Source organism: Triticum urartu, chromosome 6 (genome assembly GCF_003073215.2).
Source record: "Triticum urartu cultivar G1812 chromosome 6, Tu2.1, whole genome shotgun sequence".
Classification (NCBI taxonomy): domain Eukaryota; kingdom Viridiplantae; phylum Streptophyta; class Magnoliopsida; order Poales; family Poaceae; genus Triticum; species Triticum urartu.
Window position 1 is genome coordinate 469,159,580 of NC_053027.1, and position 72,089 is coordinate 469,231,668.

A 72,089-nucleotide genomic window follows, 5' to 3' on the forward strand; every position below is an offset into this window, starting at 1 on the left:
ACAATTTGGTCTTGCACATGTAGGTCCTGCTGTCAGAGGCTTTGACCCACTATTCGACCCATTTTGCATATGGGGAAATGAGATGTCCATGAATATCAGTCAAGTCAAGAAACTCGGAAATATTGTTAGGATGAAGAAACTTGCGACGAATAACAGCAAGATCTTTGTTTGCACAATGAAGAAGACATCAGTCAACTATAGGATGGTACCAACTCTTTTACCTTGTTTTTACCCCTTGCGCCATTTCAAAATTTACAATAGCGATTTATGCATAGCTTTGTTTTCAGTACTTTTCAAAGCAGTTCACCGATGATTACCTCCCAAACCACCTGCATGGTCAAGAGGCAAGGAAGGTATTCATTCAACACCCACGGTACAATATTGAAGTCTTGCTGAAGAGGATGAAGGTTGGGCGGGCAATTATCCATAGCCACTGGCCTAAAGTTGCAAGGACATTCAACATCATTGAAGGCTCAATATTTGCCTTCTGCTTCTGTAGTTTCCCATATGAGATTCATCTGTCTATTTACCGTGTATGATGCTACTTTCCAAAGGTTTTTGATGTTTCATGTGAAACTTGGTGCTGTTGTGTAATGACGTAACTGAGTGCCGAAGCTATCTGATGTAATTCGATTATGAAATCCTGGTTGCTTTTATATGGATATGAAATATCTGGCATGTTTTATAAGAAATATCAGTTTGATTAGTACATGGATTATCAATAATAGGCTAATTACCCTACTTATTGGGGTTTTCTATTGTAAACGGTTACTCAGACAGCACCGTGGGTGGTGAACTCAAACAACCCGCATGGTTTCTAGAAAGTAGGCGTGTTCGATCAACTAACAATCACACATGGCTTCCGGCAGTGAACTGTTTGCGTTAGGCCACCTTGCACAAACGTTTCCACACAAAGAACTGTGTGGGATGTACATACCTACGGAAATGATTTTCTGGGATTCACCGTGTGGGATGTACATACCTACGGAAATGATTTCTGGGATTCACCGTGTGGGATGTACATACCTACGGAAATGATTTCTGGGATTCACCGTGTGGGATGTACATACCTACAGAAATGATTTCTAGGATTCACCGTGTGGGATGTACATACCTACGAAAATGATTTCTGGGATTCACCGTGTGGGATGTACATACCTACGGAAATGATTGGGTTTTGATGCCTCACCCGATCGCACATGGCCCCAGCCTAGGTCCCAGGAGGGCCTATCCCTGATGATTTGTGGGTCGTGTGGGAAGGACACCCTATCGCACATACACACTTGGCGACGGTTCCAAATGCCATCGCGGAAAGGGGTAAAAAAACGTTTGTTTAGGACCGACGTGCACCAGTGTAAGGATAAAATGATGGGGTATATCTCCACATAGATAGATCTTGTCTACATCATGTCATCGTTCTTATTGCATTACTCCGTTTCTCCATGAACTTAATACACTTGATGCATGCTGGATAGCGGTCGATGTGTGGAGTAATAGTAGTAGATGGAGGCAGGAGTCGGTCTACTAATCTTGGACGTGATGCCTATGTAATGATCATTGCCTGGATATCATCATGATTATTTGAAGTCCTATCAATTGTCCAACAGTAATTTGTTTACCCACCGTTTGCTATTTTTCTCGAGAGAAGCCACTAGTGAAACCTACGGCCCTCGGGGTCTCTTTCTCATATTATTTGCCTTCGCGCTATACTTTTCCTTTGTTTTTATTTTCATATCTATTAAACCAAAAATACAAAAATACCTTGTTATGTTTAATTCCTATTTATTTTATTTGGCATTCGATATATCAATCTACTGCAATTTTATTCATGTCCGTTTGCCCATCTTGGGGCGCCGCTACCCGAAAGGGATTGACAACCCCTTTTACACGTCGGGTTGCGAGTATTTGTTATTTCTGTGCAGGGGTTGTTTACGTTGTGTTGCTTGGTTCTCCTACTGGTTCGAGAACCTTGGTCTCATAACTGATGGAAATACCTACCGCCGTTGTGTTGCATCATCCCTTCCTCTTTGGGGAAATACCAACGTAGCTTCAAGCCGCATCAGTCCGCTCTGTAATCGACGTGATGAACGTGAAGAAGAATCTTTACATGAACCTCCTAGGCTTCTTGGGCGTGTATGGGAAGACAGAAGATACATCAGAGGCACGGGAGCACCAGCAGCGTGTGCACGAAAAAGACGGCATGCATCCAAAGCAGTATGAAGGTCCTGTCAGCTACGCTCTTACCAAAGAAGAGAAGGAAATCTTCTTTGAATGTCTCCTCGGTATGAAGGTCTCGTCTAGCTTCTCGTCGAATATAAAGGGAATAATAAATATGGCAGAGAAAAAGTTCCAGAACCTAAAGTCTCATGACTGCCACGTGATTATGACGCAACTGCTTCCGGTTGCATTGAGGGGGCTTCTACCGAAAAACGTTTGATTAGCCATTGTGAAGGTATGTGCATTTCTCAATGCAATCTCTCAAAAGGTAATCGATCCAGAAATCCTACCAAGGTTAAGGAGTGATTTGGTGCAATGTTTTGTCAGTTTCAAGCTGGTGTTCCCACCATCCTTCTTCAATATCATGACGCACGTCCTAGTTCATCTAGTCGACGAGATTTCCATTCTGGGCCCTGTATTTCTACACAATATGTTCCCCTTTCAGAGGTTCATGGGAGTCTTAAAGAAATATGTTCATAACCGTGCTAGGCCAGAATGAAGCATCTCCACGGGCCATCAAACAGAGGAGGTCATTGGGTTTTGTGTTGACTTCATTCCTGACCTTAAGAAGATTGGTCTCCCTCAATCGCGATATGAGGGAAGACTGACAGGAAAAGGCACGCTAGGAGCGGACTCAATAATATGTAGGGACGGGCATTGTTGGTCTCAAGCACACTACACAGTTCTACAGAATTCTACCTTGGTGACCCCGTATGTCAATGAACACAAGAATATTGTGCTCTCCAAACACTCGGAGCAGTGTGACGACTGGATTACATGTGAACACATCAGGACTTTCAGCAGTTGGTTGCAAACACATCTCATGGGTGACAACACTATTGCAGATGAGTTGTACTCATTGGCCAGGGGACGACTGTATTGACTTACAAAGGGTACGAGATAAATGGGAATACATTTTACATGCTCGCCCCAAGATCAAAAGAGCATCAACCAAAACAGTGGTGTCCGCTTTGATGCAGTAACCAACAGGGAAAGGACGCATATTATGGTTACATAATAGACATATGGGATTTTGACTATGGACATGATTTTAAAGTCCCTTTGTTTCGGTGCAAATGGGTCAATCTATCAAGAGACAGGGTACAGGTAGACCCGCAGTACGGAATGACAACAGTGGATCTGAACAATCTTGGGTACACCGACGAACCATTCATCCTAGCCAATGATGTGGCGCATGTTTTCTATGTGAAGGACATGTCTACCAAACCCAGAAAAAGAAAAGATAAGAAAAGAGACATCGTGGGCGTGGAGGGCAAGACAGATATGTCTGAAGATTATGAAAAGTTTCATGAAATTCCTCCCTTCAAAGTCAAGGCTGACCCAAGCACCCTGTTAAATGATGAAGATTATCCATGGTTACGACGCAATAAGCAAGGACACACGCAAATAAAAAGTGAAGACTTTCTCTCCACAACTATTCTGATGATGGCTTTGATCTAGAATATCACTATAGTTACATGTCAAGAAATGAAATGCCTTTTGTAATAGATGATTTTTGTAACATATGATGGTGAAATGAAATGCCCTCTCAAGTCTCAACTTTTTAGCACATGCTATGTGGGTAAAATGATGATACCATGCCAACTTTCAACCTTTTCAGAGTTCATTTGTAGTGCTTTTCAATTTCAGGGTCATTTAGCTAAAAAAATCAGTAAATGCATGAAAAATACAAAATGAAGTCAGAAAGGGTTTAAAATTGATGATGTGGCTTTGAATGGTGCATGTTGAATGCACAAAAAGTCTGGAGTTGAAATAAGTTCAAAAAATGAAATCCCTTTGTAACACATGAGTTTTCATCCGAAACCCTGATACTTCGAAAGAGATTGTCCATTTTGTACACAAAGTGCATCCAATTTTTGCCGTAACCCTCTCAACTTTTTAGCACATGCTATGTGGGTGAAATGATGATACCATGCCAACTTTCAACCTTTTCAGAGTTCATTTGTTGTGCTTTTCAATTTCAGGGTCATTTAGCTAAAAAAATCAATAAATGCATGAAAAATACCAAATGAAGTCATAAAGGGTTTAAAATTGATGATGTGGCTTTGAATGATGCATGTTGAACGCACAAAAAGTCTGGAGTTGGAATAAGTTCAAAAAAATGAAATCCCTTTGTAACAGAGAGTTTTCATCCGAACCCTGATACTTCGAAAGAGATTGTCCATTTTGTACACGAAGTGCATCCAGTTTTTGCCGTAACCCTCCCAACTTTCTAGCACATGCTATGTGGGTGAAATGATGATACCATGCCAAGTTTCAACCTGTTCAGAGTTCATTTGTTGTGCTTTTTAATTTCAGGGTCATTTAGCTCAAAGAATGAACTAATAGCAAAAAGAATGAACTAAAAATATTTTACAAAACTCTAATAGCAAAAAGAATGAACTAAAAAGAATCACTTAATTTTTTTGTTATGATCAACTAAAACAAAACTATAATATTCTTCAACAGCAAAAAGAATCAACTAAAAAGCTTTTATAAACCTCTAGTATTTTTGAAGCTAAAATTATATAAAATTTATGCAACTAAAATTATCAAAGTATTTTTTGTTCAAAACATTAATAGCAAAAAGAATTTTTTGTTAGAAACTTTAATAGCAAACTAAAATAACAAAATTTGTTTTTGATTAAAACACCCATTTAAAATAATCTAAAAATTACCAAATTGAATATAATGATAAAACACACTAATATTAAATAGCAGGAAAAAGAATCACTCAAAAATATATTTTTAAAGTAAAGTTATTCACAAACTAGTGATTCACACAAATTTCAAAGAATTCAAAATTAAACTATTCAAACTTGAAAACTAATGGCACTAACAAAAAGTTTATAATTTTTGTGACCTAAAGAAAAAAGAATAACTCAAAAACTTGAAGTGTTTAGCTGTAAGTAGAAACAAAAGAAAATAAATAAAGCAACAAACTAAACAAAAATACTGGAAAAAAATAAAGAAATGCCGCCTACTGGGCCACCACGACCTGCATACGACTAGAAACCCAACCCGCTAGTTGGGCCAGGATGCAGGCCCGCAGCACGCCCAGTATGATCACATGCATAGAGAGTGTGTTTAGGCTCGTAGGCCTGCATAAGAGAGGAGATTGAAGTGATTGGCGTAGCCGCGCTTATAAACCACTCTCGACGCCTCTCAGCTAGCGAGGTGGGACTAAACATCCACCCGCCCGACGCCCTGCCAGCCGCAGCCCTTTCGTCCCGGTTGGTGGCACCAACCGGAACCAATGCCCACCTTTCGTCCCGGTTCGAGCCACCAACCGGGACCAATGGGTTGTGCTTCCCGCCCTTTCGCTTGGCAAAAACTGACCTTTGGTCCCGGTTGGTGTCATGAACCGGGATGAAAGCTGGACATTGGTCTTGGTCGGTGCCACCAACCGGGACCAATGCTTTGTCTATGTAAGGAGCACTTAGCAGTTTTCGTCTTAGTTTCCTCGTCCTCTCCTCCGACGATGACGTCAGGCTACCCCGATCGACACCGTCGCCATGCCCCTGCCCCGCCGTCGACGTCGCCGCCCCCGAGGCCGCGCGCTGTCGCTCCTCCCCAAGCCCTCGCCGACGCACCATCGTCCCCGTTGCCGCGCGCGTGCCTCCTCGAGCCCGCCGTCCTCGTCGCCGGCCTCCAGCCATCGCCCCCTAGTGAGCCCCCCTTCCCATGGTCCCCTGCTCCCCGTCGTCGCGTGCCCCCGATCCCCTTGCTCTGCCACTTTCCCATGGTCGCCGGCAACCCCCGCGTGCCCCTGCGCTACCGCCGCCACCCCTGCCCTGTGCTACCGCCGTGCGCCAGCCCTACCCTGCGCTGCCGCCGCGCGCCGCATAAGCAAAAGTTAGAATTTGCAAAAGTTAGCATTTTTATGTATGTATGTTCATATGCAAAAGTTACATTTAAGAAAAAATGAAAATGTATGTATGTTCATATGCAAAGAATATGCAAAAGTTAGAATTTTTTATGTTCATAGAATTTTTTTCTTATTTTTTTTGTTCATATAGCATTTTTCCATGTATGTATGTATGTATGTATGTATGTATGTATGTATGTATGTATGTATGTATGTATGTATGTATGTATGTATGGATGGATGGATGGATGGATGTGTATGTATATATGTATGTGTGTATGTGTGTGTATGGATGTGTATATGTATATAGCATTTTTTGGTCCATGTATATATGTATGTGTATGTATGGATGGATGGATGTATATATATAGAAAATGTTCATATGATGTTTTTTGTTCATATAATATTTTTTATGCATAGAAATTAGTTAAAAGTTACCAAGTTAAAATGTTCGTATATTCAAAATGAGTTAAAAGACTCACTAAGTTAAAATTTACTCCCTCTCCGATAACTTCGACATGAGGGGGGACATCGGACATGCATGAGAGAGGCGGTCCGCTCTCCCGACCAACTCTCAACGCCACCCAAACTCTAGACGAAGAAAGAGCATTGTCGATCTACCCCCTCCCGTCCCTACCCGTAATTGTTATGTTCATAGCGATTGTTTTCCATAAAGTATCCTCTCCTGAAAGTATAACCACAATAACTTCAACATGAGGGGGGACGTCGGACATGCATGAGAGAGGTAGTCCGCTCGCCCGACCAACTCTCGAGGCCACCCAAACCCTAGACGAAGAAAGAGTGTTGTCAATCTACCCCCTCCCGCCCCTACCCATAATTCTTATGTTCATTGGTGATTAGCTAGGTCTATGTTTGTGCATATGATTCCTTGTTGTGATTAGCTAGGTATATGTTTTCCACTAATCCATCTCTCATGTTTGTATATTGCCATGTTGTAATATTTGCAGAAACTATGGAAAGAGACTTAGAACAAGAATAGTTGTTGGGGGATATAATCCTCGCCGGAGGTGATCCCTTGTCATTTCTCAATGACACAGATGGTCAGGAAGGAGAGGATGATGGCTTCGTTGATCCAACAATGGAGGAGGAAGGAGATCATGATGGCTTCGGTGACCGAATGGCGGAGGAAGGAGATCATGATGACGGCTTTGGTCACCGAACGTAGGAGGGAGCCTTGACTGAGCAAAGTCCGGCGAGGTATATATATATATATATATATATATATATTAATTAAGCATGTGCTAACTTGATGCATTAGTTGTTTTGGTATGTACATATATTAACACTTCTTTCTTCTTTTAGCCCTCCGGATCAAGCCAAACTTCCGTAAGGAGACGAGGCCCGAAGAAAAGGTTGCGCTAGGATGAAAGATTCACGATCACAGAAGTCGCGAAAGATGGCCAACCGATTGCTCCCAAGTGGACCAAGGACGCATTTGTACATCAGTGCAGAGTTGTTGTTAGGGACAGCGTCCCAATCAGCGTCCAAGAATGGAATAAGCCGAAGGACCCTAAAGCTTCTTATGTCCAGGATAGACAGAAAGATGATCTTTGGACCTCGCTGATGACAAATTTCAGCCTACCGCCAGAGGAGGATCCGAATAACCCAGTTATAGAGAGAAAGGTCAAGGTGTTTGCTCTTAAGAAGATGGTAGAATTATTCAGGAACTAGAAGAAAGAGTTGAACACAAAGTTTGTCGACAAACATAAGACTCCAGAATTCATCGGTCGATATGTGAGGATAAGAGATCACTGGCCTGCATTTGTGGCCTACAAGAAATCGAAGAAGGGTAAGAAAAGGACACTGACAAACAAGAAAAATGCTACAAAGAAGAAGTATCACCATCACATAGGGTCAGGTGGCTACTACAAAGCTAGGCCGTTGTGGGACAAAGCTGAGAAAGACCTGCTTGCTAAAGGGGTCCAACCAGCGACATTGCACTGGACAGATCGTTCATGGACTTGGTTCTTCAGGTTGGGGGAACTTTGGACCCAGAAACAGGGGAGTGTGTTTCGACGGATGAGCAACTTGCAATACCCATCCGAAAGCTTCAGAAATATATCAAGGCAGCACGGGAAGGGACGTTCATTCCCGACAGAGAGAAGGATGAGTTGACAGAGGCCCTCGGGAATCCTGAGCACCCTGGACAAACACGAGGCACACCAGGCTCCGTTCCGTGGGTGCATGGGTTTCCCGACAGCGGTGGTTATAGAAGCCGAGAGAGAAAGAGGAAAGAGGAAAGAGGAAGCAACCGAAATCCAGAGGTTCAGTGCAAGATTAGCAAAACTAGAGGATCAACTTGAGAGCCAGCGAGCTACCAACCAACCATATCAATGGCACGAAGATCCTTGCTTAGACACTGCCTCAAAAGCTACCCCACTATCTCAGCGGAGAAGCAGTGCGGCTTCCATGGAGTTCGTCCAGCCTGATTTCACGGCTCCTTGCTACCCCATGGATAGTATCACAGAGGCTGAACATTGCGAGCTAATGACGAAATGCCTGAACCTGCCTTTGAAGGTGGTGGACGGCTCTGTTGTATCTCCTCAAGCTGAGGGAACTTTTCATTGCCGTCCGATTTCACATGGCTATGTTGTTGTGACGGTGGATGAAATAATGGGGGATTTGAGGAGTTCGAGCTTGACTACCCTACAGGTGAAGGGGAGAATCATCTAGAAAATGCTTTAAGGAGTTCATGTCTATGGAGAAAGGAGTACATCAAGCTTCCAAACTGGACGCCTCCTCCTCATCCTCCGCCGCGCCAGGGCACTCCGCCTCCTCCTCCGATGAGTTAGGGAACTCCGCCTCCTCCTTTGCCTCCTCCAGCACATGAGGGCACTATGCCTCCTCCTCCGTCTCCTCCGGCGCGTCAGGGCACTCCGCCTCCTCCGGCGTGTCAGCGGACTCCGGCGTCTCAGCAACAGCGGAAGAGAGATGTCATCGCTCCGATGGCTAGCAGTACAAGAGGCGGGAAGAAATACAGATTTGGTCCAAGCCTAAAGCCTCTTCCAAAGTTACCATATGAGAGGACTGACGAGGAAACCGATGAAATCATGGAAGCCAAAGTGCGGGCCCATTTTGCGCGGAAACATCCACCTCCGAAGGAAACGGCAGATCTGGTGAAAGTGAAGCACACTCTGGATGCCCTTAAGCGACCACCACCCCCTCCGCCACCATCCAACTATGACCGCATTATTGCAAAGACATTTCAGGATGCGCAGCGGTCGGGAAGTACTTCTAGTGATGCAAGGCTAGCAAAACGAAGAAGTGGGAAAACAATTCCCCAGCTTGGCGAACAGGCGAAGCAATCGTGCACCCCACTCAAGGTGTCCAGCGATATCGTCGCTAATCATCGGGGGCTAGTACCCGGTACCAATCTTGGTGATTACCTGAGCAATGATGTAGAGTTTGAAAAGTTAGAGGTAGTAGATATCTTTAGATACGAGCACGAGAAGCCTCTCGTCAAACCTGATCATCCTCCTCTAACAAAGATGATGCGAAGATTGCATGAATGGTACATGGATACCTGCAGGAAGTCTTGGAAGGATAGTTTGATGGTGAGAGTTAAAGATGAACATGACTTCATTGGAGTCGACGTGATGCATGTTGAATTTGTGGAGTTATTTCAGTTATTCAATCAAGAGGCCCTTGACAAACAACTCATGACTTGCTACTATCTGTAAGTATTACTTCTGTAATTAAGTCTCTATAGCTCAGCTCGTTCATTGCATGTATATATAATTATCCTCGCTATATTATGCAGATTGAAGATCGTCGAATGCAAAAAAGGACAAATCTATGACCTTGGGTTCATTAGCCCAAATAATGTAAATGAATGGTCGGTTCAAAATAGAGTCAAAGCTACTAAGGAAAACTTGCTAGAATCATTCCTTCGACATCAAAACAAAGGGAAAATACTCTTTCCTTACAACTTAAAGTGAGTGTTATTGTCTTGTGCATATTCGGTTTCGCTTACTCGAGGTTATAGTAATGTAATTGATGAGTTATGTGTGCGCAGTTCCACTTTATTCTGCTAGATATTAAGCTTGACGGGGGAGTAGTAATTGTCTTAGAGTCGAGACATAAAGATCCCCGGGAGTATGCGGACATGACTGCAATGCTCCAGAAGTAAGTTCAATCATTATCACACCATATCGGCAACTTTCGTTCATTTCCTGATATCAAGTAATCATTTTCTTTGCCTGGCAGGGTTTGGAAAGAGTTCACCGGAATGGTTCTGGGTCTGCAGAAGGAGCTGTGATTTACACACCCCAGAGTAAGTAGTACTAGCTAGTTCCGCGCATCTCTCATTGATTCTTGTTTCATCAATACCATTATCATGCTTGATTATCAGTTTGATTGAACTCTATTCTCGTAAAGTGCTTGTGGCAGGAAGGCGGGAATAATTTATGTGGATACTATGTTTGCGAGTTCATTCACCACTCGACCTCTGAGCGGGGCTACTGTGACAAACAATTTGAAGTACGTAAACTATAATATTCATAATTTTATTTTATTACCATCAATTGTGTTGAGTCTCATTCATATATATGTATTGACCCCCTTCTTTAAATTAGATCTGGCAGATGCGGGATGAACTCCTACCACATGATCGCATCCGAGGAATTCAAGAGGAATTGGCGGGATTCTTCCTTAACCATGTCATAAATGAGAAGGGAGAATACCATACGGAATTTCAATGGGAGTTTGGCGCTTGATGATGTCAGTGATGCTATATTGTATATATGTAGTAGCGTTGGATAGATATATGAAAACTTGTTGTTTGACCAAGCACGGAGAAAGAGAGGTCACTCTTCTCTCTATATATGTATGTTCATGAACACGATGTTGTGTAATTAATGATTCCTTCATTTGCTTACTAGCTAGCGTCGAGTTCTCTCTATATGTAGTAGCTAGCATCGACCAAGCATAGAGAAAGAGAGGTCACTTCTCTCTATATGTAGTAGCTATAGCTAACACAATATGAAACCCCTAATTAAACCATCCAAAACCCCTAATAACCCCCCCCCCCTTTCAAAAAAACAAAACCCCAGCGTCTGCGAGCTGCTGACGCGTGGTTGTGCTTTAGTCCCGGTTGGTGTTACCAACCGGGACCAAAGGTCTGTTGGAAATATGCCCTAGAGGCAATAATAAAATGGTTATTATTATATTTCTTTGTTCATGATAATTGTCTATTGTTCATGCTATAATTGTGTTATCCGGAAATCGTAATACATGTGTGAATACATAGACCACAACACGTCCCTAGTGAGCCTCTAGTTGACTAGCTCGTTGATCAAAGGATAGTCATGGTTTCCTGACTATGGACATTAGATGTCATTGATAACGCGATCACATCATTAGGAGAATGATGTGATGGACAAGACCCAATCCTAAGCTTAGCTCAAAGATCGTGTAGTTCGTTTGCTGTAGCTTTTCTGAATGTCAAGTATCATTTCCTTAGACCATGAGATTGTGCAACTCCCGGATACCGTAGGAGTGCCTTGGGTGTGCCAAACGTCACAACGTAACTGGGTGACTATAAAGGTACATTACAGGTATCTCCGAAATTGTCTGTTGGGTTGGCACGAATCGAGACTGGGATTTGTCACTCCATATGACGGAGAGGTATCTCTGGGCCCACTCGGTAATGCATCATCATAATGAGCTCAATGTGATCAAGTGGTTGATCACGGGATCATGCATTACGGTACAAGTAAAGTGACTTGCCGGTAACGAGACTGAACAAGGTATTGGGATACCGACAATCGAGTCTCGGACAAGTAACGTACCGATTGACAAAGGGAATTGTATACGGATTGATTGAATCCTCGACATCGTGGTTCATCCAATGAGATCATCGTGGAGCATGTGGGAGCCAACATGGGTATCCAGATCCCGCTGTTGGTTATTGACCGGAGAGTCGTCTCGGTCATGTCTGCATGTCTCCTGAACCCGTAGGGTCTACACACTTAAGGTTCGGTGATGCTAGGGTTGTTAGGAAGATTTGTATGTGATTACCGAATGTTGTTCGGAGTCCCGGATGAGATCCCAGACGTCACGAGGAGTTCCGGAATGGTCCGGAGGTAAAGATTTATATATGGTAAGTTGTCATATGGTCGCCGCAAAGTTTCGGGGGCATATCGGTATTGTACCGGGGCCACCGGAGGGGTTCCGGGGGTCCATCGGGAGGGTCCACCTCTTCCGGAGGGCCTTATGGGATGTATGGAGAAGGGAACCAGCCCAAGTGGGCTGGGGCGCCACACTCCCCTAGGGCCCATGCGCCCAGGGTTGGGGGAAACCCTAAGGGGGGCGCCCCCTTGCTTGGGGGGCAAGCCCCCCTCCCCTTGGCCGCCCCCCCCCCCTCTAGATCTCATCTAGAGGGGGCCGGCACCCTTCCCCTTTCCCTTATAAATAGAGGGGTGAGGGGAGGGCTGCAGACAACATCCAAGGCGCAGCCCCTCCCCTCCCCAACACCTCTCCTCCTCCATAAGAGCTTGGCGAAGCCCTGCCGGAGTACTGCAGCTTCATCACCACCACACCGTCGTGCTGCTGTTGGAGCCCTCTTCCTCAACCTCTCCCTCCTCCTTGCTGGATCAAGGCGCGGGAGACTTCCTCGCTCCATACGTGTGTTGAACGCGGAGGTGCCGTCCGTTCGGCACTAGGATCTTCGATGATTTGGATCACGTCGAGTACGACTCCATCAACCCCGTTCTCTTGAACGCTTCCGCTCGTGATCTACAAGGGTATGTAGATGCACTCCTCTCTCCCTCGTTGCTAGATGACTCCATAGATTGATCTTGGTGATGCATAGAAAATTTTAAAATTCTGCTACGTTCCCCAACAGTGGCATCATGAGCTAGGTCTATGCGTAGTTACTATGCACGAGTAGAACACAAAGTAGTTGTGGGTGTCGATATTGTCAATTTGCTTGCCGTTACTAGTCTTATCTTGATTCGGCGGCATCGTGGGATGAAGCGGCCCGGACCAACCTTACACGTACGCTTACGTGAGACCGGTTCCACCGACTGACATGCACTAGTTGCATAAGGTGGCTGCCGGGTGTCTGTCTCTCCCACTTTAGTCGGATCGGATTCGATGAACAGGGTCCTTATGAAGGGTAAATATAAATTGGCAATTCACGTTGTGGTTTTGGCGTAGGTAAGAAACGTTCTTGCTAGAAACCTATAGCAGCCACGTAAAAACTTGCAACAACAATTAGAGGACATCTAACTTGTTTTTGCAGCAAGTGTTTTGTGATGTGATATGGCCAAAGGTTGTGATGAATGATGAATGATATATGTGATGTATGAGATTGATCATGTTCTTGTAATAGGAATCATGACTTGCATGTCGATGAGTATGACAACCGGCAGGAGCCATAGGAGTTGTCTTTATTTATTTATGACCTGCGTGTCAACATAAACGTCATGTAATTACATTAATTTATTGCTAAAACGTTAGCCATAGTAGTAGAAGTAATGGATGACGAGACAACTTCAAGAAGACACGATGATGGAGATCATGATGATGGAGACCATGGTGTCATGCTGGTGACAACGATGATCATGGAGCCCCGAAGATGGAGATCAAAGGAGCAAATGATATTGGCCATATCATGTCACTATTTGATTGCATGTGATGTTTATCATGTTTTACATCTTATTTGCTTAGAACGACGGTAGCTTAAATAAGATGATCCCTCGTAATAATTTCAAGAAAGTGTTCCCCCTAACTGTGCACCGTTGCGAAGGTTCGTTGTTTCGAAGCACCACGTGATGATCGGGTGTGATAGATTCTAACGTTCGAATAGAACGGGTGTAAGACAGATTTACACACGCAATACACTTAGGTTGACTTGATGAGCCTAGCATGTACAGACATGGCCTCGGAACACAGAAGACCGAAAGGTCGAGCATGAGTCGTATAGAAGATACGATCAACATGAAGATGTTCACCGATGTTAACTAGTCCGTCTCACGTGATGATCGGACACGGCCTAGTTAACTCGGATCATGTTATACTTAGATGACTGGAGGGATGTCTATCTGAGTGGGAGTTCATTTAATAATTTGATTAGATGAACTTAATTATCATGAACTTAGTCTAAAATCTTTACAATATGTCTTGTAGATCAAATGGCCCATGTTGTCCTCAACTTTAACGCGTTCCTAGAGAAAACCAAGCTGAAAGACGATGGCAGCAACTATACGGACTGGGTCCAGAACCTGAGGATCATCCTCATAGCTGCCAAGAAATATTATGTCCTAGAAGCACCGCTAAGTGACGCACCCGTCCCATAGAACCAAGACGTTATGAATGCTTGGCAGACACGTGCTGATGATTACTCCCTCGTTCAATGTGGCATGCTTTACAGCTTAGAACCGGGGCTCCAAAAGCGTTTTGAGAGACACGGAGCATATGAGATGTTCGAAGAGCTGAAAATGGTTTTTCAAGCTCATGCCCGGGTCAAGAGATATGAAGTCTCTGACAAGTTCTTCAGCTGTAAGATGGAGGAAAATAGTTCTGTCAGTGAGCACATACTCAAAATGTCTGGGTTGCATAACCGCTTGACTCAGCTGGGAGTTAATTGTAGGGGAACGTTGCAGAAAACAAAAAATTTCCTACTCGTTTCACCAAGATCATCTAGGAGTTCAACTGGCAACGAGCTATCGGATGCATCTACATACCTTTGTAGATCGCGCACGGAAGCGTTCAAAAGAACGGTGATGATGTAGTCGTACTCGACGTGATCCAAATCACCGATGACCAGCGCCGAACGGACGGCACCTCCGCGTTCAACACACGTACGGGACGGGAGACGTCTCCTCCTTCTTGATCCAGCAAGGGGAAGGAGAGGTTGATGAAGATCCAGCAGCACGACGGCGTGGTGGTGGATGCAGGGCGTCACAGTAGCAGGGCTTCGCTTATGCTACAATAGGGAGAGACGTAACGGGGGGAGATGGAGGCGCCAGGGGCTGGGTATTCAATCCCTCCTCTCCCCCCACTATATATAGGGGTGCCAAGGGGGGGGCGCCGGCCCTAGTAGATGAGATCTACTAGGGGGGCCGGCGGCCAAGGGGAGGTTTCCCTCCCCCCCAAGGCACCTAGGGGTGCCTTCCACCACTTGGACTCTTCCTTGGTGGAAACCCTAGGCGCATGGGCCTATAGGGGGTGGCGCCCCAGCCCACTATGGGCTGGGTTCCCTCCTATTTCAGCCCATGGGGCCCTCCGGGATAGGTGGCCCCACCCGGTGGACCCCCGGGACCCTTCCGGTGGTCCCGGTACAATACCGGTGACCCCGAAACTTGTCCCGATGGCCGAAACAGCACTTCCTATATATAATTCTTTACCTCCGGACCATTCCGGAACTCCTCGTGATGTCCGGGATCTCATCTGGGACCCCGAACAATATTCAGGTTACTGCATATACATATCTTCACAACCCTAGCGTCACCGAACCTTAAGTGTGTAGACCCTACGGGTTCGGGAGACAAGAAGACATGACCGAGATGACTCTCCGGTCAATAACCAACAGCGGGATCTGGATACCCATGATGGCTCCCACATGCTCCACGATGATCTCATCGGATGAACCATGATGTCGAGGATTCAATCAACCCCGTATGCAATTCCCTTTGTCAATCGATATGTTACTTGCCCGAGATTCGATCGTCGGTATCCCAATACCTCGTTCAATCTCGTTACCGGCAAGTCACTTTACTCGTACCGTAATGCATGATCCCATGACCAGACACTTGGTCACTTTGAGCTCATTATGATGATGCATTACCGAGTGGGCCCAGTGATACCTCTCCGTCATACGGAGTGACAAATCCCAGTCTTGATCCATGTCACCCAACAGACACTTTCGGAGATACCCGTAGTCTACCTTTATAGTCACCCAGTTACGTTGTGACGTTTGGCATACCCAAAGCACCCCTACGGTATCCGGGAGTTACACGATCTCATGGTCTAAGGAAAAGATACTTGACATTGGAAAACTCTAGCAAACGAACTATACGATCTTGTGCTATGTTTAGGATTGGGTCTTGTCCATCACATCATTCTCCTAATGATGTGATCTCGTTATCAATGACATCCAATGTCCATAGTCAGGAAACCATGACTATCTGTTGATCAACGAGCTAGTCAACTAGAGGCTCACTAGGGACATGTTGGTGTCTGTTATTCACACATGTATTACGATTTCCGGATAACACAATTATAGCATGAATAAAGACAATTATCATGAACAAGGAAATATAATAATAATGCTTTTATTATTGCTCTAGGGCATATTTCCAACATGTCTCCCACTTGCACTAGAGTCAATAATCTAGTTACATTGTGATGAATCGAACACCCATGCGTTCTGGTGTTGATCATGTTTTGCTCTAGGGAGAGGTTTAGTCAACGGATCTGCTACATTCAGGTCCGTATGTACTTTACAAATATCTATGTCTCCATCTTGAACATTTTCACGAATGGAGTTGAAGCGACGCTTGATGTGCCTTGTCTTCTTGTGAAACCTGGGCTCCTTGGCAAGTGCAATAGCTCCAGTGTTGTCACAGAAGAGTTTGATCGGCCCCGACGCATTGGGTATGACTCCTAGGTCGGTGAACCTTCACCCATATTGCTTCATGTGCTGCCTCCGAGGCTGCCATGTACTCCGCTTCACATGTAGATCCCGCCACGACGCTTTGCTTGGCAACTGCACCAGCTTACTGCCCCACCATTCAAAATATACACGTATCCGGTTTGTGACCTAGAGTCATCCAGATCTGTGTCGAAGCTAGCGTCGACGTAACCCTTTACGACGAGCTCTTCGTCACCTCCATAAACGAGAAACATTTCCTTAGTCCTTTTCAGGTACTTCAGGATATTCTTGACCGCTGTCCAGTGTTCCTTGCCGGGATTACTTTGGTACCTTCCTACCAAACTTACGGCAAGGTTTACATCAGATCTGGTACACAGCATGGCATACATAATAGACCCTATGGCCGAGGCATAGGGGATGACACTCATCTCTTCTATATCTTCTGCCGTGGTCGGACATTGAGCTGAGCTCAATTTCACACCTTGTAATACAGGCAAGAACCCCTTCTTAGACTGATCCATATTGAACTTCTTCAATATCTTATCAAGGTATGTGCTTTGTGAAAGACCTATGAGGCGTCTTGATCTATCTCTGTAGATCTTGATGCCTAATATATAAGCAGCTTCTCCAAGGTCCTTCATTGAAAAACTCTTATTCAAGTAGGCCTTTATGCTGTCCAAGAGTTCTATATCATTTCCCATCAAAAGTATGTCATCTACATATAATATGAGAAATGATACAGAGCTCCCACTCACTTTCTTGTAAACACAGGCTTCTCCATAAGTCTGTGTAAACCCAAACGCTTTGATCATCTCATCAAAGCGAATGTTCCAACTCCGAGATGCTTGCACCAGCCCATAAATCGAGTGTTGGAGCTTGCACACCTTGTCAGCATTCTTAGGATCGACAAAACCTTCCGGCCGCATCATATACAATTCTTCCTTAAGGAAACCATTAAGGAATGCCGTTTTGACGTCCATTTGCCATATCTCATAATCGTAGAATGCGGCAATTGCTAACATGATTCGGACGGACTTTAGCTTCACTACCGGTGAGAAAGTCTCATCGTAGTCAACCCCTTGAACTTGTCGATAACCCTTAGCGACAAGCCGAGCTTTATAGATGGTCACATTACCATCCGCGTCTGTCTTCTTCTTAAAGATCCATTTATTTTCTATGGCTCGCTTCTCTACGGGCAAGTCAGTCAAAGTCCATACTTCGTTTTCATACATGGATCCTATCTCGGATTTCATGGCTTCTAGCCATTTGTCGGAATCCGGGCCCGCCATCGCTTCTTCATAGTTCGAAGGTTCACCGTTGTCTAACAACATGATTTCCAAGACAGGGTTGCCGTACCAATCTGGTGCGGAACGTGTCCTTGTGGACCTTTGAATTTCAGTAGGAGCTTGATCAGAAGTATCTTGATCATCATCATTAACTTCCTCTCTAGTCGGTGCAGACACCTCAGGAACATTTTCTTGAGTTGTGCCCCTTTCCGGTTCAAGAGGTAATACTTCATCAAGTTCTACTTTCCTCCCACTTACTTCTTTTGAGAGAAACTCTTTCTCTAGAAAGGACCCATTCTTGGCAACAAAGATCTTGCCTTCGGATCTGAGGTAGAAGGTATACCCAATAGTTTCTTTAGGGTATCCTATGAATACGCATTTTTCCGACTTGGGTTCGAGCTTTTCAGGTTGAAGTTTCCTGACATAAGCATCGCATCCCCAAACCTTTAGAAACGACAGCTTAGGTTTCTTCCAAAACCATAATTCAAACGGTGTCGTCTCAACGGATTTCGACGGAGCCCTATTTAAAGTGAATGCGGCAGTCTCTAAAGCATACCCCCAAAAGGATAGCGGTAAATCAGCAAGAGACATCATAGATCGCACCATATCTAATAGAGTGCGATTACGACGTTCGGACACACCATTACGCTGAGGTGTTCCAGGCGGCGTGAGTTGTGAAACTATTCCACATTTTCTTAAGTGTGTGCCAAACTCGTGACTCAAGTATTCTCCTCCACGATCTGATCGTAGGAACTTGATTTTCCTGTCACGTTGATTCTCAACCTCACTCTGAAATTCCTAGAACTTTTCAAAGGTTTCAGACTTGTGTTTCATTAAGTAGACATACCCATATCTACTTAAGTCATCAGTGAGGGTGAGAACATAACGATAGCCACCGCGAGCCTCAACACTCATTGGACCGCACACATCAGTATGTATGATTTCCAATAAGTTGGTTGCTCGCTCCATTGTTCCTGAGAACGGAGTCTTGGTCATTTTTCCCATGAGGCATGGTTCACACGTGTCAAATGATTCGTAATCAAGAGACTCTAAAAGTCCATCAGCATGGAGCTTTTTCATGCGTTTGACACCTATGTGACCAAGGCGGCAGTGCCACAAATACGTGGGACTATCATTATCAACCTTATATCTTTTGGTACTCACACTATGAATATGTGTAGCATTACGCTCGAGATTCATTAAGAATAAACCATTTACCATCGGAGCATGACCATAAAACATATCTCTCATATAAATAGAACAACCATTATTCTCGGATTTAAATGAGTAGCCATCTCGAATTAAATGAGATCCTGATACAATGTTCATGCTCAAACTTGGCACTAAATAACAATTATTGAGGTTTAAAACTAATCCCGTAGGTAAATGAAGAGGCAGCGTGCCGACGGCGATCACATCGACCTTGGAACCATTCCCGACGCGCATCGTCACCTCGTCCTTCGCCAGTCTCCGTTTATTCCGCAGCTCCTGTTTTGAGTTACAAATGTGAGCAACCGCACCGGTATCAAATACCCAGGAGCTACTACGAGTACTGGTAAGGTACACATCAATTACATGTATATCACATATACCTTTTGCTTTGCCGGCCTTCTTGTCCGCTAAGTATTTGGGGCAGTTCCGCTTCCAGTGACCACTCTCCTTGCAATAAAAGCACTCAGTCTCGGGCTTGGGTCCATTCTTTGGCTTCTTCCCGGCAGCTTGCTTGCCGGGCGCGGCAACTCCCTTGCCGTCCTTCTTGAAGTTCTTTTTACCCTTGCCCTTCTTGAACTTAGTGGTTTTATTGACCATCAACACTTGATGTTCCTTCTTGACTTCTACCTCTACTGATTTCAGCATAGCAAATACTTCAGGAATGGTCTTTTCCATCCCCTGCATATTGAAGTTCATCACAAAGCTCTTGTAGCTCGGTGGAAGCGACTGAAGGATTCTGTCAATGACCGCATCATCCGGGAGATTAACTCCCAGCTGAGTCAAGCGGTTATGTAACCCAGACATAGTGAGTATGTGCTCACTGACAGAACTATTTTCCTCCATCTTACAGCTGAAGAATTTGTCGGAGACTTCATATCTCTCGACCCGGGCATGAGCTTGGAAAACCATTTTCAGCTCTTCGAACATCTCATATGCTCCGTGTCTCTCAAAACGCTTTTGGAGCCCCGGCTCTAAGCTGTAAAGCATGCCGCACTGAACGAGGGAGTAGTCATCGGTACGTGCCTGCCAAGCGTTCATAACGTCTTGTTCTGCAGGGAGAACAGGTGCATCACCTAGCGGTGCTTGTAGGACATAATCTTTCTTGGCAGCTATGAGGATGATCCTCAGGTTCCGGACCCAGTCCGTATAGTTGCTGCCATCGTCTTTCAGCTTGGTTTTCTCTAAGAACGCGTTGAAGTTGAGGACTACGTTGGCCATTTGATCTACAAGACATATTGTAAATATTTTAGACTAAGTTCATGATAAATAAGTTCATCTAATCAAATTATAATGAACTCCCACTTAGATAGACATCCCTCTTCTAGTCATCTAAGTATAACATGATCCGAATTAGCTAGGCCGTGTCCGATCATCACGTGAGACGGACTAGTCAACGTCGGTGAACATCTTCATGTTGATCGTATCTTCTATACGACTCATGCTCGACCTTTCGGTCTTCTGTGTTCCGAGGCCATGTCTGTACACATGCTAGGCTCGTCAAGTCAACCTAAGTGTTTGCATGTGTAAATCTGTCTTACACCCGTTGTATGTGAACGTTAGAATCTATCACACCCGATCATCACGTGGTGCTTCGAAACAACGAACTGTCGCAACGGTGCACAGTTAGGGGGAACACTTTCTTGAAATTATTATGAGGGATCATCTTATTTACTACCATCGTTCTAAGCAAACAAGATGAAAAACATGATAAACATCACATGCAATCAAAATAATAATAATGACATGATATGGCCAATATCACATAGCTCCTTTGATCTCCATCTTGGGGCTCCATGATCATCTTGTCACCGGCATGACACCATGATCTCCATCATCATGATCTCCATCATCGTGTCTCCATGAAGTTGCTCGCCAACTATTACTTCTACTACTATGGCTAACGCATTTAGCAATAAAGTAAAGTAATTTACATGGCGTTTCTCAATGACACGCAGGTCATACAAAAAATAAAGACAACTCCTATGGCTCCTGCCGGTTGTCATACTCATCGACATGCAAGTCGTGATTCCTATTACAATAGCATGAACATCTCATACATCACATATAGATCATTCATCATTCATCACAACTTTGGCCATATCATATCACAAAGCACTTGCTGCAAAAACAAGTTAGACGTCCTCTAATTGTTGTTGCAAGTTTTACGTGGCTGAAGTAGGGTTCTAGCAAGAACGTTTTCTTACCTACGTGAAAGCCACAACGTGATTTGTCAACTTCTATTTACCCTTCATAAGGACCCTTTTCATCGAATCCGCTTCAACTAAAGTGGGAGAGACAGACACCCGCCAGCCACCTTTATGCAACTTGTGCATGTTAGTCGGTGGAACCGGTCTCACGTAAGCGTACGTGTAAGGTTGGTCCGGGCCGCTTCATCCCACAATACCATTGAAGCAAGATAAGACTAGTAGTGGCAAGAAAGTTGACAACATCAACGCCCACAACAAATTGTGTTCTACTTGTGCAAAAGAACTACGCATAGACCTAGCTCATGATGCCACTGTTGGAGAACGTTGCAGAAAACAAAAATTTTCCTACGGTTTCACCAAGATCCATCTAGGAGTTCATCTAGCAACGAGTGATTGGATTGCATCTACATACCTTTGTAGATCACGCGCAGAAGCGTTCAAAGAACGGGGATGAGGAAGGCGTACTCGACGTGATCCAAATCACCGGAGATCCTAGCACCGAACGGACGGCACCTCCGCGTTCAACACACGTACGGTCAGCGTAATGTCTCCTTCTTCTTGATCCAGCAAGGGGAAAGGAGAGGTTGAGGAAGATGGCTCCAGCAGCAGCACGACGGCGTGGTGGTGATGGAGCTGCAGTACTCCGGCAGGGCTTCGCCAAGCACTATGGAGGAGGAGGAGGTGTTGGAGAGGGAGAGGGAGGCACCAAAGGCTCAAGGTAAGAAGTCCTCTACTCTCCCCCACTATATATAGGGGTGCCATGGGGGGGGCGCCGGCCCTAGTAGATGAGATCTACTAGGGGGGCGGCGGCCAAGGGGAGGTTTCCTTCCCCCCCAAGGCACCTAGGGGTGCCTTCCACCACATGGACTCTTCCATGGTGGAAATCCTAGGCGCATGGGCCTATAGGGGCTGGCGCCCCAGCCCACTATGGGCTGGGTTCCCTACTATTTCAGCCCATGGGGCCCTCCGGGATAGGTGGCCCCACCCGGTGGACCCCCGGGACCCTTCCGGTGGTCCCGGTACAATACCGGTGACCCCGAAACTTGTCCCGATGGCCGAAACAGCACTTCCTATATATAATTCTTTACCTCCGGACCATTCCGGAACTCCTCGTGACGTCCGGGATCTCATCCGGGACCTCCGAACAATATTCGGGTTACTGCATATACATATCTTCACAACCCTAGCGTCACCGAACCTTAAGTGTGTAGACCCTACGGGTTCGGGAGACAAGCAGACATGACCGAGACGACTCTCCGGTCAATAACCAACAGCGGGATCTGGATACCCATGTTGGCTTCCCACATGCTCCACGATGATCTCATCGGATGAACCACGATGTCGAGGATTCAATCAACCCCGTATGCAATTCCCTTTGTCAATCGATATGTTACTTGCCCGAGATTCGATCGTCGGTATCCCAATACCTCGTTCAATCTCGTTACCGGCAAGTCACTTTACTCGTGCCATAATGCATGATCCCGTGACCAGAAACTTCGTCACTTTGAGCTCATTATGATGATGCATTACCGAGTGGGCCCAGTGATACCTCTCCGTCATACGGAGTGACAAATCCCAGTCTTGATCCATGTCACCCAACAGACACTTTCGGAGATACCCGTAGTCTACCTTTATAGTCACCCAGTTACGTTGTGACGTTTGGCATACCCAAAGCACTCCTACGGTATCCGGGAGTTACACGATCTCATGGTCTAAGGAAAAGATACTTGACATTGGAAAACTCTAGCAAACGAACTATACGATCTTGTGCTATGTTTAGGATTGGGTCTTGTCCATCACATCATTCTCCTAATGATGTGATCTCGTTATCAATGACATCCAATGTCCATAGTCAGGAAACCATGACTATCTGTTGATCAACGAGCTAGTCAACTAGAGGCTCAGTAGGGACATGTTGGTGTCTGTTATTCACACATGTATTATGATTTCCGGATAACACAATTATAGCATGAATAAAGACAATTATCATGAACAAGGAAATATAATAATAATGCTTTTATTATTGACTCTAGGGCATATTTCCAACATTAATCTCCCGGATGACGCGGTCATTGACAGAATCCTTCAGTCGCTTCCACCAAGCTACAAGAGCTTTGTGATGAACTTCAATATGCAGGGGATGGAAAAAACCATTCCTGAAGTATTTGCAATGCTGAAATCGGGAGAGGTAGAAGTCAAAAAGGAACATCAAGTGTTGATGGTGAATAAAACCACTAAGTTCAAGAAAGGCAAGGGTAAGAAGAACTTCAAGAAGGACGGAAAGGGAGTTGCCGCGCCCGGTAAGCAAGCTGCCGAGAAGAAGCCAAAGAATGGACCCAAGCCCAAGACTGAGTGTTTTTATTGCAAGGGAAGTGGTCACTGGAAGCGGAACTGCCCCAAATACTTAGCGGACAAGAAGGCCGGCATCACGAAAGGTATATGTGATATACATGTAATTGATGTGTACCTTACCAGTACTCGTAGTAGCTCCTGGGTATTTTATACCGGTGCGGTTGCTCACATTTGTAACTCAAAGCAGGAGCTGCGGAATAAACGGAGACTGGCGAAGGACGAGGTGACGATGCGCGTCGGGAATGGTTCCAAGGTCGATGTGATCGCCGTCGGCACGCTACCTCTACATTTACCTACGAGATTAGTTTTAAACCTCAATAATTGTTATTTAGTGCCATCTTTGAGCATGAACATTGTATCAGGATCTCGTTTAATACGAGATGGCTACTCATTTAAATCCGAGAATAATGGTTGTTCTATTTATATGAGAGATATGTTTTATGGTCATGCTCCGATGGTGAATGGTTTATTCTTAATGAATCTCGAGCGTAATGCTACACATATTCATAGTGTGAATACCAAAAGATGTAAGGTTGATAATGATAGTCCCACATACTTGTGGCACTGCCGCCTTGGTCACATAGGTGTCAAACGCATGAAGAAGCTCCATGCAGATGGACTTTTAGAGTCTCTTCATTACGAATCATTTGACACGTGTGAACCATGCCTCATGGGTAAGATGACCAAGACTCCGTTCTCAGGAACAATGGAGCGAGCAACCAACTTATTGGAAATCATACATACTGATGTGTGCGGTCCAATGAGTGTTGAGGCTCGCGGTGGCTATCGTTATGTTCTCACCCTCACTGATGACTTGAGTAGATATGGGTATGTCTACTTAATGAAACACAAGTCTGAGGCCTTTGAAAAGTTCAAGGAATTTCAGAGTGAGGTTGAGAATCAACGTGACAGGAAAATCAAGTTCTTGCGATCAGATCGTGGGGGAGAATACTTGAGTCACAAATTTGGCACACACTTAAGAAAATGTGGAATAGTTTCACAACTCACGCCGCCTGGAACACCTCAGCGTAATGGTGTGTCCGAACATTGTAATCGCACTCTATTAGATATGGTGCGATCTATGATGTCTCTTACCGATTTACCGCTATCATTTTGGGGCTATGCTTTAGAGACTGCCGCATTCACTTTAAATAGGGCTCCGTCGAAATCCGTTGAGACGACACCGTATGAATTATGGTTTGGGAAGAAACCTAAGCTGTCGTTTCTAAAAGTTTGGGGATGCGATGCTTATGTCAAGAAACTTCAACCTGAAAAGCTCAAACCCAAGTCGGAAAAATGCGTCTTCATAGGATACCCTAAAGAAACTGTTGGGTATACCTTCTACCTCAGATCCGAAGGCAAGATCTTTGTTGCCAAGAATGGGTCCTTTCTAGAGAAAGAGTTTCTCTCGAAAGAAATAAGTGGGAGGAAGGTAGAACTTGATGAAGTATTACCTCTTGAACCGGTAAGTGGCGCAGCTCAAGAAAATGTTCCTGAGGTGCCTGCACCGACTAGAGAGGAAGTTGATGATGATGATCATGAAACTTCAGATCAAGTTGCTACTGAACTTTGTAGGTCCACAAGGACATGTTCCGCACCAGAGTGGTACGGCAACCCTGTCTTGGAAATCATGTTGTTAGACAACGGTGAACCTTCGAACTATGAAGAAGCGATGGCGGGCCCGGAAGCCATGAAATCCGAGATAGGATCCATGTATGAAAACGAAGTATGGACTTTGACTGACTTGCCCGTTGATCGGCGAGCCATAGAAAATAAATGGATCTTTAAGAAGAAGACAGACGCGGATGGTAATGTGACCATCTATAAAGCTCGGCTTGTCGCTAAGGGTTATCGACAAGTTCAAGGGGTTGACTACGATGAGACTTTCTCACCCATAGAGAAGCTGAAGTCCGTTTGAGTCATGTTAGCAGTTGCCGCATTCTATGATTATGAGATATGGCAAATGGACGTCAAAACGGCATTCCTTAATGGTTTCCTTAAGGAAGAATTGTATATGATGCAGCCAGAAGGTTTTGTCGATCCTAAGAATGCTCACAAGGTGTGCAAGCTCCAACGCTCGATTTATGGGCTGGTGCAAGCATCTCGGAGTTGGAACATTCGTTTTGATGAAATGATCAAAGCGTTTGGGTTTATGCAGACTTATGGAGAAGTCTGCATTTACAAGAAAGTGAGTGGGAGCTTTGTAGCATTTCTCATATTGTATGTGGATGACATACTGTTGATGGGAAATGATATAGAATTCTTGGAAAGCATAAAGGCCTACTTGAACAAGTGTTTTTCAATGAAGGACCTTGGAGAAGCTGCTTATATATTAGGCATCAAGATCTATAGAGATAGATCGAGACGCCTCATTGGTCTTTCACAGAGTACGTACCTTGACAAGATATTGAAGAAGTTCAAAATGGATCAGTCAAAGAAGGGGTTCTTGCGTGTATTGCAAGGTACGAGATTGAGCACGGCTCAATGCCCGACCACGGCAGAAGATAGAGAAAAGATGAGTGTCGTCCCCTATGCCTCGGCCATAGGGTCTATCATGTATGCTATGCTGTGTACCAGACCTGATGTAAACCTTGCCGTGAGTTTGGTAGGAAGGTACCAAAGTAATCCCGGCATGGAACACTGGACAGGGGTCAAGAATATCCTGAAGTACCTGAAAAGGACTAAGGAAATGTTTCTCGTTTATGGAGGTGACGAAGAGCTCGTCGTAAAGGGTTACGTCGATGGTAGCTTCGACACAGATCTGGATGACTCTAAGTCACAAACCGGATACGTGTATATTTTGAATGGTGGGGCAGTAAGCTGGTGCAGTTGCAAGCAAAGCGTTGTGGCGGGATCTACATGTGAAGCGGAGTACATGGCAGCCTCGGAGGCAGCACAAGAAGCAGTCTGGGTGAAGGAGTTCATTACCGACCTAGGAGTCATACCCAATGCATCGGGCCCCATGACCCTCTTCTGTGACAACACCGGAGCTATTGCCCTTGCCAAGGAGCCCAGGTTTCACAGGAAGACCAGGCATATCAAGCGTCACTTCAACTCCATTCATGGAAGTGTTCAAAATGGAGACATAGAGATTTGTAAAGTACATACGGACCTGAATGTAGCAGATCCGTTGACTAAACCTCTCCCTAGAGCAAAACATGATCAACACCAGAACTGCATGGGTGTTCGATTCATCACAATGTAACTAGAATATTGACTCTAGTGCAAGTGGGAGACTGTTGGAAATATGCCCTAGAGGCAATAATAAAATGGTTATTATTATATTTCTTTGTTCATGATAATTGTCTGTTGTTCATGCTATAATTGTGTTATCCAGAAATCGTAATACATATGTGAATACATAGACCACAACACGTCCCTTGTGAGCCTCTAGTTAACTAGCTCGTTGATCAAAGGATAGCCATGGTTTCCTGACTATGGACATTAGATGTCATTGATAACGGGATCACATCATTAGGAGAATGATGTGATGGACAAGACCCAATCCTAAGCTTAGCTCAAAGATCGTGTAGTTCATTTGCTGTAGCTTTTCTGAATGTCAAGTATCATTTCCTTAGACCATGAGATTGTGCAACTCCCGGATACCGTAGGAGTGCCTTGGGTGTGCCAAACGTCACAACGTAACTGGGTGACTATAAAGGTACATTACAGGTATCTCCAAAAGTGTCTGTTCGGTTGGCACGAATCGAGACTGGGATTTGTCACTCCGTATGACGGAGAGGTATCTCTGGGCCCACTCGGTAATGCATCATCATAATGAGCTCAATGTGATCAAGTGGTTGATCACGGGATCATGCATTACGGTACGAGTAAAGTGACTTGCTGGTAACGAGACTGAACAAGGTATTGGGATACCGACGATCGAGTCTCGGACAAGTAACGTACCGATTGACAAAGGGAATTGTATACAGATTGATTGAATCCTCGACATCGTGGTTCATCCGATGAGATCATCGTGGAGCATGTGGGAGCCAACATGGGTATCCAGATCCCGCTGTTGGTTATTGATCGGAGAGTCATCTCGGTCATGTCTCCATGTCTCCCGAACCCGTAGGGTCTACACACTTAAGGTTCGGTGACGCTAGGGTTGTTAGGAAGACTTGTATGTGATTATTGAATGTTGTTCGGAGTCCCGGATGAGATCCCGGACATCACGAGGAGTTCCGGAATGGTCCGGAGGTAAAGATTTATATATGGTAAGTTGTCATATGGTCGCCGGAAAGTTTCAGGGGCATATCGGTATTGTACCGGGGCCACCGGAGGGGTTCCGGGGGTCCACCGGGAGGGTCCACCTCTTCCGGAGGGCCTTATGGGCTGTATGGAGAAGGGAACCAGCCCAAGTGGGCTGGGGCGCCACACCCCCCTAGGGCCCATGCACCTAGGGTTGGGGGAAACCCTAAGGGGGGCGCCCCCTTGCTTGGGGGGCAAGCCCCCCTCCCCTTGGCCGCCCCCCCCCCTCTAGATCTCATCTAGAGGGGGCCGGCCCCCTTCCCATTTCCCCTATAAATAGAGGGGTGAGGGGAGGGCTGCAGACAACATCCAAGGCGCAACCCCTCCCCTCCCCAACACCTCTCCTCCTCCATAAGAGCTTGGCGAAGCCCTGCCGGAGTAATGCAGCTTCACCACCACCACACCGTCGTGCTGCTGTTGGAGCCCTCTTCCTCAACCTCTCCCTCCTCCTTGCTGGATCAAGGTGCGGGAGACGTCCTCGCTCCGTACGTGTGTTGAACGCGGAGGTGCCGTCCGTTCGGCACTAGGATCTTCGGTGATTTGGATCACGTCGAGTACGACTCCATCAACCCCGTTCTCTTGAACGCTTCCGCTCGTGATCTACAAGGGTATGTAGATGCACTCCTCTCTCCCTCATTGCTAGATGACTCCATAGATTGATCTTGGTGATGCGTAGAAAATTTTAAAATTCTGCTACGTTCCCCAACAAGGTCCTCCTGCCTGGGCGCCCCATAGCGGCCACGTGGAACCCCTTTAGTCCCGGTCCGTAAGCCAACCGAGACTAAAGGTTTGGGGCATTAGTCCTATTTTTTTTATCCCGGTTCCAGAATCGGGACTAAAGGGCCTCTGGAACCGGGAGTAATGCCTTGTTTCCTACTAGTGATAGCAGATTAACACAATAATTAATGCATACCATGCGCAAACCTACCAGGGAGTTTTAGACAACAGGGGCATCTCATGCCACTACACAACATCAACAGGGTGTTCCTTGAGCACAATATGAATAGCTCTCAGCAAACATACCGATCAAACTAACAACTACTACTTACTTCAGACACACCCAGACACCCTTCACAGAACTTCAGATGGCCTCGGTTAGGTCATAAGGCCCTTGACACATCAGCTTCATGCATCTGTAGTGATAGATGGTGGAGGTCTTGACGTGGTAGATCTGGAACTCTAGGCCAAAGTTGGAGGGAAACTTGAGGACAACAATGTCTTCGGGCCTGATCTTGTGCTTCCAGATGAAGTACCGTCGGCCCCGCCCCAACATGATTTCGTCGTTGAAGTCCTGGACCTGCACGAAGTAGGCACATGACTTGTTGGCAGAGAGCTTGATAGTGCGTCAAAGGCAGGCATATATCCAACTTTGCATCATCGGCTTGAAATCCCCTGGGATGACAAGCATGGCTTGATCCTCGGCGTCCTAGAACTGAATGCAGAACCGGTGTGGCATTGGTTTTGTCGGCTCATGCCCGATCCTTGATGGGCAAACAATCTTGGGCATCAGCTTCACCACCTCCTCCCTAGCCTCCTCCCAACAAGTTGGTCTTTGTTAGCCACCAATTCTTGGGAACAGAGTTCTTGGCATCCTCCACGCTTCCATGACTAGGACCCTATGACCGACTCGATCCCACTTGGTCTTAATCACCTTGTCCGTTCAGAATACAAAGGGTGAGGAACATTGTTGCACTGCACAACTAAGCACTTATCTGAACAATGCACATTGATATGATGAGTGCACTGATCATAGCAAAGGGTGCACTGGTCATAACAATGGCATTTGCCTTGATCAGTGAGCAAACACATTTAGCAAGCATATCATTCATAGTAATCATGCAAACTTAGCAAGCATGCCATTCCTACTCTGATCACGCATGTTCTATCGATGGCATATAACAGGCACTAGGCTAGCATTCCTAGTAATCACCCTGCACATAGCATCAACATGTTTCTAGCATGGTTCAAAAGCCCTAGTAATCATACATAGCATGGACGCATTCCTCGTAAGCATACACTTAGCATCAACACATACACATTATAAGCACATAGCATGGTTCAAATATGTTTGACGTGACTAGACTCGATCTGAATTGCATCAATTTGAATTGAACCAACTGCCCAACAAAATCCTAACTATCCAAATTTTGAATCTACAGACATGAAATTTACTTATCAGGTTCGCCTGGGGTGCCGTCGGAGGTGGAGGTAGAGCATACCATGCTGAAGGTGGAGATGGAGTAGACTGCGCAAGACCAAACCCTGGCAGGAACGATGGTATGGCCAAGGTGAATGTGCCGGCAACCTAAGCCGACGACCCGTCCATTGCCATAGTCGTTGTCACCACCATTGCGTTGGAGGTAGAGGGAGCGGCTGGAGCGAGTAGAAAACTCTCGCATGGGACTAAAAACAACCGCCCCAGTCATGGCCGAAGTTCCGGCACCCGCATCACCCATCCAACCCATCATCATGGCAGTCACGAGAGTGAAGGCCGACAGAGGGTCCATTGTCGGAAACTGTGGCCTCCTATAAAAGGGTGGGCATGGACCGGATAGTCGCCAGCAATCGAGCATGGTCAACGGCGTCCTCCGCCAGGCCATTGACCCATTGTTTGTGGTTCTCGGGGCCGGGGTGAATGGGATTAGGGCTGCATGGTGGTGGAGCAGTTATCGATGAGATTGAAGCGCGGTGAAAATAAGGAGCGAATGGGGTTTCGATGGTTAGGCTAGTCATAGTGGGAGTAACTTAGCTAGTAACATAGCGCTCCAAGAAAATCTTGCTTATGTGGCAAGTAGTTAATGAGAAGTGGTAACATAATATGTTACTATAACATAGCGCTTCCCAAGAAAAGATGAGTCTACAAGCTAATAAATGAAGTCATCTATGACAATACTACTATGTTACTTTGCACTATGAAGGTAGTAACTTAGACTATTGTCATATGCATGACACTAGTATAAGTTACTCCCCACTATGACTAGCCTTAGGGAGCGAGGCGTGATAGTTAAGGCGCATTAGAGATGCCCCATTTGTGTCGTGTGCTTCCTCAGGGGTGCAGGCGAGAGCCACATGTGGCTCGCCAGAGCCTGGCTAGGAAAAAATGGCCGATTGGGCCATTCCCCCTCAACCTGGCCCGGGCGCGCTTTAGACCTCGTGTGACCAGAAAACAGATGGAGTCCAGGCAACCAAATGGTATCTTTTTGCATCGCACGAGCCTTCTTGGGTTGAATGTAGGCTACCAAACACATCCTAAGGGCATCTCCAACACTATCCATCAAAATCGACATTCCAAACGTGCATGGACATGCCATGGGGGGGCGACCATCCAACCCTATGCACCAAATGCTCGTTATTGATTTTTTGCTATATCTAGATCACTTAATTAACTAGATATAAATACCATCCATCGTCCATAATCATGTTGTGCAAACAACTAAGGCTAAATATTACAATCCAAACATGAAGTTCTCTAATAAAATAGTTCAAATTTAAATTCGACTTATTCTGACACATTTTTAAGTTCTCACCTCGAAGCACACACAAATGCTCAACTAGACCATTCAGAAGCTGCTCATGAGTTACTCGATGGCGAATCTGTTGATGCATTTGGATAAAATCCTCAAACGTTGCCAAATTTTGCTCTGGAAGTTGGATAGGATCACCCATGCGCTCAAATTCCAGACAATGGCGAACTCTGTCATTCTCAGCCTCCACAATCATGTTGTGTGTGATCACACAAACTGTCATCACCACCGACAACGTCTTTGGATCCCATATTTTTGCAAATTCTTGAACAACTGGAAAACGAGCTTGGAGCACTCCAAATGCCATCTTGACATCCTTTCTAACTCCTAATTTTTGAAAAAGTGAGATCTTTTCTCACCCCTTGGATCAGAGATGGTCTTGACGAAGATCACACGTGAAGGGTGAATACCAGCACAAAGATAATAGCACATGTTGTAGTCATGACCGTTGATGTTATAGTTGCACGGAGGAGTTTCTCCCGCACACAACCTTACAAACAATGAAGAGTGTTGTAGCACATTGATGACAATGGAGAGTGTCAAATTCAAAGGTCTTGTGATACAACTTCTTAAAGAATGTTCGTGGGCTTCTTGCAATGGGCTCTGATATTGCCCTTGTAGAGCATATGGGCAATTCTCCCATTGTCAGTGCCATAGACAAGCATCCTCAATGCAGTTGTGTACTTCTAGTTACCAGAGAACCAAATGTCTTCAACGACATCCTTCTCCAAGATGAAGTAGTCATCATAGGCACATCCACCATTGTAGAGGCGATCGAATACAGTTCAGCTCACCCAAAATCAGTGGCGGAGAAAGGACTCGAATAACGCATGAGGGACAAAGTAATCTTCCATCGACATCATATGGCCATGTGCCCTATGTTGATTCAACACTCGATGTCCCTTGATTGATCCCTTGAAATTGAGAACATGCTCATCCGCATGTTTCGCATCTTTAATGACCGCTTGCATCATGGTCGTTTCATTTCTCATATTTTTCCTCATCTAACGAGGATGAATCAATGAACTCGGTGTAGAAGTACTCCGCGGACGAATCCATCGTGTTTGCTTCAAATTAAACAACAAAAACATCAATAAATTTGGCTATGGCATTTGGCCGAACACTTGTCAGGTGTGGTGTCCGCCACCGACGGCAATGTGCAGGGGCGGACGGTACCTAGGCAGCGGCCAGACCAGGAATGGAAGGGAGGCGTAGGCAAGTAGGGGCTGGCGCCCGGGAGAGTGGCCAAAGTTCAGCAAGGCCTCGGCGGCATGCTGGGTGGTACAACGACGTTGTTGGTCTTAGACTACACAGATAGAGAGCAAGAGGGGGGGGGCTAAGTGAGAGGGCGGGCTGCGGGTGGTTTTCACTGGGCCCGGGGTGTCAGATGCCTATGTGGTGGCTGTCCAAACATTCGCAAACCTTCCCTAGCTTTGCTTCTGGTTTGCGGAAATTCAAACGTGCAAACCTGTCTGTTGATGTTTGATGATGTTTGCTTCTGGTTTGCGGAAATTCAAACGTGCAAACCTGTCTGTTGATGTTTGATGCATGACATTGAATGGCACAGAATGTCCAAACCACGTGGCTCGAATAGTTTAGCTGCGTTTCGTTGGATGGGCATTGAAGATGCCCTAACTGTGTTAACTCGTTACTTCCCTGGTGCGAGGACTATGGGAGGTGCTCATCAGACTGGCGCATTTGCATTGCACCGAACGCGAGGAACAAACAAAGATGCCGGTATGGCAACATCAAGGGAACACCGGACGTTGCACCTGGGCATCATCATAGATTCATAGGACGAAGAAGACACATCCAACCATGATCGGCATCAGTCCGCCCATCCATCCACCGATTGGACGGCCATAACTGGGATGGGCGTCGACCGTCGACTGCGGAATGATCGGGCGCGCCATGGGCATTATCGGCGCTGATTCAGCGAAAAGCGAACGTTCAGAAAAGGACCGAGACGGGACGAAACCCAAAAGTTGAGAGCCACCAGTAGTCCATACATGCATGCACGTACCAGGTCAGGTTCCCTGCACCGGGGTCGGGGTCCGACAGCAAACGATCTCCGGAATGATGGATCACACCCGACCCGTGCTCCGCTAAGCCAGCCCGAGCCAATCATGGCGGCTGAAACCGGCATGATTGCGAGCTTAGTCCGTCTTTCTTTTTTCTTTCTGCTTTGCCCGGTGAACGACCGATCATGCATGGTGACATAAAAGGGAGCAGATCTGCGGTCCTTCGAGCACCGCCCGCGGACGGGTCCGGAGCACCTGGACGCCCAGCAATTGGCACAAGCAAAGGCGATTGCATGATTGCATATCTGCATTTCTGCGTGATGGTGATGCCGGCCACATTTCTTGATCGAGTGCGGCACGACGGCTCCAGCTGACGACATGGCAACTTGTGTGTGTGTGTATGTGTGTATCATTGAACATCACTGATAATTTCAGCAAAGAAAAAAAAACACCGATAAAGTTCCACTTTTTTAAAAAAGAAGGATGACCCCACCCTCTGCATCTCGACACCAAAGCCTAACATCTAAAGTCGGAACCAAGCCTCATACTGGGTCTGGGCACACACACCGGTTCGGCGCACTCTCAGAGGCCGTCGCTGCCGTCTTCCACCGATCCATCTTCAGAGCACGTACTAATGCATCGACTTTGTTAGGCCTGCCGTCGACACCACCACGGCGCCAGACAACGCCATCATCTTGCGCTCGTCCATCAGCACGCGTCCACCACCGAGCCCCCGCTGCTTCATGCCGCCAGGAGACACCGTTCTCGACGTGCCGGATGCCGCGCCGCTCCTCCTTCGCGAACACCACCTGTCGCCACTGGTCTCATCGCCACCGAAGACATGGCCAAAGATCAAGAGGACCGAGCCGCCTCCAGGAACCACCCGAGCTCTCTGCACCACAAGCTCCAACCCACCGCCCAAGACGACACCACCAAGGTGGAAACGAACGTTGTTGCACCACCGCCGCCCAATCCCAAGGATTTGGGCTTTTCACCAAGGCAAGGTGGAAGAAGGGACTGGAGGAGACGTACCTCAACATCGCTTCAAAGGGGGGATCCACAGTGGCGGAGACAGGGGACCAACAGGGGCCTGGACCCCCCTAACATCACTGATTTGTTACCAATTGAAGATGAACAGTGTACAATTTAGAAGAAAATACATGCATTAGTGTAGCTTGGTCCATGTAATCAAAAGTTTGTGTCATTTGGCCCCCGTAATCTTTAATTCCTGGCTCCATCACTGGGGATCCGGCGCCCGCAGCACCACAGATGTCGTGTCCGCCGACGACGACCAAGGGTTTCCCCTGTACAACCAGTCCAACTCCCACCATGCTAATCGCTAGATCCCATGAAGAGGAACTCGCGGAGGATCGAACCAGCCGGTGGAATGGGCAGCAAGCATCAAGTGGCCGTCTTCGGATCTGGCCATGGGGAAGAACGGGGTATCCCACACCATGACCACCTCCTCTGTGCCCTCGCTGCCCATGCAGCAAGGGCCACAGCCAGCCGCCCTGCGGGCGCCTCCCGCCGCAAGGACGTCACCCTCATCGTCGAAGCCGCTGCCTCGGAGCCGACCTATCGTCACCATCAGGAGCGAATAGGGTAGATCCTCGCCGCCCTCTTCACCAGCGGCTACACGGCAAGCCGACGGCCCCCTCCGGAGGCGACGAGGGAGATGGGGAGGAGGGGAAGGGACGGCGGCGGCTAGGGTTGGGAGCCGCCCGTGTCGCTCTGCAGAGCGACGCGGGGGCCTGATGGTTTTGGAGTCAATGATAAAGTTCCATTTAGAATTACTAATCCTATCCCAAGGCATGGGAGGGAACTCTTTTCTTGCAATAATAGGATGAGCCACTTGCCCTGGTTTGTTGAGATAAGATGAGTAAAATCTTCATTCATTTGGGGCTCTCCAGCTACTATGGAACAGTAGGGTACACACTACACACAGAGAGGCAAACTTTTTGCCACACAAGACATGGATGGAACTATACCAGCTGTCTTTCTTTACTTCTCATACACACATCTACAATCAGCAAGACTGACAAATCTGCTAACCAATATATACTGAAAGACTCGAGGATGATAAAGAACATCTCACCAAGCATTTCATTTGGGCAATACAACTGCTACCATCTATCCATGCCAAGAACCAAAAAAAGAACGGTTAGTGTTGTATACTGCTAACATGTACAGGGCCTACAACCTCGGTCCTCAGAACAGCGTCAGGGACCGAGGTTTCGAGAAAATGTTGAGCTTCCTCTGGAAAAAACCAGATGACTTCGACGCTGGCCGCCTGTGAATCGGGCTCTCGGTGGGAGGATCCTCTATCACGTCGGCGGCGGCCGCCACTTCTTGGGAACAGGAGTTGTTGAGCTCGCTTTGCCTCATGTCCCTCAGAAGATTCAGTAGCTTGAACGAGCAGCTCTTCGCTTCATCGATCCCGTTCACCGACAGGTCCACGAGGGCGGGGATTACGCCCTCCTTCATCACCTGGGAACAATCCTCCACGCTACGGGAACATATTGCCAGAAGGATTATCACCGCAAGTTCTCGTTCTTTAGGGCTTCCTGTGTCTAGATACTCTGCAATGGAACCAAGACATCGGTCTGTTCTGGTAATAAGCACCATAGCTTCTTCCATGTCGCATAAGTTCCGCAAAATCTCCAAACAGCACTCGACGAAGCTTCCTTCTGCCAAAATGGGAACCAGCTTTGAGATTATTCCCAGTGAAATCAGCTCTGACTTCACATCAGCATCGGATGAAAGATCACAGATAATCTTCAAGGGAAGCTCAAGGCCCTCGATATCTTCAGGTGCCAATATGGCCAAAACTGGAGGAGTGACAACAGAGGCCATCTGACGGGATTGCTGATGACTCAGGTGTTGAATCAGTTCATGGAGTACCAACAAAGCTTCAGTTTTTAGCTCCGAACCGAGGAAGGACGTGATAAGACGGAATGCTTCTTCATCCATGGATGGAATCTTAGCCCTGCAACTCAAACAATAGTGTCTTTGAGAATGCTATCACAAGGCCTGAGATACGCACAAAACTAGTAGAATAGATAGATAAATGTAGTATTGCCTGAACCCCAATCTAAATTAATGAAAGGGTGATGTGGATTAGTCAGAGAAGATTGATTCTCTTACCTGCTGTTGGAAAGGAAATTAAGAAAAAAATGTAATCCAGCTTGTTGAGCTTTCATACTGTAGCTGCTGCTATCATTTCTCAAGAATTCGAGGAATGCTTCTACAAATCCATGGGACGCCATAGCCCAGGAAACATCATCGTCATCGTGAAGAATGTTCTTCAGATCTTTAATGGAGCTTCCTTGTATTTCTAATGGGAGCTTGGACAGCTCGCAGAAGAACGTCAGGAACATGCCCTGGTTGAAGTTGTGGAATGACAGATGCTTCTGATAGTCTGCACTCCAAGAGAACTGAGAAAAACTATCCTTCGGCTCCTCCATATCTTTCACATGGGAGGAATCTGAGACATAACTGGCATCAGAAAATGCGACAGATGAACTGCTGTGGTCAATCACAAAATTCCTGCCATTCCCAGCAATCAGAGGCACTGACACATTGTGCAAACTTGACATAGAGTGACCATGCAATTGCTCTGGCAAATAACTGTAGGAATCTTTGCTTGGAAGGAAATCTGAGATTGTGAAACCATGCTCTCTGCACCAATTGCAAATGAGATCCCTCATGCAAGTATTAGGAATCATCGCAAAGTTTTCTAGCTTTTTTTGTGTCTTGGGACAAGTGTTGTATCCCTCACTGAACCATTTCTCAATATATTCTCTTTCATAAGTCTGTCCAGATGTTATTATCACAGGATCATGCATTAGCTTTGTTGATATTGGGCAACAGAACTCTGTAGGTGGTGTGGTTTCTCCAGACATACTACTCTGATACTCATATCCCTGGAAGTATGTTGGCTTGTCGCACTTTTCAGGAGTACTGGCATCGCTTGCAAGACTTAAGCTTGGACTCAAAGACTTGCTTTCAGATTGTAAATTTTCATTCCGCTCACCAGTGTCTGGTTTGACGTTCTTTCCATACTTTGTAACAAGATGTAGGAGAAACTTAAGAACCTGCTCCTTTTTTGCATCAGTACCAGTAATCTTATCGAGCAGTTTCCTGATCGCTCTTCTTTCAATTAAGATAGCTTTAGGAGATGTCAGGTTTAACTTTGAAGCTGCCTGCATGAATGTCTGAAGTAGAAGTTCTTCAGTTGCATCAGATTGCCGAAGCATCTCTAAAATTGATTTGCCAGCCTCTTGTTCCAGTGGATCAACAGAAAATTTTACATCTCGGAGATCATTGTGGACCTCAGCAATCTGTGTTACAAGCGAAGTATACACAATCAATCAAAGCAAAAATACAGTGAAGATGCTGTCATAAGAGTGCCTGAGATTGTGATAAGCAATACCAATAGGGACTATGGATATCCACTAATCCTATACATTTCCCACAACCAATCAATCAAAGCAAAAATAATAGTGAAGATGCTACCATAAGAACGCCTGAAATTGCATGATAAGCAACACTGAGAGGGATTATGCTATATTTATCCTAGCATGAATTGAGTTGATGACAAAATAAAAGAGTAAAACATCATAATAAATCAACTAACCTGATTAGCTAATACTGTTGGGACCATATTCTGAATCAGGAAGAGACTCCGTTTAAGTGCGTCTCTGACCCTTTCACACCGTAATAAAATCGCCTCTCCAGTAATTGCCTGAAACATAAATATCCAAAATCATCAAATAATCCTTCCAAAAGCACCAAATAATCACAACAAAGGATCCAAGAATCAATAATAAATTTAGGATGTTAGAATCTTGAGTTTCCCATCAACACAGGAATAACATACCAAGTAGAGTTTACTACATTCGATGCAGTGCTGAGTTATGAGTCTTCCTTTCTCAACTATATGGTATAAGTTGCACAATTCCTGTATTCCTGCTCTACATCCTGGCCGAGCTGCCTCAATTGATGGAAGAATAGAGGAGATTTTATCTAGCATCATAGTCAGCTCACTGCACAATGAGCTGTGAACCTAACAAAAGCAAAACAATTCATATAAATGCATACACAGAGATTTAGGTACACGAAGATGAAACTGAAAGAACAATGAATGTCACCCTCACATGACTTCTATGACATAAAAAAAAACAGCATGATTTCCCCGCCATATGCGAGAGGGTTTCATCTTGCATAATAAAGGCATATAACCAAATGCCCCATGCCTGAATGAAAAGTAGAATGGTTGCAAAAATGGAGAGGTAATTCAGTATTCCACCTTTGGACAAGAGTTACGCCGTGATAAACCCGTGTTCGCCATCGACAAAGAGTGACCGCCAATCTTAATGTTAAGGGCCTTGAACTGTCCAACACAGAAGATAACAATGTCAGGAAAATGCTGTGAATCAAGTCATGGAAATTCAACCATATCATGACGCTGAAGAATGATAAGTTGTTAAGATAAAATAAAATTCAATATGTGCTTGTGATGTATGCAATTTACCAAAGCTATCAAACGAAACAATAGTCCAGTCAATGCAGATGTCAAATCTATATGGTATGGTGGTGGATTGTTGCATCAAAGGAACATTTTTCACCATGCATTTTTTTTTCTGAATACTTTGTCCTTATCAGAATTAGATAATTCAGTAAGTGTTTATCACAACAACTTTATAGTAGCTATCCATTTTCATAACTATGCAGGGTGCGTGTGCTATGGTCAAAACTATCAAAGCAAACTCCCCTTACACTTCGCATGTACGAACAATGATTAATCGTCAGGGTACCAAGACATGTCATCAGTAACAGACAGGATATGCCCTAGCCCAACTCCCAGTGTCCCAGCCTAGCCAATAAAAAAGTCAACTGATTGGTCAAAATACGGCTTGAACAACCACCATTATTGAAAGTCAACAGATTGGTCCGCAGCCGGTCTTTTTTGTTCCTTCAACAACCATGCAATAAAATAAGAACGAACCGAGTTGATTCTAGGCCAGTAGACCGTTTCACCCCTCCGCCTTACACAATTGGTTGAAGAAATCAAATCACGGGATAAGAGCAGGAATAAACAAACAAGACATAGTCTGAATTTCAAAGGGTGCCGATGGGTGCGTACATGACAAACTACCAGTCGTATCTATCAGCTAAGCAAACATACTTGTTGCAACTGCTAAAGCTTGCCGCAAGAATGGGGAAAAGGAGAATGGAGTTTTGCAAGAATCCATTGATCAGTTGGTCTAGTATTGTACTAGTATCAAGTATCAATATCGACCCAACCCGCATGAGGCATGGACCCCAACCTCCCCGGCCATTAGCGCAAAGTGGAAAGCAGTGGAAGGGGAAGAGCAACATAAAAAATTAGCCCCTTTGGGTGAAAAGGAGTGGACCTAAACGGTGCAAACAAAAAGAAACTGATAAAAAGGATCGAGTGTTGTGTTCCCGGGGATGGAAGAACAGGACAGGACCAGCCGACGATTACTAACTCGATCAAAAAGTGATTATTGTTCGTGGAAATGGCACCAGATCCCTCCGGATCATTAACCAGAGAGATACACACACAAGGGGCTACAATCAATCAAGCATCAGCATAGCAGCATAACCAGATGGAATGGAATCAGGCTGGAAGGCAGACGAGGCAACCAACCTGCTCGCGCGGGAAGAACGAGAAAGCAACGAACCTCCTCCTCCTCCTCCTCCTCCTCCTCCTCCTCCTCCTTGTTTATGTTGCCCCTCGACAGGGGAACAGAGGGGATTGATACTTGTTGATAGAAGAGAACCCTGCTGCCTCCTGCAACCACAGAGGCGAAGGGAAGGAATCAACCAGACGTCCTCCCTCGCGAGGCCGCAACAGCGAGCAACAGAGGCTCGTGGAGCGGGGGCGGGGGAGGGATCGAATCAAACCAACCTCCGCAGCGCAAGAACGGCGACCCTCCGGCGGCTCACCGAGCCATGGAAGAAGGGTGGATGGACGGATGGATGGGTCCTTGGATTTCGATGCCGCGAGGGGGTGGGGGTTGGAGGATGGAAGGGTGTGGGCTATGGAGTACGGAGGTGTCTGTTCCCTGGTGTATAGAGGGAGGGAGACGGATAAAGGCGGCGCGGGGTGGGGCGGGGTGGGGTGGGGGAGGAGGATGGGGGAAGGGGGCGGCGAGACAGAGAGAGCGAGGGAGAAAGGAATCGTGGAAATGATGGGCACACCCCCACCACCCCCACCACCTGCGCCTGCACGCACCCATAGCGCGCGCACCAGGCGGTACAATATTCATCCTCTCACCCGGTCCCGTGCTCGGGCTCGTGCCAGTTTTTTCCGCCATGACCCGCGCGCTGCCCCTGCTTTTCCATCCCCGGTCGCCGTCTCCGCCATAGCGGTTCGCGGGGCCCGCCCTGTCCCTCTCCATCGGCTCGGTGGGGCAGAGAGTGGGGACACGCACAAAGATTTCGGGTGACCGCGCGCGTGGCTGGACACGTACGTGCGTGCCACGGCGCGCCAGCCCCGGCGCCGAGCCCGGCGGGCGGACGCGGCCCCGCGGACCGCACGCGGCGGGAGGGGCAGGCGGAAAGCCAGGGCCATGCGGGCTGCACGCCGCCGCCGCCGGCTGCTGCTGGTGATTTTCAGGGGCTTTTGTTAGGCCACGCGTTGAAACTTAGTAGTAAAAGATTAGACTGATTGCTTAGTGGTTGGGGGAAGATCCGGCTTCTGTTGGATGCTGCCGAAACGATCGACTTATCCTAACCGGAAAGCTTGGGGGTGTTCATACCGGAAGCGAGTCTTTGCTTAAGGTGCTTATTGCTTAATCACTTGCTTCCTGCGGAAGCACGCAAGAATGTCTTCTCTTCGCCCATATTTGGAGGGATAAGCAGTCGTCCGGCTTAACTAAAGCCCCCTCCCTGATCGGGCTGTGGCTTGTACAAATGCCCAGCTTAACAAAGACACCACCTCTTATTCCGTCCTAATTAGTAATTTGTGTGTGTGTGTGTGTGTGTGTGTGTGTGTGTGTGTGTGTGTGTGGAAACTTGACACGACACCTCGTCTCAGGGGTTTTAAATGGACAAAGATTACCGGAATGAACAAAAGAATCATAAGTGGAGAGAGCAGTCTACTGTCGTCTTGACTCGAATAATCATCCTTGATGCATGAGTCATGATGCATTACCAATGATATGCATCGCGCATCATCATGTAAAGCCACGCTTGTGAATGTTGCGTGCATGATTGATTCGGTAAGGCAGGGTGATCGGTTAGCAAACCACTGGCGTACGTACGCGTCATGCAGCGCGAGCAGCCGGCGGTTGCCCTCATGCAACAAAAAGAATGATGCTCCTCTCCTAGTCTTGTACGTACTACTACTAGTTTTTCTGTTCCTTGATCACAAAAGAAACAGAATGGCCAGCAAGCAAACAAATGAAGATTCGGTTTCTGTTTAATGCAACTTATCTCCCGCTACCTGCTCAGGGGAGTTAATCAGGAGTATTCATATGCGTACGTCTTTGCTTAAGGCTAGTCATAGTGGGAGTAACTTAGCTAGTAACATAGCACACTCTAAATTTTTTTACTTATGTGGCAAGTATTTAATGTGAGGTGGTAACATAATATGTTACTGTAACATAGCGCTTCCCAAGACAAGATGAGTCTACAAGCTAATAAATAAAGCCATCTATGACACTACTATCATGTTACTTTGCATTATGAAGGTAGTCCTCCCCGCTATGCATATGACACTAGTCTAAGTTACTCCCCGCTATGACCAGCCTAAGGGGCTTATTAGAGCATCAAGCGCCATCCGACTAAGGGCATTGGCAAGCCGTAAATTTCCTCTAGTATCCGCCCGCAAACACGGGCGCGGGTCATCCAATCGTAGCGCATACATTTTGGCTCGCATTTATACAAATCAGACGAAATTCATGCAAACCTGTAGCTATTCATCAAAGTTCGGATAAAAAATAGCACAAATCATCCAAACAGAACATGCAAATTAAGTCTAATACAACAATGTTTCAATTCTACGAGATTAACCAGATGTCCAAAAAGTTTTTCATGAATGGATCATGTCGTCCCACACATTGCCCCTTCAGTTTCATCCAACAGTGTATGCACGTAAATGACCGCCCTTCTATCCTATGGTACACCACGGCAACGCGTGCGGGCTACATATAATGTGGAGACAACAATGAGTGAATGAATCAATCAACAAGTTGAGCAAGAGTAAGTAAAACTTATAATCTCGTCCTCTGTCGCGTGCAATGGCCATGTCGCCTTGAGCTGACGAATCACGTCGCAAAACGTGGTGACGCTCATATGGATAGCGTGACATCGATACGACGACGACCTCACGTTGCGTGGTTGAATGATGTACATGTCGTATGGGGCAAATGTGCTTTTGCCATGAAACTTTTCATGCACTTGCTCCCAAAAGGTCGGCCCTCTGCTCCTGCCTACAAAATCCATGGATACGGCCAGCCACGCATCGCACAACAACTCATCCTCCATGGGCGAGTAGCTCACCATCCTTCGTACTTCAAAAATGACGTAGCATTTGAAAATAAGCTTAGTGGCATTTGACCGAACACTTGCCGGGCATGATGTCCGCCATGGAGGTCGTCGACAGTGGGCCGAGTGTACCTGGGTACAAACGGCTCCAGGATGAACAACTCCATCGTAAAGACGAGCGGGCGCGTCGGTGCAAGTTGCGGACGTCTGGGAATGTCTCTATGGCGGCTGAAGACCTACAGCGATGGCGGCGCAGGTGGAGGGTGCGGATGCAAAGTAAGGGGAAAGGGCGCGGAGTGGAAGGAGATGAGCCCGGGAGGGGGTATTGGGTGGGCCGGGCTGTCGGAGTCCTACTTTTCGGGTGTTCATACTCCCACAAATCTTCCCCCATTTTGTCTCCAATTTGCGGGAGAAAATGCGTTCGGACCGCCCCGCGGACCGGTACATGCCCACGTTGGATAGATTGCGCGGTCCGAATAGCGCGGTCAAGACGGATGCGGGCGGTTTGCGGGGTATGCCTTGGAGATGCCCTAATAACAGCGATTTAGCGGACAAAGGGCGTATTTTCCGTCCTAGATAGATCCTGCAAAACCGGCCATCCTGTAAAAATGTGGAATTTTGCATAGTCCGGGTTGTTTCTGCTATATCCGCTCACGCAGATGCCATCGGTGGACGTCCATCACTCTCAGCAGCTCATTCGGGCGCGGACAAGCACGGGCACCAGTGGCGCCCGGACTACCCACGACCTGTTCGACGGAATGACACAATAAGATTCGGCATGTTCTCGTTGCTCCTGTCTGATCAACTTTTCATATGCTATGTTCATCGTTTTGCATAGACCGCTAATTCATTTCGAACATGATCAGTGCTTGGAAACCATGATCATTTAAGAGTTTATCATGTTGAACATGATCAATAATAATGAAGGTTCGGCCCAAATGCACGGGATCCAACTTGCTCTTCATTTAAAGTTGGGACAACATCATATTTCAATCCGAGCAAAAAGAAGAAGCCAAAGACAGCAAAGGCAAGAGGTCCGACATTCTCGGCATTTGAGGATAACTTGCCCTTCGTTATGGCATATGTTCGGATTATTGAACTATGGAATTTTTTTTATCGTATTTGCTTCAACCCGTTGAAGTATGATAATTTGGATCGTATGATCGACGCGTATGAGTTGCATGCATTTGAGAATCCATATTTAAAGTGTGTGGATGTGTGGCTGCCCAAACGAGGGGCCGTCCGGTGCTATCCACGAACACGCCCGGATTCCGACTGTACATGCTTTTATGAAGTCTACCAAACGCGTCCCTAATTTCTGTTTTCGTTCCTTTGATACGAAAGAAACAGAACGACCGGCCCGGCAAACACACGACGGATGGATGGATGGATGCGGATGCTGTCCGCACCACGTCGATCGAGCGACTGCGAGCGCTGCTTTATGCAAAGGCGACGCCGGGCGATGCTCGACCGGTGGCCTCGCCGGCCGCACGTCTCAATTAGCCACCGGCCGCCTGCCGCGTCTCCCGATTCGACCGGAGCTGGCCAACACGGCGGGTCCACCTGCCCCGGCATGCCGGTGGTGGATCGCGAATCTCACCCTGCTCGACCGCCACATTTCGCGTCGTCTTCCCTTCCTCTCGTGTCCCCCGTGCGCGATAGGGTCGTGTAATGGGGTCGAGTGGCCGGAAGGCAAGCCGGTAAAACCGAACTTAGCCAGATCGCTTTGACATGATATGATATCGTTTTGACACCTTTTGGGAGTGCGTTTCTGGGCCCTGGCCGGCCGGCCGGCGACGCCTAAGGCGTGGCCGCGCAGTTGGCCACGTAAAGAACAAATCCTCCTCGTCGTCGGTCGTATCGTGTCGTAGCCATGGAGGCCACCCTGGGCTTTTCTGATGAGGCTATGATGGCATGCTCTGCAGCTAGCGCGCACGTCGACGTTACGATCATGGCGCGGCCCGCGTGTGCGTCGGAACGGACGACACGTTACGGACGCTCCTTTGCGTAGGAGCGACGGCTGGAGCTGGAGCTGGAGCTGGAGCTGGAGCTGGATGGTGGATGGTGGGCGCGCCCACGACGGTTGACCTCGATCGGGTACGTGCGCGCTCTCATCACCGGTCTGATGTCTGATCGTGTTGTGCATGTGCGGATCCTATCGTTATCGATCCGCCCGTCCGGAACATTCTGTGGGCATCGCGTATCTTGGAGCACTCAACAAACACATGAGCGCAGAACCATACATGATCCATGCACCATGCATGTTCCGTCCCATGAGCACGACGTGTGCCGGTGCATGGGAGAAAGAATAAACTCACTTGAGGCCGCGCCGTGCGTGCGTGCCAGTCACCGGCGTGCAGCATGGCGCCACGGCTTCAACTTCAGTCCCCATGCGGCCGGCCGGCGTGCACCGCCGCGACCGCCCGCCCGTCCACGACTAGATCAGCGCGCCGTATATGCTCCGTTTCCACATGTCCGGTCCGGCCAACGCTCCGCCGCCGGTCCATGCCTTGCTTTCCTCCGACCAGAAACGTCTACGTGCGTGCGAGCGACGCGCCGTTGTCTCCGTGCGTTTGGCCCATAGCGACGGACGGTCGCCCAATGAACCAATCGCCCGGGACATCTCTCAGACATACGCCGGGCGCGCGCGCGAGAGAGAGAGTCGTACGTGGCGCGTTCAAAGCTCAAAACCTCTGACCTCGTCGGTGATCGACGTACGTGCGCGTACCCGGCGGCACGGCATCCATCGTCGCCCGTTGTCCAGGTCAGCCGAGTCACTGGCCGCCGGCCGGCCGGGGGCGTCACAGCGACGGCTATTAGGCCAGCGGACCGTCGACCAGGACCGATCAGGGCAAGCGGCGACGACATGATAGGTTACATTTTTGTCTGCGTACGTTCGGAACAGCTTACCTCAGCGCCGTCAGCAGCAGCCGGGCGCGCACGTACAATACTAATAGTACGTCGTCGTTGCTTCTATTAATCTGTCGCTCCGGCCGGCCGGGTCAGAAGAAGGTCGCGATATTGTAGCGCGCTGTCAGTGCCAGGAGATTCGATTCGCCGTGGAGCTTCGGACCGGGAAAAACGGATGCGGCGGCCGCGTCCGTATCGGAAAGGCCAAACGCCGCGGCGCCATAGGAATTTGCGCGGTGGCGCCCGGAGCGGCGACTGGCCTGGCCTTGCCTTGACCGGGGAAAGGAGGCACGCACGTACGGCGGCGAGAGCGGGATTATTCTGCGACCAAAGCTGGCTGGGTCAAGCGGCGAAGCGATGATGCATGTCACAATGCGCGTGGTAATTCGGTGACCTCTAAAATGGTTATGTGACTGTGAGGATGATCAGATCAGTACGCCCATCGACCCTCCCGGCGACCGAGTGCGAGGGGTCTCCGTCTCCGTGTCCGGGATCCTAATTCCACGAGCGCAAGGGAACAAGCATATGCGTCCAGAGAGTAGTTTCAGACTTCGTGCGAGCGACACTTACTAATGACCGTCCCTGCTCGCAGCAAAAAAGATTAATCGCACCTACTTCCTCTTCCGTTCCGAATTACTTGATGCAGGTATGGATGTATTTTAGTTCTAAATACATCCATTTCTTTAACGAGTAATTTGGAACGGAGGGACTAGTACTTCCTTCGTTCGAAAATACTTTCATTTTGATGACAAGTATTTTCGAACGGAGGGAGTACATATGTATGGGCTCCACTTGACTCTTTTACCGTGGTAAAGCTCGGTGGGGCGATGTATTTTCTCCTAAGATAAGACGAGGAGGTTTGACTCCACGGTCCAGCCCAGGTTGCTTCCCGCGCAACAACACTAGGCAAAAAGTATTACTCCGTGCATGGTGTCTGACGAGTACTACTCCAGTATGGTACACCTGCAAGCAAGGATCCTTTCAAACTGCACCCAACGGCTGACTAGCAAAAAGTGCAAAGGCGTGTGTAAGCATTATGTCAGTTCGATCGAGCAGACTGCTCAACCGCTTCACAGAAGAACCATGCATGGTCAACGAGCATCTCCGTTAGAATATGCGCTGTTGGCGCGCAAAAGTGCGTTCTAGAAGTCGCAAACCATGTGAAGATGGGCCGCAGGGGGAAGCCATCGCCACGAAACCGCTACCCACCACGGTCCCAGAGGTCCCAACCAACGCCGCGAAACGGAGCACAGATACGCGGGGAAGCCTAATCGAGTTCACGTAACCGCGCGCGTCGACGTCGACGTCGGCTCTGAACCTTTCAGCAGGAGAAACACCGGCGGGGTGGTAGCTAGGCTAGGCTCCATGGCGCCGGACTGATCGACGACCCACCACAGGTATACGTGTTCATGTTCTTACCTACTACACGTGCTACGGTTGTTACCCACCTGTACGGTGTACGTCGATCCGCCCAGACGTTTCTCCGCTTATTTCCGTGCAGATTGAATGGAAACATCATTGAGTGAGCATTATTAGGGAAAAGGCTAACAATAGCGTGGGCGCCAGCGCTATTGCTAAGGCGCTACAGCCTACAACTAAATTTTAGTAGTAGCATAGGTTACTCAATGTTTTAAACGTTGGCGTGGCGAGGCTATATGAAGCACAGGTCGAATGCACACGTGTTCCGATAGAGTTAGCAACTCAAGCTTTTATATCTAATAACCTCGACTACTCAAGATTTACTGTTTCAGTATGCCACCGAGTGTGTGTTTTCTCATTTGAATAATTACCCGAGATGCTCCATCTACATGAATTATTTCTCGTTTGGTCAAACTTAGAAATACTACTATGTCCCATAATATAAGATGTTTTTGTAAGCTGTTTTAGCTTAGAAAAATGTCTTGTATTGTGGGACGGAGGGAGTAGTTGATTTTTAATTGCATTTATATCTCGACTATTTAGGGACAGAGGGAGTGATTTAATGAATAGTACTTTGTTTTTTTTCTAGGCATTGCTACATTTATTATTGTTTTACAGTGAACGTAGTCCTGGCCCATCAACACCTAAAATTTCAAAGGGAAAATTTTGCCTTTGCCACTCTAGCTTTTGACCACTTTGCTTATGCCACTCTAGAATTTGATATTTCACTTTTGTCACTCTTAGTTTTTGACAATACATCACAATTGCCATTCCATGGCAAAAGTAATAATTTTATAGTGGCAATTGCGATACATTGTCAAAATCTAGAGTGGCAAAACTGAAATGAAAAGTTATTGCTTTTGCCACTGAATGGCATTTCTGATGTATTGTCAAAAATTAAGAGTGGCAAAAGTGATATGTCAATATCTACAGTGAAATAAGCAAAGTAGGCAAAAGCAAGAGTGGCAAAAACAAAGTTTTCCCAACTTCGAAAGGCCCTAAGAATGGTTGCCCAATACTAAGCGATGCTGAATATAAAGATCTACGCAATGATAGAACTAAAACATGTATTTACAAATGATAAACATGTATAAAAAAATGTTCCTGCCCATATGAAGATGTACAATATGTATGATAAAAGGTAATAAAAGTTCAAGAAAACAGGAAAGAAACAAAGAAAACCGAAGAGAAAAAGAAAAAAAACAAAGAAATCGATGCAAAATAGTGAAATACAATGAAAAAAACAAAGAAAACCAAGAAAGAAACAAATAAACCCAAAGAAAAATAAGGGAGCAAATAAAAAAATAAAATCCAAAGAAAACTGGTGAAGAAACAAACAAAAGAAAAAAGGAAATAACCGAAATTAGAAACAAAAAGAACGCAGTGAATAGACTGGACCGAACGAGCGACAACACACAACCAAGAACTCTCTAGTGGGTCGGCCCAAACGCACGGGCGCTACGGGGCGAGGGAGCTACCATCTCGCTTTATGCGAGATATATAACTTCCGCGGTTCGTTTGGCCTCGTAGAAGAATGTGGGGTAGATGCGACCCGTTTGAGGGTGGGAGCGAGAATGTGGGGTAGTGCCAAATCTCCTCTCTTTTTTTTGACGCGAAGCAAGGAATTTTATTGCATGATAGATATCCGGTTACAATCAGCGTGCCAAATCGGGACCTCCTATCTGCCGCATTCTGCGGCAGACTGGAGGGGCTTCGCACAGGGGGTGCTTCGTTTGGGCCGGCCCACGAAGGAGCAGCTACTGACGTAAAATACAACGCAAAAATGTGAGGGCGACTGGAGAATTGAACTCGAGACCTCCCGTTTAATACTCGCGTGCGGTAGCCATTGCACCACTAAACGTTCTTTGCCAACACTAAGCAGCAAATACTATAAGAACATAATCCACGACAGATCTAAACTTTTATAGAAGTTCGAACGCAGTTCATTCTTTTTTTGCAGGAAAAACGCAGTTCGTTTTCAAAACCTGTATCTTTTTTTGAACGCAGACAATTCCAAAAATAGCGAATAATTTTTTTAAAATGTTGAACATTTTTTGAGCTTTGATTTTTTTTGAAAAGCAGCAAAGTTTTTTTTAATGTTGAACAAATTTTGCAAAACAAGATTTTTTGCAGGAAAAACGCAGTTCGTTTTCAAAACCTGTATCTTTTTTTGAACGCAGACAATTCCAAAAATAGCGAATAATTTTTTTAAAATGTTGAACATTTTTTGAGCTTTGATTTTTTTTGAAAAGCAGCAAAGTTTTTAATGTTGAACAAATTTTGCCAAAACAAAGACATTTCATAAAATTTTAAACGAAAAATAGAAAAGGCGAACATTTTTTGAAACTTGAACAAAATTTGAAGAAAGCGAACATATTTTTGGATCTGTGAACAATTTTTGAGAAAGGGAACATTTTTTGTAACTCTGAACAAAATTTGGCAATGCGAACATTATTTTGAATTGTTACATTTTTTGAAAATGCGAACAAGATTTGAAACTCGAACATTTTTTTGAAGCTTGGATCAAAATTTGAAGAAGCGAACATATTTTTGGATCTGTGAACAATTTTTGAGAAAGGGAACATTTTTTGTAACTCTGAACAAAATTTGGCAATGCGAACATTATTTCGAATTGTGAACATTTTTTGAAAATGCGAACAAGATTTGAAACTCGAACATTTTTTTTGAATTAATTTTAAAAAGATTTCAAATGTGAACAAAATTTTGAAAATCAGAACAAACAAACAAAGAAAGCATGAAAATTTTCGAAATTCTGAACAAAATTTTGTAATGTGAACACTATTTCAGAAATATGAACAATTTTTGGCAAAAAGAACATTTTCGAAAATTCTGAACCATATTTGAACTTTTCGAAAAGCTTACAAAGAAAAAGTAAAAAATATTGAAAAATAAAAACAAAGAAAACAAGAAAACAAGAAAGAACAGAATAAGACTGAAGAAAAAACAGTACAGGGAACATATGGGTTTTTCGTTGCTCTTAGTTTCTTTAAGTTTAGCATTGCTCTCTTACAGATCCATGAGCCGGTCGCGGTGGCTAGCGAGTGTGTATCACTACTGGAGGTCGTAGGTTCGATCCCTAGCGCCATTGTTTTCTTGCGGTTCATCTCGCGAGGCGAAACCACTCAAATGGGCCGGCCCAAGGTGAGCTGCGCCCTGTGTGAAGCGGCGACTACTTGCCGCAGTAAGCGGCGAATAGGGAATTCCTGCCAAATCTCCTCTGACGCGCTCACGCGAAGGCTTCCTGACCCGGGCCCAACAAAGGCTGGTCGGTCCACAGTATTCCTACGTTAGCTCAACTGTTGACAGTTTTGCCTTTTGTAAAAAAAAAGTGAATCTAAAATATTAGTCAAAAGTATATACAAGCATAAAATTTGGAAAAAGGTCACTGATTTTGAAAAAAATCGTCGATTTGAAAAAAGTTCGTCGAATTAGAAAGAAAGATCAACAATTTGAGAGAGAGCACATATTGAAAAGTTCACGATTTCGAAAAAAAATCAATGGATAAGAAAAAAGTTCATGATTTTTTTAAAAATTCATCAAATTGAAAAAAGTTCATTGATTTTCAAAAAAATAGTTCACAGATTCAAATAAAGTTCATTATTTTTTGTTTTTTTTCTATATTTGGAAAATTCATCGATTTTGATAAGAAAAAGATCACGCATTTTTTCAATAAAAGGAAAATAAAAAAAATAAAAATAAATATGGACAAAGAAAAAAGAAAACAGCAAAAAGAAGTAACTAAACACATTTGGGTGTGTTGCCTGGTTGGCTACCGTAGCTAGCACTCGAGGAAGTCCTTAAATAAAAAACATAGCACTTGAGGAAGAGGTTGTGTGTTCGAGTCATAACACTACCACACGCTTTTTTGGTATTTTCAAACATACTGGTAAAACACCCGTGCGTTGCTACGGGCTATATTGTATATAAATGAATCAGACAAATTATTGATATTGAAGTTTATTTTTCTCTCATACACCAACCTCAAGGTTGACGGTAGGTTCCTGCGATCTAGTGTAGCAACACAAAAACTCCACCCCATGACACATCTTTATGTTTTCCTGTCGGACCCTCTCCTTTCGCTCGGTTTTCGTCGTAGTGAGACATTTCTCGCTGGAGCCCTCTCCTTTAAACGGGATGACACCCACCTCACCTTCGCCATCGCGGCCTCTCTCCTTCACACCATACTTCCCCACGGAGGGATTGCATTTAGACGTCGAAAAAATCGATGGCGAGGGAGTCATGGAGGAGGGGTAGAGAACGAACCGGTGAAAGCCAAAAAAACCTGCGTACAATGTTCGCTCCGCCTGGGTCATAGAGGAGTCCCCCTGGTACAGGAGTTTGGGGAGAAGACGACGGCGACTGCTACGTCTTGAGCTTGCGTTGGTTTTCCCCGAAGAGGAAGGGATGATGCAGCAGAGTAGCGTAAATATTTCCCTCAGTTTTTGAGAACCAAGGTATCAATCCAGTAGAAGGCCATGCTCAAGTCCCTCGTACCTGCACAAAACGATAGCTACTCGCAACCAACGCGATTAGGGGTTGTCAAGCCCTTCACGGTCACTTACAAGAGTGAGATCTGATAGATATAATATTTTTGTTATTTTTGATATAAAGATGCAAGGTAAAAAGTAAAGGCAAAGTAAATAACAAAACAATATTAAAGTGATGGAGATTGATATGATGAGAATAGACCCTGGGCCATAGGTTTCACTAGTGGCTTCTCTCAAGAGCATAAGTATTCTACGGTGGGTGAACAAATTACTGTTGAGCAATTGATAGAATTGAGCATAATTATGAGAATATCTAGGCATGATCATGTATATAGGCATCACGTCCGTGACAAGTAGATCGGAACGATTCTGCATCTACTACTATTACTCCACTCATCGACCGCTATCCAGCATGCATCTAGAGTATTAAGTTAAAAACAGAGTAACGTCTTAAGCAAGATGACATGATGTAGAGAGATAAATTCATGCAATATGAAATAAACCCCATCTTGTTATCCTCGATGGCAATGATACAATACGTGCCTTGCTGCCCCTTCTGTCATTGGGTAAGGACACCGCAAGATCGAACCCAAAACTAAGCACTTCTCCCATGGCAAGAACTACCAATCTAGTTGGCCAAACCAAACGGATAATTCGAAGAGACTTGCAAAGATAACCAATCATACACAAAAGAATTCAGAGAAGATTCAAATATTATTCATAGATAGACTTGATCATAAACCCACAATTAATCGGTCTCAAAAATCACACCGCAAAAAGAAGATTACATCGAATAGATCTCCACGAGAGAGGGGGAGAACTTTGTATTGAGATCCAAAGATAGAGAAGAAGCCATCTAGCTACTAACTATGGACCCGAAGGTCTGAGGTAAACTACTCATACTTCATCGGAGAGGCTATGATGATGTAGAAGCCCTCCATGATGACGGCCCTCTTCCGGCGGAGCTCCGGATCAGGCCCCAAGATGGGATCTCATGGATACAGAAAGTTGCGGCGGTGGAATTAGGTTTTTGGCTCCTGTTCTGATCGTTTGAGGGTACGTGTTTATATATAGGAGGAAGAAGTACGCCGGAGGAGCAACGAGGGGCCCACGAGGCAGGGGGCACGCCCTAGGGGGGCGCCCCCTCACCCTCGTGACCGCCTCTTTTGTTCCTTGGAGCAGGGTCCAAGTCTCCTGGATCACGTTCGGTGAGAAAATCATGTTCCCGAAGATTTTATTCCGTTTGGACTCCGTTTGATATTACGTTTCTTCGAAACACTGAAATAGGCAAAAAACAGCAATTCTGGGCTGGGCCTCCGGTTAATAGGTTAGTCCCAAAAATAATATAAAAGTGGAAAATAAAGCCCAATATAGTCCAAAACAGTAGATAATATAGCATGGAGCAATCAAAAATTATAGATACGTTGGAGACGTATCAGGCATTTCCAATCTTAATTCCTGCTCGTCCTCGAGTAGATAAATGATAAAAAGAGAATTTTTGATGCGGAGTGCTACTTGGCATAATTTCAATGTAAATCTTCTTAATTGTGGTATGAATATTTAGATTAGAAAGATTCAAAACAAAGGTTTATATTGACATAGAAAATAATAATACTTCAAGCATACTAACAAAGCAATTATGTCTTCTCAAAATAACATGGCTAAAGAAAGTTATCCCTACAAAATCATATAGTCTCGCTATGCTCCATCGTCCCCACACAAAGTATTTAAATCATGCACAACCCCGATGACAAGCCAAACAATTGTTTCATACTCTAACTTTTTCAAAACTTTTTCAATCTTCACGCAATACATGAGTGTGAGCCATGGATATAGCACTATGGGTGGAATAGAATGGTGGTTGTGGAGAAGACAAAAGGGAGAAGATAGTCTCACATCAACTAGGCGTATCAACGGGCTATGGAGATGTCCATTAATAGATATCAATGTGAGTGAGTAGGGATTGCCATGCAACGGATGCACTAGAGCTATAAGTATATGAAAGCTCAACAAAAGAGACTAGTGGGTGTGCATCCAACTCGCTCATGAAGACCTAGGGCAATTTGAGGAAGCCCATCATTGGAATATACAAGCCAAGTTCTATAATGAAAGATTCCCACTAATATATGAAAGTGATAACATGAGAGACTCTCTACTATGAAGATCATGGTGCTACTTTGAAGCACAAGTGCGGTAAAAGGATAGTAACATTGTCCCTTCTCTCTTTTTCTCTCATCATTTTTTATATTTTTTTGTATGGCCTTTCTCTTTTTTTATGGCCTTTCTCTTTTTTGGGGCTTCTTTGGCCTCTTTTTTTTCGTCCGGAGTCTCATCCCGATTTGTGGGGGAATTATAGTCTCCATCATTCTTTCCTCACTGGGACAATGCTCTAATAATGATGATCATCACACTTTTATTTTTCTTACAACTCAACAATTACAACTCGATACTTAGAACAAAATATGACTCTATGTGAATGCATCCGGCGGTGTACCGGGATATGCAATATGACAATTATGAATGTGTCATGATGAACTAGATGGTGGAAATTTGCATGGCAATATATCTCGGAATGGCCATGGAAATGCCATAATAGGTAGGTATGTTGGCTGTTTTGAGGAAGGTATATGGTAGGCGTATGATGCCGGTGAAAGTTGCGCGGTATTAGAGAGGCTAGCAAGGATGGAAGGGTGAGAGTGCGTATAATCCATGGACTCAACATTAGTCATAAAGAACTCATATACTTATTGCAAAAATTTAGAAGCTATCAAAGCAAAGTACTACGCGCATACTCCTAGGGGGATAGATTGGTAGGAAAAGACCATCGCTCGTCCCCGACCGCCACTCATAAGGAAGACAATCAATAAATAAATCATGCTCCGACTTCATCACATAACGGTTTACCATACGTGCATGCTACGGGAATCACAAACTTCAACACAAGTATTCTTTAAATTCACAACTACTCATCTAGCATGACTTTAATATTATCACCTCCCTATCTCAAAACAATTATCATGCTTCAATCTTTTCTTAGTATTCAACACACTCAAAAGAAAGTTTCACAAATCTTGAATACCAAGCATATTATTATTAGGCAAATTACCATGCTATTTAAGAGACTCTCAAATTAATTTAAGTGAAGCATGAGAAATCAATAGTTTCTTTAAAACGAATCCACCACCGTGCTCTAAAAGATCTAAGTGAAGCACATAGAGCAAAATTGTCTAGCTCGAAGGATATAAGTGAAGCACATAGAGCAAAATTATCTAGCTCAAAAGATATAAGTGAAGGACATAGAGCAAAATTATCTAGCTCAAAAGATATAAGTGAAGCACATAGAGTATTCTATCAAATTTTAGTTCATGTATGGCTCTCTCAAAAGGTGTGTACAGCAAGGATGATTGTGGTATACTAGCAAAAAAAGACACAAATAGTACAAGACGCTCCAAGCAAAACACATATCATGTTGGTGAATAAAAATATAGCTCCAAGTAAATTACCGATGGAAGTGGACGAAAAGAGGGGATGCCTTCCGGGGCATCCCCAAGCTTTAACTTTTTGGTGTTCTTGGATTATCTTGGGGGTGCCATGGTCATCCCCAAGCTTAGGCTCTTGCCACTCCTTGTTCCATGATCCATCAAAAGAATTCACCCAAAACTTGAAAACTTCACAACACAAAACTCAAAATAGAAAATTCGTGAGCTCCGTTAGCGAAAGAAAACAAAATACCACTTCAAGGTACTGTAATGAACTCATTCTTTATTTATATTGGTGTTAAACCTACTGTATTCCAACTTCTCTATGGATTATAAACTATTTTACTAATCATAGATTCATCAAAATAAGCAAACAACACACGAAAAACAGAATCTGTCAAAAACAGAACAGTCTGTAGTAATCTGTAGCTAGCGCAAGATCTGGAACCCCAAAAATTCTAAAATAAATTGCTGGACGTGAGGAATTTATATATTAATCATCTGCAAAAATAATTAACTAAATATTACTCTTAAATAAAAATGACAGCAGTTCTCGTGAGCGCTAAAGTTTCTACTTTTTTATAGCAAGTTCAACAAGACTTTCCCCAAGTCTTCCCAACGGTTCTACTTGGCACAAACACTAATTAAACACAAAAAACACAACCTAAATAGAGGCTAAATAATTTATTTATTACTAAACAGGAGCAAATAACAAGGAATAAAAATAAAATTGGGTTCCCTCCCAACAAGCGCTATCGTTTAACGCCCCTAGTTAGGCATAACAAGCAAGAATAGATCTAGGTATTGCCATCTTTGGTAGGCAATCCATAAGTGGCCCTCATGATAGTTTCATATGGTAATTTTATTTTCTTTCTTGGAAAGTGTTCCATGCCCTTTTTTAATGGAAATTTAAATCTAATATTCCCTTCCTTCATATCAATAATCGCACCAACCGTTCTAAGGAAAGGTCTACCAGGAATAATAGGGCAAGAAAGATTGCAATCTATATCAAGAACAATGAAATCTACGGGCACATAATTTCTATTTGCAAAATTAAGAACATCATTAATTCTTCCCATAGGTTTCTTAATAGTGGAATCCGCAAGATGCAAGTTTAGAGAGCAATCATCAAAATTACGGAAATCTAGTAAATCATACAAAGTCTTGGGAATAGTAGAGACACTAGCACCCAAATCACACAAAGCATAAAACTCATAATCTTTAATTTTAATTTAATTAGTTGGTTCCCACTCATCGTAGAGTTTTCTAGGGATAGAAACTTTCAACTCAAGTTTTTCTTCATAAGGTTGCATCAAGGCATCAACAATATGTTCGGTAAAGGCTTTATTTCGACTATAAGCATGTGGAGAATTTAGCACGGATTGCAACAAGGAAATACAATCAATTAAAGAGCAACTTTCATAATTAAATTCCTTGAAATCCAATATAGTGGGTTTAGCAACATATAAATTTTTATTTATTTCCATTCCACTTTCATCAATTTCATCATTAAGATCTAAACACTCTGAATTTTTAGAACGCCTTCTAGGTAAAGGAAGATCATATTCAATCTCATCAAGATTCATATTGCAAAATAAAGATTTAATGGGAGACACATCAATAACTTTTAGATCTTCATCATTACTTTCATAGGAATTGGAAGAACACGCTTTAATAAAGGCATCTTTGGAAGCACGCATCCTAGCGGTTCTTTCTTTACACTCATCAATTGAAATTCTCATGGCTTTTAGAGACTCATTAATATCATGCTTAGGGGGAATAGATCTAAGTTTCAAAGCATCAACATCAAGAGCAATTCTATCAACGTTCCTAGCCAAATCATCAATCTTAAGCAATTTTTCTTCAATCATAGCATTAAAATTATTTTGCGAAGAAATAAATTCTTTAATATTAGATTCAAAATCAGAGGGCATCTTATTATAATTTCCATAAGAGTTATCGTAGGAATTCCCATAATTATTAGAAGGATTACTAGGATATGGCCTAGGATTAAAATTCCCTCTATAAGCGTTGTTACCAAAATTATTCATACCAGCAAAATTCACATCCATAGATTCATTGTTATTCTCAATCAAAGTAGACAAAGGCATATCATTAGGATCAGAAGAAACACTCTTAGTAGCAAATAATTTCATAAGTTCATCCATCTTTCCACTCAACACATTAATTTCTTCTATCGCATGCACTTTTTTATTAGATGTTCTTTCAGTATGCCATTGAGAATAATTAACTATAATATTATCTAGGAGTTTAGTAGCATCTCCTAAAGTGATTTCCATAAAAGTGCCTCCCGCGGCCGAATCTAAAAGATTTCTAGAAGCAAAATTCAATCCGGCATAAAAAATTTATATAATCATCCACAAATTCAAACCATGAGTAGGGCAATTACATATCATTAATTTCATTCTCTCCCAAGCTTGTGCAACATGTTCATGATCAAGTTGTTTAAAGTTCATAATATCGTTTCTAAGAGAGATGATCTTAGCGGGAGGAAAATACTTAGAGATAAAAACATCTTTGCACTTGTTCCATGAATCAATACTATTCTTAGGCAAAGACAAAAACCAAGCTTTAGCACGATCTCTAAGCGAAAAAGGAAATAGCTTCAATTTAACGACAACATTATTGACATCTTTTTTTCTTTTGCATATCACATAAATCAACGAAGCTATTCAGATGAGTAGCGGCATCTTCACTAGGAAGGCCGGCGAATTGATCTTTCATAACAAGATTCAACAAAGCAGTATTAATTTCACAAGATTCAGCATTGCTAAGAGGAGCAATCGAAGTGCTAAGGAAATCATTATTATTGGTATTGGTGAAGTCACACAATTTGGTAGTATCTTGAGCCATCGCAACGAACAAGCAATCTAACACATGAGCAAACAAAAAGCAAACGGACATAAGAGGCAAACAGAGAGGGAGGATAGAGAGAGAGGGCAAATAAAACGGCAAGGGTGAATTGGGGGGAGAGGAAAACGAGAGGCAAATGGCAAATAATGTAATGTGAGAGATAGAGATTGTGATGGGTACTTGGTATATTGACTTTTTGCCTAGACTCCCCGGCAACGGCGCCAGAAATCCTTCTTGCTACGTCTTGAGCTTGCGTTGGTTTTCCCCGAAGAGGAAGGGATGATGCAGCGAAGTAGCGTAAATATTTCCCTCAGCTTTTGAGAACCAAGGTATCAATCCAGTAGGAGGCCACGCTCAAGTCCCTCGTACCTGCACAAAACGATAGCTACTCGCAACCAACGCGATTAGGGGTTGTCAAGACCTTCACGGTCACTTACGAGAGTGAGATCTGATAGATAGAATATCTTTGGTATTTTTGATATAAAGATGCAAGGTAAAAGTAAAGGCAAAGTAAATAGCAAAACAATATTAAAGTGATGGAGATTGATATGATGAGAATAGACCAGGGGCCATAGGTTTCACTAGTGGCTTCTCTCAAGAGCATAAGTATTCTACGGTGGGTGAACAAATTACTGTTGAGCAATTGATAGAATTGAGCATAATTATGAGAATATCTAGGCATGATCATGTATATAGGCATCACGTCCGTGACAAGTAGATCGAAACGATTCTGCATCTACTACGATTACTCCACTCATCGACCGCTATCCAGTATGCATCTAGAGTATTAAGTTAAAAACAGAGTAACGCCTTAAGCAAAATGACATGATGTAGAGAGATAAATTCATGCAATATGAAATAAACCCCATCTTGTTATCCTCGATGGCAACGATACAATACGTGCCTTGCTGCCCCTTCTGTCACTGGGTAAGGACACCGCAAGATCGAACCCAAAGCTAAGCACTTCTCCCATGGCAAGAACTACCAATCTAGTTGGCCAAACCAAACGGATAATTCGAAGAGACTTGCAAAGATAACCAATCATACATAAAAGAATTCAGAGAAGATTCAAATATTATTCATAGATAGACTTGATTATAAACCCACAATTCATCGGTCTCAACAAACACACCGCAAAAAGAAGATTACATCGAATAGATCTCCACGAGAGAGGGGGAGAACTTTGTATTGAGATCCAAAGATAGAGAAGAAGCCATCTAGCTACTAACTATGGACCCGAAGGTCTGAGGTAAACTACTCACACTTCATCGGAGAGGCTATGATGATGTAGAAGCCCTCCGTGATGACGGCCCTCTTCCGGCGGAGCTCCGGATCAGGCCCCAAGATGGGATCTCGTGGATACAGAAAGTTGCGGCACTGGAATTAGGTTTTTGGCTCCTGTTCTGATCGTTTGGGGGTATGTGTGTATATATAGGAGGAAGAAGTACACCGGAGGAGCAACGAGGGGCCCACGAGGCAGGAGGGCGCGCCCCCCACCCTCGTGACCGCCTCTTTTGTTCCTTGGAGCAGGGTCCAAGTCTCCTGGATCACGTTCGGTGAGAAAATCATGTTCCCGAAGATTTTATTCCGTTTGGACTTCGTCTGATATTCCGTTTCTTTGAAACACTGAAATAGGCAAAAAAACAACAATTCAGGGCTGGGCCTCCGATTAATAGGTTAGTCCCAAAAATAATATAAAAGTGGAAAATAAATTCCAATATAGTCCAAACAGTAGATAATATAGCATGGAGCAATCAAAAATTATAGATACGTTGGAGACGTATCAGCGACGCGAGGACACGTCGGGAGGATCGCAAGGAAGGCACGCTGGTAGAGGAGATAAGGGAGAAGAGAACGGCAGCGCGAGGACGTCGGGATTATCGCGAGGAGGGCACACGATGGGAGGATTGCGTTCACATACACGTTAATGGGCCAACCCAATGCTGTGATGTGATGACGTCAAAGGTGGGCGAAAGATATGAGTGGTGGGATGAGGTGAAGTGAGGCGAGACTACCAACTAAGACATTAGTAGTAGAGATTACTGAGAGTTGGTATAACATACATAATCCTTATGGTAAATGTTAGGCTGAATCTTTGAGTAAGTGAATCTATCTTGTAAACTCCATTGTAGACCATGCATACACATTATTCTCCAGAAGAACTGGTGCAGATTATTTGAAGGAGCTTGATACCCATAGACCATAGTCCTCGTGTAGTCTTGCATTGAAAGATATAGGTATGTAAGACAGTTAGCTTGGAATGAAATAGATAATTAAATGGAAAAGAGAAGAACTGAAATGAGGTAGAACTTCCAGTAGGGTCACATTTCATTACTCAGACTAACCAAAAGTTTCAGAACCGAGTTCTTGGAGCTCTTTGTCTTTGAGGTCATCATTTTTTATAATCTAAAACGTGAACATTTGGTTGGTAAAGAACATTACGTGTTAAATATGACATGTTATAGCAAGCCTAATATCAGGACCACCTCTCATGGGCACAATCAACTCCCTAAAGTCTCTTTTTTTATCAGATGCATAATGCACATCACTTACCGAGGAAGATTTTAGCCTCTTCAACATAACAATCGGCATCCCTTGTCAAAGCTTACACCAAAATAACTGCATGTGTAATCATTCTACCCTTTAATTGATAGACTGAAAATAAGTACACAAAAGATAGGAGCTACTCACATTCAAACTTCTGCCACAAGCTCGTTGATGGTCATGCCCCTTCAACATGTTCACACATAGTGCGTCAAAAAATAATATTCCTCCAACCAACCCATACAGAATGCCTCAAATTGGCATGATAAAACAAATCCAGATTGCATTATTCATTGAAATGATAAAAAATGAAAACATATCAAACCAATATGTATATAGAACCTGAAATTATATCTTATGTATCAAAACGACTATACATCCTTCCAAAAAGCGAAGGAGGACCATGCATAATACAATACTCCTTTCCAGCGCTTTACGTCTCCCGTCTCCCAATGCATCCCTGGTCATCTCCATGGCCTACAGGAGGCGCTTCACCTACAGCAGAATTTCGAGATAGGAATCCCTTCTTCACCTACAACAAAATTTCGAGATCCCAACACTATCAGGCTAATACAAAGATCCATGAGAAGTGTGAACGCACCAACGTCTCTGGGTATGTATGGACCGTACATGTAACTGATTTGGGAAACGTAGGCGGCAATGGTGGAATGGCCGACGACACATGATGCATCTATAGTGAGACCGGCAGCGGCCCAATTTGATAAGCCCGACGGTCGAGTACCTGGAAGGCCAGTAGCCCACGCCCACAACGTTGGCAAAGTAGCACGGGATGGCAGCGACAAATCGCTGGGTCACCCGTGTCAGTGACCTCGAAGCGACGTTGGCGCGAAGGGGAGCATGTTTCCACTGTCATAGGTCTCCCATGCAACATCAATGGTCGACAACATCGGTCTCTCTCGATCGACCGGATCTTCCCTATCGCGGTATTCGGGGGAGAGGGGGTAGGCAGTGCCAAACAGCGGAGGGAGAGGCTTGACCTGGCAGGTTCTTGAGCGGTTTGACAGTTCTTTTTTTTCAAGGATAGCTGAATGCCCTTGCGTTGCTATGGGACATCCAAGATATATATATTGATCAATAACCAGAAGGTTATTAATTCTACTTCACAAACTTCGACAATGCATGCACATTTTAATTTTCGATCAAAAAACAAAGGTAACAAACTCCTATAACAGTGGATAAAATACAAGAAATCGGTCTAACTGAAAATACCACGTCTACCTTAGAACGTCTATAATATCAATTAAGAAGTCTGCTACAAAACTTACTAACAGGTGGAAAAGGGGCAGCTAGTATCTCTCCAACAAACAAAATCATACCATACAAAATAGATTGCCTGCAGTCAATAAAACAGTAGTAGGGCATCTGAACAAAAAATACATAGGGAAAATGGAACATGTCGTTTCGAAGAGTACATTAATCCTTTCAATGTTGACCACAATACTAAAGATAGGCTATAATGGCCACATGACCATTTGCACTGTACTGATAATGAAATTGCGTGTCTTCATTGCTATCATTATAGATTAACATATTTAATTGTTTCAGCACAAAGGTTCCATAATGTCAGGGTAAATTCAAGAATCTTCACACACACTTGATAGACCATGTAATAGCATGTTGAAAACTACGCAGGAAAAGCATGGTTCCGAGATACTTAAGTCTTGAGGTCAGTCCAGTCTTACCACGAAAATGAAAAGACCATATGATGGCTGGTGCAGCTCCCTATTCATCAGTGGAGAATTCTTCGATTTATTTACATGAAGATTCTTATTGGGCATGGCTGCATCAATCCAAGTATATATATCTGGATGATTGATTCCACACATGTGGAGCAGATATTGGAGATTATTAAGATTCTAGCTTATTCCAAACTTTATTTATTTTTATCACAGTTCTAGACTTCTAATGTCTGTGAAAGAAGAAAATCCTGACCATAACACAAAATGGCAACAATAAGAAAAAGTTATCACCGAAGCAATGCAGTTAAGCGTTCCGGATACCTATCAGAAAGAAGTGACATATATTAGCATATTTTATCAGAACAATTCAATCTGCAAATTAGCAAACATGGACATTCCAGTGCATAGTAGTATGAAAAAAGGTGAAAAACAAGTGAACTATGACACAATGTAACAGCCGAATCAACAAGGACATGTTAAAATGCGAACATATTGGAGATGAGAATTCCATTGACCTCTTGTTGGACTCTTCAAATCAGATCACCGATGGCGCTTCCAGCAACGAGACTTCCCCACGACAAGGCATCTTTCTAGCTATTGTAGCTCTGGAGGATTATGTCATCAATAGATAATCTACCAGGACCTAAGGCTTCTCCATCCAGCCACAGCTGCAGCCGCGTCCACATCGCCGTGGATGCTCCGCCATATTCGCCCGGACGAGTGCAGGCTCTTCATCACCAACCTCTTGTTTAGCCACGATGCCACGGTGGCCACCAGGCGGCTTGAAGCCACAAACAACATGCTTGAGCACACATCGTGATGTTGGGGCCACACCCGACAGTGACACCATGCAACGCGTCATGGCGGCGTTCATGCAGGCGTCCGCACGATGCTAGCTCCCGGCATGGGTTGGCCTGTGCAGGGCACTGCTCCTACCCCATGCGGCGCCCACGCCACCATCGCACCCTATACCATGCAATCAAATTGGCAGATAGAGTGCAGAATAATGGAACAAAATTGACAGAAAGATGAACAATGTGCAAGTAGCAACCACAAAATACGAGGACTACTCATTTTGAAGTTTCATAAGAGTTGATCTCAGAAAACTTCAATTGAACGCAAAGCCGAGTAGCAATGTACCCGAATCAGCAGCCTGATTTTTATATGGTGTAGCTGACAAATCTTCAAATCTACTCCCCAAGAAGGAAATCAAGAGGAGATCATGAAGTTAATATACAGAGCTTCTAGAAATCACACATTCACCTACATCCAAAATGAAGCCTCCACCTGCCAAATGTCCCAAAGGCAGTATGTAAGGCAGCGGAATGGATGATCAAATCATAAAACACAATCTAGTATTTACCAGCGATTCAGTATCCTGCACGTCGGACTGGATCTCAGAGAGCCTCTGCTTCATCTTGTCTGCTTAGATCTCACCATGTAAGACGAAACCAACAACAACGAATAGAAATAGGCACGGGAAGAGAGGGTGGCGATCTTGGTGAAGACCTCGCAGACGCAGAGTCGCAGTACTGGCGCTCGTAGCCCTGGAACACCTCGCTGCTTTGAAGACCTCGCAGACGCAGAGTCGCAGTACTGGCGCTCGTAGCCCTGGAACACCTCGCTGCTTATGATTGCTCCTCTTGATCGCCTTTCATGGCATGTATTAAAGATAAATGGTAGCTAACCAGCGTTTGCGTAGGTGAAAGCTGCTATGTACGTCCTTGATCCATCGCCTGCCGTCCAGGATCGACCCATGCACTTGAGACAATACTGGGCGCGCATCGAAGCAGACTTCATGGCTATGTCCCGGATCCACCGCCCTCTGTCCTGCTTGGCCCATCCACATGAATCAACACCGGACACACTAGCTCGTCGTCAATGCCGACGAGCTGTTTCATTGCGAGGTCAAGGGGGACCGCGGAAGGGCCGCACTGGTGCCTGTGCTACGTGCTACTCGCTAGCGACGTCAACTGGGAAGGGGCGGCTAGGGTTTGAACAGGGAGGAGGAGACACGGCTTGTGTGGATTTTTCGTTGCTTGCGTGCGTGGGTATGATGGTTTTGCTGGTTCTTTCGCCTGATCGCATGGGGGTGGGACCACATAATTAAGAAGAACGAATCACGTTTGTGGTGGAACGTACGCAGGGAAAACCAACAGCGCATGGGAGGGAGGCTCGACGAAGGGTTCGACGACGTAAGACGGGAAACGGAACGCTGCGTTTTTTAGGTATTATTAATTAATTATTAATAATTATTATTATTAGAGGATTAGAGATTAGAGATAGAGATTAGAGATTATTTGTTTCCTAAAAATCTATTATTTGTTTCCTAAAGCAATTTGCATTAATGAAAGAGATCCGTTGATTTGGCTAAGGTAGGAAAGAATATATTATTTGTTTGCTAAAGCAAATTGCATTAATGGGAGAGATCCGTTTATTTGGCTAAGGTAGGAAATCATCTATTATTTGTTTCCTAAAGCAACTTGCATTAATGAGAGCGATTCGTTGATTTGGCTAAGGTAGGAAATCATCTATTATTTGTTTCCTAAAGCAACTTGCATTAATGAGAGCGATTCGTTGATTTGGCTAAGGTAGGAAATCATCTATTATTTGTTTCCTAAAGCAACTTGCATTAATGAGAGCGATTCGTTGATTTGGCTAAGGTAGGAAATCATCTATTATTTGTTTCCTAAAGCAACTTGCATTAATGAGAGCGATTCGTTGATTTGGCTAAGGTAGGAAATCATCTATTATTTGTTTCCTAAAGCAACTTGCATTAATGAGAGCGATTCGTTGATTTGGCTAAGTAGAACAGAATCTATTATTTGTTTCCTAAAGCAAATTGCATTAATGAGAGAGATTCGTTGATTTGGCTAAGTAGAAAAGAATCTATTATTTGTTTACTAAAACAAATTGCATTAATGAGAGAGATCCGTTGATTTGGCTAAAGTAGGAAAGAATCTATTATTTGTTTCCTAAAGCAAATTGTATTAATGAGAGAGATTCGTTGATTTGGCTAAAGTAGGAAAGTTAGATCCGTGATCTTTTGTCATTGGGAAAGTGTTGAAAATAAACCATACCAGACTACCAACTCCTCCATTAGGTTTTTTTCGCTGGTTAATTTTCGTAGGTTTTTTTCACTGGATTGTCTTGGGTGCGATCGGATGTTAGGCCCTGGAATGCGTGAGGGCGAGTGGGGGCTTCGGTACGCGGTTTTTTCGGTTCGCGGCGGCTCAGTGTGAGGTGGGACGAGGTACCAAAAAAAACCATAGAAGGTGAGATAAAAAAAAATCTGGAAGCGAGACTACCAACTGCTTCATTAGAAGTAGAGATATGCCGACCCAGTGAGGAGGGCTGTGCGCCTATTTGCAAACTATAAAGGCGCCTTATGCGCCATATAGGAAATGCCTTGGGAAGCGTCTATAATACATTGCGAAGTGAGCGGGCAGTTGGGCCCGCACAATTTGTTCGTTTTTCTTTGGGTTTCATCGTTCCTTTTTGTTTTTCTAATGTTTTCTAAAAATATATCTAAATACATACATTCCATAATTTCTATTTACTTGTTTTTTTGAAAACCACGAACTTGAGAAATGTTAACACAGTGTACAAAATTTGTAAGCGTAATTTATTTAAAATATTGATATCATTCAAAAAAATGATTGTGACATTTGGAAAAAATTCACGCATATGAAAAAATGCATGTGTAAATAAAAAATAATGGTTCATAGAATTAATAAAATTTAATTTTCATTTAGGGAATGTTCATGTGTTTACAAAAAATATGTCTGACATTTTCCCAAATGTTTAAAAAATGATAAAAAAATGTTCATCTAATTTAGAAATAATGTTTTGTACAATTAAAAAATGTATGTTACTACCTCCATTCCGAATTATAAGATGTTTTGGATATTTTAATATGAACTACATACGAATTGTAATGCGTAAAACACACACACTAAAACATGTTTATACACATCTGATTTGGAACATCTTATAATTCGAAACGGAGGATATAAATTTTTCATAAAATTTTCAGACATTTCAAATAATATGTTTGTAACAATGTTTCAGATGTGTAGGAAAACTATATAATGTGTATGAAAACATTAGACATCAAAACATATATTAAAAAAATGTAAATATTGTATTTAAAAGATGTTATTTATAAATACTGGTGTATAAAAAAATTCAAAATCTATGTGAAAAAAGTAGATATGTGTTCAAGAAAGAAAAAATAAAAAATAACCCTGAAAAGACTGGCAGAGGAACGCAGAAAACGAAAAACGAAAAGAAAAGAATACCATTGCGAAAGCAAGCAAGAAAGAAAAAAGGCCACTTCTACGCATCATCCAGATGGTTTGAGAGAATGTTAAGCCGCCTCCAGGGCCATCAGATGCGCCCATCACACCATCGGTTCCGTGCCTAACCTGTCTCTCTGCGGCGCCTAAAAAAGGAGAAAAAAAACGGACGCCTGAGGCGTCAAATAGAATCTGCTGCCTCGGGCTCGTAGTAAGCGATATATCATCCTCTTCTAGAAAAAAAGCGATATATCATCCTCTTCTAGAAAAAAAGCGATATATCACCCTCCCCATCGATCGATCAATGTGATTCCAGGGCCCATCATCAAAAAATAAAAATAAAAAACCAATGTGATTCCAGGAACTCCGTCTCTCTGCCCGCCGCATCCTCCCAGCCTGAGCGCCCCACTCTCCTCAAAGTTCAATGCAGAGCGGGTGCGCAGGCGAGCTACGCGGCGCGCGGCGGCTTCGACCGAGAGGCGCGAGGCGTCCTCGTAGCCCCCGCGGATTCCTTCGGCCGTTCGAGGTAACCGCGAGGGGAGGATACCCCCAGCATTCGCACGCACGCACGCACGCAGGCCAGGTGTTTGTTTCTATACGCCTGTGGGGGCCGAAGTGTGGCCACCGCTCCTTTGGCGTAGTTTTAGGGTGTGTACTCCGGAAATGCGACTCTTGCGAATACAGGTCGGTGTGCAACGACGCCACTGCGATGGTTTCCTATGGGCTGACTAGTGACTACCAATTTTATGCATGAGGTCACTGTGCGACTGAGCCAATTGTGTCGTGCAGAAATAATGGCTTTGTATTTCCTTACAAGTTTTTGTTTTGTTTTGAAAATAGGAGGCAGATCATTCTCTACCTTGTATATATTTCAAAACACGCCGAAGCCTGGATGGCAAAGCCAAGCGCAAAGCAAACTTGCAGCGACCACCGCATTGTTACATTTGACGGCACACATTAGGTTCATCCAGTGCTCGTTTTCTAGATTCAGAACTCAGGAAACCACATAACTGGGTCATGGTACAGTATTCATTGCAGGTCAAGCTTTTGTCTGAATGATATCTGAAAACCCTTGTTTCATCGATTTCCTAACATTTAAGTGGATCATAGCAATGTTTTTGGATTATTTATTGTATTCATGAAGTGTTCTACGTTCGTTTCAGTATCTGAGATCTTAGGCTTAGCATAGAGTTGTAACATGCTATCTGTAGAATTCCAAGTTCAATCATTCTTTTTTCTAGAATCCCCAGTTCAATCGGTAATCTGAACCTTTGGAATTTGAAACACTTAAGTCAGCAAGACAGCTATCCAAATTGATTCCCAAACAAATGAATTCATGTTCTTGAATCATGCCTGTACATTGCTTAATTCTATCATTGTTACAAACTGATGTACTAATTGGCTGGCTACAAAAGTCGGACCACATATTCTGTACGCAGATGGAACATCATAGCTTAGGGATCTGCTGGATTCTTATTCTATTTTTATCTTTTTTACTTCGTCGCCTCTTCCTGACCTCTTCTCAGTCTTTTTATCATATCTTATCAAGGAATCATTCTTTAGCTCCTACGCTACACATCCATTATCAGGCCTTTTCCTGTGAGATCCCCTACTTTTCAACAAGTTCACATGTTTTAGAATCCAACATCTCAGATGCCATATTTAATAATTGTTTTATTCTTATATGACATCACCATCACAAGATCCATGTTTGTTTTTAGAGAAATCACCTATTGCATTCTTTGGTGAGTGTCCGAAGATTAGGACATCGGCATATTCTCCCTCTGTTGGACTCTCAAAATTTGATCTTTGACCACAAATTTCTCATACAATACATTGCTCATAATTGCAAAATCATAATCACAGGAAAGTTATTTTTCAATACGAATTTAACGGTCTAAATTCTGTGTGGCACAACCCACATATTATTGGACTAACTGCTGGTTAAAGATCAATTCCGCATGGTAAAAACACATCCTATATTTATCAACAGAGGGTATGCTATTCAGTCTGACAAGATTATAAGATATTTCCATAAACCCTACCTTTTGCAGATCAGCATTCCTAAGGGCATAGTTTGGACCTCTATTTTGATCCGTGGTCATTCCTGTGATGCAACACCTCCATTTATGCGACTGGAATTTGGTGCGCTTGAGCATAAACTTTGACTCTTTGTTTCTCCGCCCATCACATATCATGGCAGGCTGACAGGTGTAGTGAGTCGTAATTCTGTCGGTCAACATAAATTCCATTTAGATATAGATATAGATTCGAAGAATGTTATGATTCTCTCCACCTTTCATAGAAAGGGAAAATAATTGAAGCAAATACCTTCCTTTGAAGACTGAAATGGTGTCGAGGTAAGGGTGTCACATAATAAAGGTTCAAATTGACATTTGGGTCTAATTTTGTTTAATACCAAATTTAAATTCGTCGAGAAGAGATAGTAAAGAGGTGTATCCCACTTGGATGTGAATCCTAGCTACTAGCCTGGTGGGGGCCTTTTCCATCATCTCGAATCCACCTGTCCACACCTTGGGATGATGAGAACTCGAACCAAATCACATGAAAGATCCGCATACACACAAAAACCTTTAGCATTTGCTGACGTGACTTATGCATAGGCGCAGTGGTGTTCCGTACCTTCATGGCATAATCTACTTTTGAACTAGATGACCTTTTCCTTCCTCATAAATCTCTCTTGTTAAAAGCTTCCAATGTCTGCCTTTGGAGGCTTGCGGCATCTTTCTAAATGTAAATAGCCAGAAGAGAACATAAGAAGGCAAGAGAAAATTAATGCTTCTTCCAATGAATAATATTATAAGTAGTTAGTAGTTATCATTTTATTCTTACTATCTCTGTATATTATCTGCTTAGGTTCAGTAGTAAGTGCTGGTTGACGGGCTATGTTCTGACACCTGTATGCCCAAGATTTGTGTCGAGTAAAGATTAGATGAAGCAACTTGGGACAAGCTTAAAAAAGCCAGAAGCACCTTTTGAACTTCGCTTTTCTGATACAAGTTTTGGAACAATGCAGGTCTGAGAATGTTTTATTCTAAATGTAATGAAGCTCAAGACGGCAAGGTAACTTAACTGCATCTTTCTACAAAACGGCAACCAAATGTTGGTAACCTTTCACAGAATAATCAAGTTTGTGCGTAAATTTGTTAAGAACTTCAGAGGCACAAGAATGGCTTATAGCTTTTTGGAAGTGATGATATGAGATTTATTATAAAATTTGGCAAGCTGTTGCACTAGAAATATTATCAATTACTGTCATTTGCTTTTTAGTTCTTACGAACTTGGTTAGGGATATGCTCTGGTTTACGTAATTTTTCCCTTGAGTTAAAAGTCATATATATTATATACTTAGGCATAGCTCTCTTTTCTGCATGAACATTTATATTTCGACTTGTTATGAAATAAGCTGGAAATTGACTGGCACTGCTTAAATTATCCAGAAGCATTCTATTCTTCTTAATTATACATGCAGCCCTGGTGCATGGTCTTGATTGTTCTACCGGAAACAACTATTAAGATTTAGGAGCTGAGTTGTTAAATCAAATTTTGATGGGAAATTCGTATAAAGCCAGTCACAATTTCTGTTAGGAGAATATTGACACGGTACTAACATACTTAATGGGTTTACTAGTTACCTGCAATATCTGCAGACACTTTAATTTTCAACTGTGGCATAGGTTTAGTTTTTAAGGAGCATAAAAAATTTGCTGTTCCATTATCCGAGAGGACTGGTACAAAATAAAGTTCCTGTATCAATGGCTGTTTGGATCCTGTAGTAACTCCAACAAACCACCAATCAATCTCCCATGGGAACTGAACATGTGATCTCTTATAAAACAATAAGCTATCTCATGAATCCCAAATCTTTATTTTTGAACCAAAAACTGTAGGTGAGGCCCTGACAGTAATTTTTTATTGAAGGCGGCATGAAAAAACACAAAGGGGTAGTTAGAAGAAGAGGGGAGAATGTACAAAGGGAAGGGGAATATACAAGAGGGGGCTATACGGAGAGCTATACAAGGGAGTCAAGAATCCCAAATCTAATTATTCCACTTCATTATACACTAGATCTTGCCAATCTATTTTTATTGCATGAAACTTGTACTATTAAAGCAGCTGTTCTAATACAGTTTCTAGCAATGAGACGACTGTACAATATGTCCACTTCTGCCATCATATGCTCAAAGTGGATAGGTACCAGGGACAGGTATTTTTTTGTGTTAAATTATTAGACCACAGACCACAGTTGAATAGTACATCCCATCTGCATGACATTCTTCTCTGTCCATCTGAAACCATATACCATCACTGATTAATCGAGTAGAAATATCAAGGAAGAGTTATGTGCTCCTATCCTTTTGACCTAATAATGGCTCCTTTTCCCTGTGTTACAGAAAGACAAAGAGGCATATATTGGTGTGTGTTTTCAATTAGATATTTGAATACCTTTGTTACAGTGGGGAGGTCGTCGACACAAATTGTTAGTTACTAGCTTTTCCTTGTACTTGCTATATTCACTATTCAGGGCAAATATCCTCTGCTACTAAGCATCATTGTTTTAAGTGATGTTGCAAATTGTATGTAGTTTGTACAGCCAATTAATTGGCTGCAAATTGGTGGACAGCACCTTTGTTCAAAACATTCCTTAAGTTTGTAACATCAACAAGGATGTTGCATGCTTCTATCCTGGCACAAATGGCCTTGTGATATTTTTTTAGGTACAACTAGTTATGGTTAGTATGCACTCTAGGCCTCCTGACCACTAGCTTTGCCTGCGCTTACCCCTCTTCTTGTGACCTTTTTGCTTCTTTGTAGAGCTGTGTGTGTAGGCTTGTTGCTTTGCTTGTCTGGTTTTGTTAGCCTAGGTTGCTTTGTATATTGTGGTTTAATTGGCCTGGTAATTTTTGCATCTTCTCAGTGTGCTTCTTCCAATACAAAACAACACACATATTGATGTGAGTTTGAGAAAAAAGTTGTCGTAAGTACCAAATGCACCCTTAGAGCATGGTTTCAAGTTTCAACATAGAAAAAAGGCAAGAATAAATGATATCTATTAAGATTGTGGGATGAAATGAAATGACAAAGGTCTAGTCTCCCAGCAAATCTGAGTGATTGTAATTCCTCCCTACAAATTTAATACACACTAGATTAGTGTGATGAGTTGGTGAAATTTCTCGTGGCTCCCTCCTACATAGGCTTGTCAACTCATTGCCTACTGCTAACACAAATCACCACCCACTCAATACTGGGTATTGCTGGCTTCC

At 44.3% G+C, this 72,089-nt stretch overlaps 2 protein-coding genes across 2 annotated transcripts in view; one reads left to right on the top strand and one right to left on the bottom strand.

Moving 5' to 3' along the window:
* Positions 1-35,529: 35,529 nt before the first annotated feature.
* LOC125514283 (U-box domain-containing protein 5-like) lies at positions 35,530-40,770 on the bottom strand. The gene is made up of 7 exons (XM_048679595.1): positions 40,491-40,770; positions 40,230-40,373; positions 38,865-38,948; positions 38,436-38,621; positions 38,193-38,300; positions 36,701-37,896; positions 35,530-36,542 (listed from the first exon to the last, which is right to left on the bottom strand). The coding sequence occupies exons 3-7, from the start codon at positions 38,904-38,906 to the stop codon at positions 35,765-35,767; spliced, it is 2,310 nt and encodes a 769-aa protein (XP_048535552.1). The 5' UTR covers positions 38,907-38,948; positions 40,230-40,373; positions 40,491-40,770; the 3' UTR covers positions 35,530-35,764.
* A 29,138-nt stretch (positions 40,771-69,908) lies between these two features.
* LOC125514284 (protein RADIALIS-like 4) overlaps positions 69,909-72,089 on the top strand; it is a 4,301-nt gene continuing 2,120 nt past the window's right edge. Inside the window, exon 1 of the mRNA XM_048679596.1 lies at positions 69,909-72,089. This exon is cut by the window's right edge and continues 428 nt beyond it. The gene's annotated coding sequence lies outside the window, so the exon portion shown is untranslated.

Excerpts from the sequence above, each read along its gene's own strand:
- LOC125514283 (XM_048679595.1), bottom strand. The coding sequence starts at position 38,906 with ATGGCGAACACGGGTTTATCACGGCGTAACTCTTGTCCAAAG. Across the intron at positions 38,301-38,435 it reads AATGTAGTAAACTCTACTTG|GCAATTACTGGAGAGGCGAT; the intron begins GTATGTTATTCC and ends TTTATGTTTCAG. Across the intron at positions 37,897-38,192 it reads CAACAGTATTAGCTAATCAG|ATTGCTGAGGTCCACAATGA; the intron begins GTTAGTTGATTT and ends CTTGTAACACAG.